General features: G+C 39.6%; 1 long non-coding RNA gene and 1 pseudogene across 1 annotated transcript; both read right to left on the minus strand.

Annotated features, from left to right (window-relative positions):
* Positions 1 to 5,606: 5,606 nt before the first annotated feature.
* LOC127669151 (40S ribosomal protein S15-like) lies at positions 5,607 to 11,439 on the minus strand (annotated as a pseudogene).
* Positions 11,440 to 33,083: 21,644 nt separating this feature from the next.
* LOC127669157 (uncharacterized) lies at positions 33,084 to 37,207 on the minus strand. The gene is made up of 3 exons (XR_007974339.1): positions 37,089 to 37,207; positions 36,220 to 36,339; positions 33,084 to 33,129 (listed from the first exon to the last, which is right to left on the minus strand). It is a non-coding gene; the product is annotated as an uncharacterized LOC127669157 (long non-coding RNA).
* Between the last annotated feature and the right edge of the window lie 34,882 nt (positions 37,208 to 72,089).

Consider the following 72,089-nt stretch of genomic DNA (forward strand, 5'->3'; position numbering starts at 1 on the left):
ATCCATCTCCACAACCTAAGTGTGCCAGACCACTTTTAAGTATCCCCAAGCAAGGGTTGGGACAGGATTTTGCTTTTATTCTCCTGGAAAAAATAAAAACAAACCCCTGCCCAACTCGCACTTGTGTGTGTGTGTGTGTGTGTGTGTGTGTGTGTGTAGCAGAGAAAAACAAAACATCCAGCTGATGTTCCTTTTCAACTAGTGTCCCAAAAGGAAAAACTTTCTCCTCCACACTGTCTTAAATACCCTTCAACGCAAAGACCCTCCTTCCTGCTTACTTATGTTCACTGCCTGTGGGCTGATTACTTGCTCACTGCCTCTTGACCTCGCACTGACTTTGGTTCTTGGAGTAAAGGAGTGTGATAGTGCTGAGATACACCACCACAAAGTCTTTTCAGTAAATATCAAAGTCTTTGGGGATTCACAGTATGATCAAATATCCTGCAACGCTCAAGTGCTGTGGGCCATTTCAACTTTACTGTTTTGTCTCACCCCTAGATGCCACAGCAATAGTTTACCCAACTCTCTCTACTATACTATTTTATAGCAATTACAAAGATTGACTGCCTTCTTTACTAAACAAAAGCATTTTTACTAGTGTCTAATAAACCCAATATTTAAAGACAATTCAAATAAGAAAACTACTTTGAAAAAGAACTAATTCTTAGGACAATTTTCTAATTGTCATTCTAGTAATAAAGGACAGATAGGCAAGTAGACAGATGTTCAATATAATATAAAGATAACTAATTTAGAAAACTCTCAATGGAGTTAAATTTTACCTAAAAGTAGGCTGGAAAAAAGGCTCAGTGGTTAAGAGTACATGCTGCTCTTCGAGAACCTGTGTTTAGTTCCCAGCACCCTTGTAAGGTGGTAATTCCACCAATTTCAGCTAAAGAGGATCAGACACTCTCTTCTGGCCTCTGCAGGTATGTATACCTGGCAAACACATATATATGAGTACACATAAATACATTTTATACACATACACACAAATAAAAACAGCTGGAGGGAGGATGTGGGGGTGGCACACTCCTTTAATCCCAGTGATAGGGAAGCAGAGTCAGATGCATTTCTGTGACTTAAGGCCAGTCTGGTGTACAGAGATAGCTCCTGGACAGTCAGGTTTACACAAACAAACCCTGTCTTGAAAAAAACAAAAACAAAAACAGTAATAGCTAGAAGTGGTGGCATACACCTTTAATCCTGACAATTGGGAAGAAGCGGGATCTCTGACTTTGAGGTCAGCATGGTCTACAAAAGAAAGTTCCAGGACAGCCAGGCTACACAGAAACCCTGTCTTGAAAACCAAAATAGATAAAAATATGAAAAAGCTGGAGATGCTTTAGCTGTTGGCAGCACTTGCTGTTTTTACAAAGGAACCCAGACTGGTTCCCAGGACTAACATGGTGGCTTTTAGGACATCTGCAACTTCAGTTCTAAGGGATCCAATGCCTTCTGACCTCTGCTAGCACCAGGTATGAATGTAGCACATAAAACATATGTGGAGCCGGGCAGTAGTGGCGCACGTCTTTAATCCCAGCACTTGGGAGGCAGAGGCAGACGGATTTTTGGGCCAGCCTGGTCTACAGAGTGAGTTCCAGGACAGCCAGGGCTACACAGAGAAACCCTGCCTCAGAAAAAAAACAAAACAAAACAAAAACAAAAACAAAAAACAAAAACAAAAAACCCATACATGGAGGCAAAACCACACATTAACACTCACACACATTGGGCTGGGGAGATGGCTAAGATTTAAGAGCACTGTCTGCTCTTCCACAGGACCTGACTTCAATTCCCAGCACCCACAAGGCAGTTTGAAACTGTCTATAACTCCAGTTCCAAGGATCCAACACCCTTACACAAACATACATGCAGGCAAAACATCAACACACATAAAATAAAAAATAAACACACATTAAACAAACAAATCAAAAACATTATAATAAAAATAAATCTTCTTTGAAAATTTTATCTATAACATTTTGAAGTAATAAAGGATTCATAGAATATTTCACTTTGGGCATTGTTAATTCTCTAATTTAAACTATTTATAAAAATATGCACCCAGGGACTGAAGAAACCATTTAATTAAATTAGAGGATCAATGTTATCTACTCAAACCACTATAAAATAACCACATTATCTTCAGAGTATTGTCTTACCCTTCCTACAGAAAAAAAATAACTTTTTATCTAGCTCATTTTAAAAATGAAATTATGAAAGAACCATTTTAAAGGAAACCAGTCAGAATACCTCCCTTTTTGCTCCAATGTTATTTATTACTTGACCCATAGGGTCTATACTGTAATTTAAAAAAGACAATAGTCGAGTGGGGGGGGGCTAGAAAAGGGGAAATCATTTGAAATGTAAATAAATTATATCGAATAAAAAAAAAGAATGAAAAAAAAAAGAATCTATAAAAAAAAAAAAAAAGACAATAGTCTCCAAGGGCCCCCTGGAATGATACACACAGTAAGTGAAAAGTATTCTAGTTGGAGGAAGGCTGAGAAGAAAAGGGAGTATACCAATCAAGACGGAGATGGGTAGGGCATATGTTTCAGGTATTTTGGCTTTTGATTGTTGTTGTTTCCCCTGTTTTCATTTTTATACAGAGTTTCCTAGCTGTCCTAACATGCCATATGTGCCTGGCAGAGTTTGATCTCTAGACCCATAGTAGAAGAAATGAACACATGTAAGCTTATATTTAAGCGTATGTGTATGTGCCCTTACACACACATTCATACCCACACCATATACACAATAAACAAAACTTTTAATAAGAAATTAGAAATGAGGACTGGGGTGATTGCAGAGTATGTAAAAGTGCTTTTTTTCTGCCAACTCAAGGAACTAAGTGCAATAAATTAAAAAAAAAAGCAGGGCATGGCCATGTATGCTTGTAACCCACACATAGAGAAAAGACAGAAACAAGCACATATTAATGGAGCTCACTAGCCTAGCTGAGACCTTAATCTTCAGGTTTAGTAAGAGACCCTGTCTCAAGGGCTGATACATAAACCAGACAGCGATAAAGAAAATGCCTGATGAGTCTCCTATGCTGCACGGGCCTGTACCTCCATGCACATATTACATATGCAAGTACAGGCATACAAATGAGTGGTAGGGATGGGGAGGGGGGAGGGAGACAAAAGGAAAGGGGAAGGGAAAAAAGAAAAAGGGAAGAAAGCAAATTTAAAACGATTGCCAAAATGAAAAATTAAATGGTCAGTCTAAATAATAACACAGGCATAGATGAAAACCAAGCTACTAATCTGGAAAATAAAGGGGAGGATGAAGTGGAAATATCTGGTTTCTTTAACAACTCAGTTGTGTCGTGTTTTTTTTTTCTGCAAGCTGTCATGTGAGAGAACATGCATGTGCTGTTTTGCTGAAAACAGACACTTCAGAGGGTACATGATGTTTAGAAAGGTCATAAATAGAACCCCACAATGAGGACACTCTTGCACTGCTACATGCCCGCAATGCTTTCCCGGTCTTAGAAACACACAAAAGAACTTCTCGTGGTATTCCAGCTCATTCTGGCCACTTTCCTGACTTGTGCCATTCGGCAGAGTCTTGCTGTTTCTGCTGGATCATGCTGCCACTACTGATTCATGTTTGGTACCTGCTATTGAAATGGACTGCTGATATCCTAACATCGAAGAATGGAATCGTCACAAGGAATTACTTCTGAACAGTCCACAACACCCTTTCCTATTATCCTATTTTCCCCATCCCCTGGTTGATGGGTTAGAAGAAAGGTTGAAACATTTAAGAACCCTAGATAAAGTAGATTTTGAAAAATCTAAGCCTTCAGAAGGAAGTCTATATGGGTAAAAAGAGCAACATTTAAATTTTGTCAAGCCTTCACAATCATGTGACCCAACTCTTCAATCCCTGGAAAACTGTCAACACACAGTTTATCCCAAAGTATAAAATAAAATATCAGGCTGTGAGGTAGTCACACCTGCCTTTAATCCCAGCACTCAGGAGGCAGAGACAGGCAGATCTCTGTGAGTTTGAGAACAGCCTGGCCTACAGCAAGGCTGTTACAAAAACTCTGTCTTGAGATAGATAGATAGATAGATAGATAGATAGATAGATAGATAGATAGACAGACAGAGAGACAGACAGAAATATACAAACTCAGAATATAAGTATGTATATTCCACTTAGTTCCAACTAGGTGGAAGAAAAGATAGAAGTCTTCCCTTATAAAATTCTAGGAGTTAGCAGATATCCCTCTTCCCAAGTGGAGCTTCATAGTGTTTCCAGTATGTGAGTACAGAGAAAACTGAGTGGGACAAGGTGACACAGAGCTATAGTCTCAGCAGTTGGATGGCTGGGGCAGAAATAGCACAAGTTTTGAAGGCAACATGGAATATAAACAAGTCCCAGATCAGGATTGCCTATATAGACAGACCCATTTCAAAAATCAAAGAAGGGAACATGATGGTGGTGGCACACACACCTTTAATACCAGCACTTAGGAGGCAGAGGTAGGCTGATCTCAAAGTCAGTCTGATCTACAGGGCAATTCCAAAACAGCCAGGGTTACACAGAGAAACCCTGTCACAAAAACAAAACAAAACATCAAAACTTTAAATTCAGTCTCTTTAAAATATCCAAAACTCCCTCTAAAACTTCAAAATGCCTCAACTGTAGGCTCACATAAAAATAAAAAAATAAGTTACATACTTTAAGAGGTCAGAATCAGGGCAGTTACAAATCAAATCAAAGTTCAAACGTATAAAGAGTCACTGCCTAATGTCTGGGACCCACTGAGGATCCACTACGCTTTAAGGGTCCTTGGCAGCAGCATTTATCCAGCTCTGTCTTCCTCAGGACATGCAGCTTTTCTTGTAGGCTCAGACTGGCTCCACTTCATAGCTGCTGCTATCCTGGTCATCTCACAGTACAGGCATCTCCAAAATGTTGGCATGTCCACTACAACTGTGCTGCACTGTCACCAATACCCTCATAGTTTTTTTCTTCAGGGACTCGAACCCTGCCACATAGTGTGAAACCTCAATTTCTCTCCATGATCTATCTCTACAATCCTAGGTATTCTGAGGATGTATCTAGCTCCCACTACGACTGAGTGCCAGATCTGCCAGCAGCAGAAACAAACACTAAGTCCAATGTGACACTATTCCCCTGGGTGACCAGCCAGCAACTAAGTGGCAGGTTGACTACACTGCACCATTTACATTGTGGAAAGGGCAATGTGTTGTCCTTGCTGAAATACAACATATTCTGGTTTTCAATTTGCCTTCCTGCATATAAAACTTCTGCCAAAACTAAACCCACGGAATTATAGAATATTTTATCCAACACTATGATATTCCACATAGCATTACTTCTGACCAAGAAGCTCACTTCACAGCCAGAGAGGTGCAGGCCATCTCATAAAATTCACTGCTTCTTACTATGTTTGTCACTATCCTGAACAGCTAGACTGTTAAAAAAAAATGGGATGGCCTCTTAAAGACATGCCTATAGGACCAGAGTTCTCCTGAAGGTGATATATGCTTTTACTATATGCATAGTTTTTCTTAAAGTTAGGATTCATGGGTCTAAAATTAAAGTGTAAACCTGTGATGATTCATCTTGGTTATCAACTGATTACATCTGAAATAAAAACACAAATAGCTGGACATGCCTGTGAGGAATTTTTCGTGATCATTTTAAGTGGTAAGATCCACCTTAAATCTTATGCCCCACATAAAAGGACACATAAGGAGTGTTTGTTTTCTGCTTTTTGTCTGCTTGACTTCATTGAACTTCATCTAACCAGTTTTAGACCCATTCCTTCATTGGAATTAAAATACATTCTTCAGGATTCCAACAAAGACTAAAGACCAGCCACTCTCTTGGAATCCTATACTCCAGTACCAGGTTGGAACTGCTGTGACATCTAGTCTCATAAACTGAATAACTACTAGGATTTCTGGCCTTTCCATTAGGAATCAGCCACTGTTGAACTATTTGAATGAATCACCACCTGTAAGCCAGTCTTTCTTTTTTTTTCCCCTCCAGGGACTAAACATGAGTATTTGCCTCAGCCACTTGAGGATGAAGCAGGAGTAGGTGGCACTAATACCAGGCCAGCTGTGCTTAAAAGGCATATAGGTATTGGAGAACTCACACAAGTAGTGGCATGTCAGCTCTGTTTAATTTCCATCTGGTTGAAGGTATAAGCCCACCATGCTGCATACCATCTGGTAGGATGATCATGTTCCTCAGGTAGATCTTCACCACCTCAGGCTTCTCCATGGGTAGCACCTCCTACTTGGTCTTTCTCAAATGCTTGAATAATGTAAGTACTGCTTTCACTGCCTCTAGAAAGCACTGTACAACTGCATCTGCTACTCATAGAACATGCCCAGTAATTGGTCCAGATCCATACCACGGCAGGCAAATTTGCAGAAGATCCACTTCTCCATTTCAGCCATCTTAGTGGCTGCTCAGAAACACTGGCTGCATCTGTACTGTTATCTTGAACTTCCTGTAAGCTATTCTTAATAACAAATGTTAACTACATTCTAGTAGATGATATAGATCATGGAAGAACCTATTTATTCCTAAGAAAGGAAGCATATTGCAAATAGTATCTGCTGTTCAGCTTTACTGAAAACTTATACTCTTCAAAAATAAATAAAGCTGCCAGGCAGGGGTGGCACACGCCTGTAATCCCAGCACTTGGGAGGCAGAGGCAGGCGGATTTCTGAGGTCGAGGCCAGCCTGGTCTACAGAGTGAGTTCCAGGACTGCCAGGGCTATAGAGATAAACCCTGTCTTGAAAAAACCAAAAATATAAATAAATGAATGAATAAATAAAGCTAATAAAAATTAAGACAGGACTTGCTGATGTGGTGCACATCTTTAATCCCAGCAATCAAGAAGCAGAGAGACAGGTAGATTTCTTTCCTGATATACATGGTGAGCTGTAGGCCAGCTAAGGCTATATAGTGAGGACCTGTCCCAAAAAGTAATAAAGCAACCATATATGTGGGTACAGACAAAAAAGAAATGAAAGAAGAGTCTTAAAATTTTTGCATATATATTAACAGCTGCACTAATCACAAGAAAAGAAGTGGAAAGAAGCCAGGGCATAATAGCACATGTCTTTAATCCCAGCACTCAGGAGACAGAGGCAGGTGAGTCTGTAAGTTCAAGGCCAGCCGGATTACAAAGCAAGTTCCAAAACAGTCAAGGCTACACAGAGAAAGCCTGTTTGGAAAAGGCCAAAAACAAAAACAGGAAACAAAATGTAGACTAGGAGCCAGCTAGATGGCTAAATGGACATCAGTTTGATACTAAAGACTAGCATAGTAGGAGAAAAGAGACTCCATCCAGCAAATTGCCCCTCTGACCCCCACAAGCATACCATGACATATGTGCCCAAACACACACAAACAAAAATTTAATTTAAAATTAAAGGTTTAAAATGGCTACAATAAGAGGCTGGGGAGATGGCTCAGAGGTTAACAGCACTGACTACTCTTCCAGAGCTCCTGAGTTCAATTCCCAGCAACCACATGGTGGCTCACAACCATTTGTATATGGGATCCCAAGCCCTCTTCTAGTGTCTGAAGCCAGGGACAGTATACTCATAAACATAAATTTAAATGGCTACAAGAATAAACATGTTTTGACAATCAAAGAAACAAAAATATCTTCTGTGTAGTAGCACAAGCCTATAACCCTAGCACATGGGAAGCAGAAACAGGAGGATCAGAGGTTCAAGGTCATCCTTGGCTACCATAGACTGGGAAGGAGAGAAAGAAAAGAACTACAAAAGATTTTCTATGATTGCACCACTCCATATTCCCACCAATAATATATAAAAGATTTTCTTAGTATCTTTGCCAACAACTGGTGACTATGTCTACTCACATCTTATTTTTAGCTATTCTAATAGTTAACATAGTAATACATTATTGTGCTTTCAATTTGTATTTTCCCTAATGTCTACTGACTAATGACTACTGATACCAAACATCTTTTCATTTGCTTATGTGCCATCTGTGTACCCATCCTTCTTTAGTGAAAGGTCTGTCTTTTGTTTGTTTCCTAAGTGACTGGTTTTTACTGTATAGTTCAGTTTCTTACACATTGGCTTTTGCCAAACATATCTTACAAAGACAGTGGTTCTCAACCTTCTTAATGCTGTGACCCTTTAATACAGTTCCTCCTATTGTAACCTCCAACCATAAAATTATTTTCATTGCCACTTCATAACTGTAATTTTGCTACTGTTATACTATGCTTTCTGGTGGTCTTCAGTGACCCTGTGAAAGGGTAGCTTGAGCCACCCAACCCCCAAAAGTTGAGAACTGATACTCTAGGACTACAGAGGATCACTGGATAAAAACATTTGTCATATAAGCCTGATGACCTAAGTGTGATATCTGAATCCAACACAAAGATGGAAAGGAAAACAAAGACTCTAGAAAGTTGTCCTTTAACTCTCATATACATGACTTGGCATGCATCAACCCACAAACACATATCATATATAATAAAAAAAGTCATTCCAATTCATAACTAGTGTTTGTGTATATGTAGTATTATCTGTAGGTGGTGGTTATGTGAATGAAATGCATGAGGGTTTGTGGACTCATACCTTCACATGCTTAGGGTACAAAAGGATGCCAAGAGCCTTTCTCTTGAGACTGGGTCTCTCACTGAACCTCAACTAAAGCTCCCTGTTTTCACCTGGCTAGAAGGGCTAGCCAAGGAACTCCAGGGATCCAGATATAAGCTTGTCTCCATCCACATCTATGCTTGTATTAACAGACATTTGCAGCTATAGGCTCTTGCATGGGTGCTAGGAGCTTGAACTCATACCTAAACATCAAGCATTCTTACTGAGAGCCATCTTTCTCAACCTTGTAGTCTATCTTCTCATCTCCCTAAAAGTTTTCATACACCCAAAGGTTTTAGTTTTGATAATGTCTAATGTATCAATATTTTCTTCTATGGATTATGCTTTCATTCTAGTAATAATTAAGGGATCCTTAATTCACAAACATGTGGAAATATCACAAAATATAATATGTATTATTTTAAGTAAGCTACATATAGAACTATTAGTATTGCTTTATAGTAAATATATTAATGTGCTAATAATTATCTAAAAGCCACAGTTTAGTTCTACACTTAAACATATCAACCAGTATTTAAGATTTAGAACAGGTTATATAGTATGGTGGCATATGCCTTTAATTTAAGTCCAGCACTCTGAAGGTACAGGCAAGTGTTTCTCTGTAAGTTTGAGTACCTCTATACAACAAGCATCAAGCTAGCCAAACCTACATAGTAAGACCCTGTCTCAAAAACCAAAAAGAAAGAAATAGAAGTGAGGTCATCCATTTTAAAGACTAATGCAGAAAGTATACTTTGTTCTATAATATTTTATTTACATTTAAAAAAATTAAATTGTTATTTATAAATACCTAAATTTCCTATTATTGAAACGATTCACTATGTAACTATTGCTTAAAAACTGTTTTAATCCTTAACACTAAGAAAGCTCACTTATAGCCCGTGGTGCATGCCTTTAATCCTAGTTCTTAGGAGGCAGAGGCAGGCGGATTTCTGAGTTCAAGGCCAGCCTGGTCTACAGAGTGAGTTCCGGGACAGCCAGGGCTACACAGAGAAATCTTGTCTCAAGGAAAAAAAAAAAGGAAGAAAGTTAGTTCACTCATGGACAGAAAATGGCTCTTAAACTAGGTCATACTAGCCACTCAAGAAAACACACACAGTATAACACATCTGCCATACAAACTGCACGCCGTAAGAAGTTCATTAAAAGAACACACAACAAGGGACTGATTATCATGAAAACAAATGTAATACATGAGGCTGAAATATAATACAGCAATGGGGTATTACTGCACACCCATGCCAAGATGTGCTCTTGAGAAATTACTACATGCAAGAGGTCAGGTGTGAGGAGGTTTACTGGGAGACGGCAGAGGGGTGAGGACCTGCAGACTGGGTAGAGGCAGACAAGAGCAGAGCCATGAGGGCAGATAAGGGAAGAGGGGGCCAGAGGACAGAAAACACTGGCAGAACTAAACTGTACCATACAACACCAGGATTACCAAACGCTGACACGTCTCTAGCTTCAGTTTTAGGGACTAACTAGTAAGCTCATTATTAGATTAAAAGAGGCACAAAGACAAATTTTTCTAGCCACAACTTAGGCTATCACTGCATTATATTTCATAAATTAATACAATATTTACAGTGCTTTCGGTAATTATGCATGTTTATATCAAAGATTATTATATGAAGCATTAAATACCCTATCAAAGTCAAATTAGCTTTTGTAAGATTTATAAGAATCTTTAACACTTAAAACATATTTTATCCACACACATGACTCTTTAGTTTTTGAAATGACCTTTGATTTGGTTTCTCTTTCTGAAATTTGTATTAATGACATATTATAGACATGAAATATGGCTAAAGACACACAGAAGTTGTCAGCTAAGTCATAGGAGTAAAAAAGAAAATTTAAATGTTTTAGGGGCATATGGAAAAGGCCCTGAGAATAAATTACTAATTCTGCGAACAGAAGAGTTTTGCTTTCAAATTTGCTCCAGGCAGGTGTGAGGGTTTTCAATGGTGTATTCATTACAAGCCCAGAACTGCCATGTTTCTCTTAAATTCTCCTTAAGTAGCTTATTTGCCAGTCCTGAAGACTTTATCACTTAAGAGTCAGAGAAATTCCTATTAGAAAATTACTGTTTCCAAGAAACTCTGAATCTATACACCTACTTTTAAAAGCAAATGACTTGAGAATTCTGCTAATGTGTATGTCACAGTCATTAATGTAACTGAATAAGAATGTCCCCACAGACTCAGATATTTGGACACTTAGCTGGTGGTGCTCCTTGGAAGGGATTAACAGATGCAGCCTTGCTGGAGGAAGTGGATCCCCAGAGGTCAGTTTTGAGAGGTTAAAGACTGTTGCCATATTCAGTCTGCTTTCTCTGCTTCACACTTTGTGCCTGCAGATGTGAGCTCTCTGCATTCTACTCCAGCTGCCATGCCTGCTGCTTACTGCATTGCTGCCCATCATGATGTCTATTAAACTATAAGCAAAGTTACTTTCTCATGGGAAAGGGAGCAGGAAGGTCGCTTCCTCAGGTTTGCAGCTTGCTTGGGAGAACATCAGGTTCTCTGCATGAGGAAGTGTCTCCTCTGTCTTGGTCGGCTGAGAATGACAAAGACCCTAGGTTGCCTGGAAACTAGCAAGCTGGGAACAATCTCCTCATGCCATTTCTCTACAGATAATAAAATATATCTTCAAATTTGAAGCCAGGGATGGGGTATTACACCTATAATTTCAGTGTCTGGGAGGTAGAATGAGGAGAATCAGGAGTTCAAGGACAGCTTCATTTGCATAATGAGCTCAGGACCAGGCTAGACTATAGAAACAGTATCTGTTCTGAATGAATACATACATACATACATACATACATACATATATACATAAAAATTAAAAATAGTAATTCATTTGATTGCTCATTTAAGAACACCTATGCTCACCAAGGTTTCTGCTGTGAAAAGCCAGTGAGAAAATCCTTATTGATGGTGTAATAAGGAGGGTAGACAGGTCTGATACTCAGATAGATGCTTAGACTATAGATATGGATCAGGAGTGCAGTACTTGCCTGTCTTTCAAGAGGCTGTGAGCTTGGTGTCTATATTGAAGGAAAAACAACACCAAGCAAAGCCCACAAGAAACTAAAACTGTTTTCTATACAAAATTGTCCCAACCAAAGACACCTCCCAAGTAATGGAAATTAGTCAAGTATCAGAAGAGAACAAAATTTACAAAGATCTGCTACTTCTCCCCAAATGGGGTTCTTTCCACTCTGAGACCAATCTGTCAACTCCAGAGGAGTGGCTGAAAAGTAGCCATGTTTTTAACAAACACCATACTAAAAGAATGAGGACTGCAGTCTACAAATCTTCCAAATATTCTGATCTCTATATAAGGGGTTAGTATCTCAGAAATAAGAACAAACTAGAAGTAAACAAATCAAGTTTTCCAGAAATTAAACCCCACCTCACTTTAGTTTATCTGTGAAGTGGACTGAAGTAACTGGCAAGAAGCAACTGGCAAGACCAACTATATTCCATGTAGTAGCTATCCCTGGTGGTCAACTTGACTATATCTGGAATGAACTCTGACCTGGATCTTGGCTTAGAGATCTTGAGACACAGTGGCTATGAATCCCAGAAGATTTTGACAGGGAAATCTCTAAGTTCAAAGTCATCAGGGAGCAGGGCAGTGGTGGTACACACTTGTAATCCCAGTACTCTGGGAGGCAGAGGCAGGCGGATTTCTGAGTTTGAGGCCAGCCTGGTCTACAGAGTGAGTTCCAGTACAGCCAGGGCTACACAGAGAAACCCTGTCTCAAACAACCAAAAAAAAAAAAAGGAAAAAGGAAAAAGAGTTGAACCTAACCAACTCTACAGTCTACTATCATTCTATACACTTAAAGAAAACAACACACACATACACACGAACACACTCACAAACACACACACACAAATCCCTTCATGGGCTAGAGAAATGTCCCACTGGGTCCACAATTTAGAGTACTGAATGATTGTTTAAAAAAAAAAGATTTGCATCTAGTACCTTTATAGGGGATCACAATCACCTGTGACTACATATGAACAGATACCATAGGCAAAATGCCTACCATATTCTTTATTTTTACCTTCCCTAGTACAGAGGATCAAATTCCTGTAATCTTTTTTTTTTTTTTGAATTTTCAAGACAGAGTTTCTCTGTATAGCCCTGGCTGTCCTGGAACTCACTCTGTAGACCAGGCTGGCCTCGAACTCAGACATCCGCCTGCCTCTGCCTCCCAGAGTGCTGGGATTACAGGAGTGCGCCACCACCACCCGGCTCTACAAATGTGTTCTTGATATTGAATTAACAAAACTTCCTTTAAGAATAGAGGATTTTCCCAGCACTCTGGGAGGCAGAGGCAGGCAGATTTCTGAGTTCGAGGCCAGCCTGGTCTACAGAGTGAGTTCCAGGATAGCCAGGGCTACACGGAGAAACCCAGTGTCAAAAAACCAAATCCAAAAAAAAAAAAAAAAAAAAAAAAAAAAACACATTTGTAAAATGTTAACATCTGATGTTGGGTATTGGTTCTAATGCTTATTTCAGCTCCAGAAAAGCTGCACTGCCAGATCTGAGGGTCCCTGCCCCCCTCCCCTGATTCGAATGAGTAATAAAAAGTTGCCATACAGCCAAGGGCTGGGCAGAAAGACAGGGGCAGACTTAAATTTCAAGTGCAAGGGAAGGAGAGGAGGGGAGGAAGAGAAGGATCAGATTTAAGAACTGAAAGAGGGAAAGCATCCTACACTGTAGGTGGAAAGTGAATGCAACCCTATGGGGAGGGGGCACAGAAGATGACAGGCAGCAAAGATAAAACATAGATTTAAAATGCATTAAACCAGGGATACTGGAGGGAAATGTGTGCTACCCATCAGCAGGATTACAAATGTCCAGCTATTGAGCTTAGTTAAGACATATCAAATGTGTGTGTGTGTGTGTGTGTGTGCGTGTGCGTGTGCATGTGTGTGTGTGCATGTGTGTGTGTGTGTGTGTGTGTGTGTGTGTGTGTGTGTGTGTCTGGTGTGTCTTTGATTTACCAATCAAGAGAACTCTTGGGCAGGTGCAGTGACTGCACTACATGTCAGAAGCCAAAGCAGTTTAATTAATTCAGTCTAGTGCATTGAGGTCCCAAGAGAGTTTCACATTACCCTGGACACAGGGGGTACAGAGCCCAGTCAGTCAATACACAGTTTAGTCAAAGTTTCAACTTTTTTAAAGACAAAGCAGAATAAGATTTTCCCACATTTTCTAGTTCTCACCAGCTGCTGTTTCCTTAGCAATAGCATATCTCGGTTCAAAGTGACCCAAACGTCCTTGCAGACTGAGAAATCTGTCAGCAGTCCAACTCTGAGATGTGTTAGATGTGTTGTCTAATTAAGCTATAAACAACGTTACTTTCTCATGAAAAAAAAATGAGCATGAAGCCACTTCCTCAGTTCTGTAGCTTGCTTGGCAGAACACCAGGATCCTCTGCTTGAGGAAGTGCACCTCCTCGGTATCTCAGTATGCTGAGAGTGACAGAACCATCCTAGGGTGCCTTGCAGCTAGCAAGGTAGGAGCATTATCATGCCATTTCTCCACAGTAAAGTAAAATACTTTCTACTGTGATCCCTAGAGATTGGCCTGTGGTCCTGAATAGCCAGAGAAATGTTGCCCTCTGTGGATTAGCTGCCTACGTTTGGACTACAACAGGCAAAAGTCTCAACATTGTTTGTACTGCATCCACAATCTTTTTCAGCAACCTAGCCTGTACCCTAATAAACTTAAGAACACTTAATAATTTTAGTATTAGTAATTTATTCTCCATTTCGGCTACATAATTCAGACTGTGCCTAAAAGGGGAAAATGAAACAAAGTATATTCTTAGAATTCTCAGATGTAAGAATGATGGAGTTTAGAGAATTATACAACCCTTGCTGTATAACTAAACCTTCAAGAAGTTTCTGTTAAATCTTGAGTGTGATCAAGCAAGACTAAGTCAGAAAGCAACATTCTGGTTCCCTTTTATACTAGGCTCAAGTACAATCATATACAACACACATATCAATCACAGACATTTTTTGTCCTCCTGCTCTCATGGAAAGCCTTGAGTCAGATACTCAGTCCAAACATAAGAAGCCAATTACAATAATAATAATAACAACAATAATAAAATCTGGTTTGGTGGCGCACACTTGTGCCAGGGAGACAGAGACTCCACGTCCTCCCTAGCCAGCCATCTGAGCCTACCTATCCAATTCAAAGCCAATCAAAAATCCTGTTTTACAAAAAACAGTGGATGGCACCTGAAGAATGACATCCAAGGTTGTCCTCTGGTCTCCACACGCAAGCTTACATGTGCAGGGCCACAGGATCAAACTATCCTGTAAAAGGATTTTCATCCGCTGCTGTAAGAGAGCTCAATGGGTAAAGGTTCTTGCAGGCAAGTCTGATATAATCTGTCCAATACCTGGGACCTCTATTGATGAGGTTTGGTCTGTTGTATGTATTGTCCCAGAGACAAGAAAGTGCACAGGTAGATCCAAGTGAGGCTATGTGACCTTGCCTCCAAATTATTTCTGATTGGTGAATAGAGATGACACCAGTCAATAGCTGGGCAGAAGAAACCCATGCAGGCAGGGTTTAGCATTCCAGGACTTCCAGCATCAGAGAAGAACCACAAGGGGGAAGACACCATGGGTTAGGTGAGTCGTAAAATAAAGACCATGTGGGTTGGCTACCTGTAAATAAGAGCCGTCCAAATGAAACATGGCACATTCTATCGTGGGATTAGTAGTGGGAAATAGACAACAGCGAGAGGTACACAATCTGCCCAGCTCTTGTGCTGATTAAGGCTAATTGTACATAGAAAGGTTGTGTGTGTCTTTTATCTGAGAACTAAGTGGTCAAAGGCAGGGTAAAACCCGGAGTTGGGATTAAATAATTTCTACAACAGCCACATATACAACTCCTGCCCACCCCCACATACACAAATAATAAATGTAATTTCAAAGGGGGTTAAAGCACTTGTTAGTAAACATGAGGATCCACGTTTAATCACCAGAACCCATGTGGTAGGACGATAACCTGCCCAGTCACTATCCTCTGGCCTCCATAAATACACACTAACACGCACATACGAACACAGAATAAATTAATGTAGTTATTAATTAATTAACTAAATAAAGGTTTTTCACATCATCTCTTGTTGGCACAGACTCACTTCTGTCTTTGGTTTACATAGCTCGCTTCCCCACATCTACCTCTCCTTATCTCATGCCTATCATGCTTGCATGTGTTTCTCCTCCCTAATCTCCATGTTTAAATCTATATTAAACTCTTTATAAACTACTGTTCTGGGGACTAGACCGATGGTCCCCAGGTTAAAAGAACTTATTGTGCAATCATGAGGCCTGGAGTCCAAATTCCAGCATCCTGTACACACCCATGAGTATAGCTTCCAGGAAACAGACATTGTCTTAGGAAGAAATAATGAAAAACTGCCAGTGATTTGGAAGAAAAAAACACTTACAAATGTATGGCAAAAATGCAAAACTCTGTTCTTTTAAAATATAGCCTACAAAAGAGTTAGGACCTGGGTTATGAATGAAAGGGAAGTAAGTGAAAATCCCGGTTCCTTTCCTACCATGTAACCCAACCAAGTACCATTATTATCTCTACAAATCTGTTTCTTGCTGAGTGTGCCAAATTTATATGCTGCTTCTCAATATCAAAAGGGAAACCACTTAGCAAAGAGTCCTGGAACATAGTCCATACAGAGTAATTTACTAATTATTAAATTTTGGAACAAATGTTAAAAAGACAAGTAGTGTTTCATGTTTATTTTTAACTGTCAGGCACAAGGCTTAGAATCCTGACTTAAAGTTGAGACTGAGATATAAAAGGAATTACAAAAAGCCATTTTGCCAAGGACAAATGCTAAGTAAAAATATCTAGTACTATGGAAATATAATTGATATAGGCACAATCATAAGTTTATTAGAATAATTTGATGCATCACCTCAAAGTTTTCATTTTTACAAAGATATGGTTTCATTTTCATAAACAATAAAGGGAAAAACAACACATTAAAAAAAGAGAGCAAAGGTAGGAATGAAGAATATTACTAGGTTGCTTTACTTTCCAACTTAAGAACCAAAATACAACATAGGAAAAACTCCTCGTACAAAAATGGTAGAAAACATCACACTAAAGATAATAAAACACCTCTCGTTCCTGAATACTTCAAGAAACAGACTTCCCTGATTTCTTCAAGTTTTCCTGTCTGGAAACAAGAAGCCCCAGTAAGTTATTTCATCACCACAATCCTATTTCCAACATCAAAGCAAAACCTAGGAAAGCCACTCTGGTGGCTTTCTCATTCTCAGAAATTTATTTTTATTTTATTCTAGACATACAGAGAAACTACTTAAAAAGTCAAATAAATTCTGATAGGCAGCAAAATTTCACTCAAAAAAAAAAACCAAAATATAAAAACTAATTCTATTTTGTCTTATGACAACAATAAAAAATGTTGTCAGAAGACAGGCAATGGTAACACACCGTTTATTCCAGCACTGTGGAGACAGAAGTAAGTAGCTAGATCACTTGACTTGGAAACCAGCCTGATATATACGCTACTTGGGAAAAGCCAGGGTTTCCTGAAGTGCCTGCTCTGCAAGCATGAAGACCTAAGTACAAATCCTTATGCACATAAAATCTGGTGCAGGGCTGCACATTTCTTTCTAACTCCAACTCTTTGTCTCACAAGAGACAGGTCCTGGGAGTCTGCCAGGCCAGCTGAAATACAAGCTCCAGGTTCAGTGAGAAATTAAGGTAGAGACAACTGGAAGACACTGACCTCAGACCTCTGACCTCTACACAAAGCATGGGAAACTCAGGCCTCTGATCTTTAACATGGATTAACTCAGTTACTCACTGTAGAGCTACAGAATAGGTAATACTATAGTCATCACACACAGCTGAATAAAATGAAGCCCCAGAAGTCACTAACCGGTCCATGGCCATGCAGTCAGTCAACGGGAGCAGGCAGGATCTGAACTGAAGATGTCAAGTGTTCGAATCATCTACAGCATTCATTTAGTTAGCAATTTTTACAAAGAGCCTCTCAGGTGCCAGACACAGTTCTAAGTACTAGGGATAAAATTATGAATAAATCTAATGAGATCTTTACCCTGTAATTAGGAAGAGAGAGCCAACAATTCTAATGGGAATAATTAACAAGTGTAAAGTGTATCTAATAATAAATAGGAATGAGAAAGGGAAAATAATGTTTAATTTAATGCTAAACAAAAGAGTCAAATGACAAAGAGAGGGAGACTTGCTTCTATGTTAGGAACCAGGAGAAGTTCTCTCAAGTAAAGAACAGCAATAGAAGTCAAGAACAACTGCCACCAGCCAGAGATGGTGTCCTGTACATCTGCCAGGGTAGCATCCTAAAGCCCTAGTGAGAGTGAGAGTCATGGGGTAAGGCTGAGGTTAGGTTGGAAGCTGCCCTAGTGGCAGGGAGAAGCAGCTTAGATTCAGTTCTGTGTGTAACCCAGGGCTTTTGGAGGATTTGAGCACAAGCAGTTCAATCCAAGTTCTTTTTAAAAACATCATTCTTACTGTTATGTGAGGAACAGCAAGCTGGAGAACTGCATCTGGGGTGCGGGTAGACTGGGGGAGGAGAGGAAGGGAGCCCTGCCAAGATCTGCAAAAGCCTGAGGAGCGACCAAGCACAGAACTATCAGGGAATGAATGGCCAGGACTGACCTGCGCTGGAGGAAGGAGGCATCTCCAGCGGCGGAACTCCGAAGCAGATCCGTGGGCGCACAAGTCAGCGAACCACGCAGCGCGGGTGGCAGGGCCGGGGTGGCCTTGCAGTCGCGGCGGAGGGGGAACCGGAGGTCACGGGTTACACAATTCTGCAGCCTGAGCTGCAAGAGCAGCGCAGGGGATCGAGGTCTCCAGGGTCAGCGCCATTCCCCGGCCCCCCAGCCCGGGGGTCGCCGCCGCAAAACACTGGACCTGGGCCTCGGCAGCACCGCAGCCACTCAGTGACCTCGCCCCAGCCAGGAGGAAGGCCGGAGAAGGTAGCAGGTCCGCAGGCCTCCTAGGGGCACCGAGCCGCACCCCTAGCTCCCTTGGTCAGCTCAGCCTCTGGCTTCACAATGGCTCCGCCCCGCTCCTCGCCTCCCCCACATCCCTGTAGTGCGCCCCGCCCCCATCCTGCCTGTGACCCGCCTGCTGGGTGAGAGCTGACACTTTCAGTAGACACAGTGCATGTGAGCTGCTAGCACAGAGAGCAAAGAGACCCAGTCAAGGTCCTTCTCCCGAGCTGGGGGTGACATAGCCTCGGTGGTAAATTGCTGGCTGGCAAAGGAGGCCTCTGTGATATCAGACCTGAGACTCCATTGTTATGACAATAGTCCTTACTGTTGAAATATTCAAACTCCTCTCCCAACCAACTCCTTTCCCAAAGTTCAACACTTTCTTTCCTCCACCTTAGAGACTTGAAAGTGTTTGCAATCACTTAAACAATCAGTACTGTTTTCAAAACTGACTTTGCAAACCTGAGGTGTTTTCCCCCAGAAAAAACAGGAGATACTCAAATAAAATCGCTCTCATTCTCCCTCCTTCATAAATTCAACTTCAATATTCCATCCCTATCCCTAAAAAGCAGCATGGTTCTCTGGACCCACAACTGAAAATATAGAAACAGCTTAATTTCAGGAGTAACAGACAGAGCTCCTAGCTGCCTTACCAGCAGGTCATGTCCTGAAATGTAACAGTGAAGAAAAAAAAGAAAATGAAGATTTGGGGGAATGATATTTTAAAAATTGTCTCTACACAGCTGTTATTTCCACTAAGAAAAATGAAAAAACTGTATTTTTAAGGCTGAGAAAAGCATGTTCCACCACAGTTCACAAAAATTCATTCTAACCAATAGTTAGTCACAGCATACATTCTGTCCACCACTCACTTTACCACATCTTTTGTGCCAATGGACAAACAGGTCGATTCCCAGTGTTTAAAACACATTTAGTGTGGTGAGAGAGGCAACAGCTGCAGGATAAGTTCAGAGCTACATCTGAGGGAAAGCTTTGGGGGGCACAGCTAGAAAATGTCAATAAAGTCATAATATGAACTGAATGATTAGTTCTATTAGGTAGAAAAAATCCAGAGCAGCATGTGCATGGGTAGAGGATGGAGGACAGCGTGTATTCTAGGAACTGTGAAGCATGAAGCAGAGAGTGGCATAGGCTGCAGAGTATCCAGACAGAGGAAGCTAGGGAGGCAAATGGAGGACTGAGAATGAAGGTCCTGCAGGGTTTGGAGACCTGGTGAGCCTATACTCCAGAGGAGGAATCAATGAAAGAGTTAAACAGTAAAAGTAACTTTAGTAATTCACCCTGGCTGCAGCCATGAGAGAGGACAAATAAAATGGAGGACAAAGTCATTTTAAAGGAGATGTTCAAAGATATGAAAGTTCAGGACAGAGATGGTTCATCTCTATATATATTAAAGTCATCAGATATCAGGGCTTGGGGGAAGGCTTAGTGGGTCAAGAATTTGCTACACAACTGTGAGGAACTGAGTTCAGATCTGTAGCACCCACATAAATGCAGGGCAGGGGTGGGTGCTTGCCTATACTCCCAACTCTCATGAAGCAGAGACAGGATTTCCAGAGGAGCTGAACAGTCAAATTGCTAAATAAGTGAATTCCAGGACTGGAGACAATGACTCAAGAAATCATTTTGAATCAAGTCATAATTATGAATATCATCTAACGTGCTAAGTTCTAATACAGTGATTACCCTACAAACTGGGGTTCACAAACTCATTCTGTTCCTAGCAATTATGGCTCAATAATTTTTTAAATATTATCCATAAGCCAAAATAAATATGTAACTCTGTGATTACAAATAAATGAGGCCACATAACTTAAGTATTTGTAACTTAACAGGTTGGTAATTCGTCAGGCAAAAAAGTAATATACTTAAGTCAAAAACAAAACTACAAATTTTATTTACTAGTGGGACATCTGTAGCCACTGGTGAATGTGCCACTTCTCAAACTTGGGACTATGGGACATTATCACTATTGTTTCCCACTCTACATTGGCAGGAAACGGTCAGGCACACTGCTCTACACTTAATATTCTATCATAGTGAAAGGGACAGGTTCCTCACTACAAATAGAATACAAAATAGAACTGCCTGGTTGAGTGGTAACAGCCAAATTTTTTTTCCTTACTAAAATATAAAAATACATTTTCCTCTATATTGGCCATTAACTTGACAATGCTTTTATCAGCCTTAAGTTCTCACCAACAACTTGACATCTAATGTTTCAGCCTCTATTGATAAATTTGGTCTCAGTCAACTATTTTATTGAGTTGCAATGGATGCTTTTCCAAATACATATTCCTTCTGTGGTTGTTGGCTGCCATTCCTGTTTAATGAGCTATCATGGTGGAGCACACCTTTAATGTCAACACTCTGAAGGCAGATTGTTGTAGAAGTTTTTAATCCCGACCCAGGTTTCTAACCCACCTTCTAACCTTTAGCTCCCCGATAAAAGATACATACAGCCTTTATTTTTGCAATAAGCCTTAAATGGCACAAAAGCTAGGATTAGAATCCTCTTTGGTATTAGAATCTACTTTCCTATTGATAACCCCAAATTATTACTTACTATTTTCTCTGTTTCTTCTGGGCTGCTCGTAGCTCTAATTTGCCAGCCCGCGGAGCCATGTGATTATGGCTCACCTAACCTGAGGCAGCTTCTCCTTCTCCCTCATGCACCTCCTTCTTCTTCTCATGGTTCTCCTTGGACCCCAAGCCTGAGAAACCTAACACCCATCTATGTGTCCTCTGCCTAACTATTGGCTGTATCTGTCTTTATTTATCAATCAGAAATAACTTGGGGGTAGGGTCACAGGTCTATATGCAGACTCCAGGGCTTGGGGACCCGCACTTAGCATTACAATAGACAGAAAGACCAAACCTCCTTTTCTCTCAAATATGCATTGAATCCAATTACAACAATTAAGAAAATTATAGTCACACGATCTTTAATAATGAAATAGCTGGGTGGTGGTGGCACCCGCCTGTAATCCCAGCACTCTGGGAGGCAGAGGCAGTCGGATTTCTGAGTTCGAGGCCAGCCTGGTCTGCAGAGTGAGCTCCAGGACAGCCAGGACTATGCAGAGAAACCCTGTCTCGAAAAAAAACGAAATCCAAAAAACCAAAAAAAAAAAAAAAAAAAAAAAAAAAAAGAAATAACTTTCGATGCCATGTTCTGTGGATCACTGATGCTTTTGAAGCTATCTACATATAGCATGACTGAATTGCTAATCATTATTTTTTTTAATTATTTAATATTTGAATAACCTTGAAAACATGTTATTATAATTAACTAAATGAGAATCTAATATGACCATGAGTTTGACTGTCTATCCTAAACAGTTTGTAATAGCAGCAATTAAAAGGACTGGGTTTAAACCTAGTATTCTTAAGTGACTTGCATCAGCACAACACCCCAGCAGCTGTAGGACCACAGAACCACAGTGGACCCTTGGAGACAACCTGGTCCATGGGTATCACCTTGGCCTCAGGGGGTTGTGCAAACCACTCCCATCAATATGGCCCCCCAGAGTCAGCACAGCCACTGCTGTCAGCATGGTTTCAGGCTGCAGCCATGGACATCCACAAGTCCTTGGTGTTATAAGGGGCCACAGGCCCTACTCAGACCTGATCAAGATACCATCATGGACTCAAGGAGCAGCACCCCCCACAGAATCCACTTGGCCTGAGACCACAGCACAGACTATAGACATTGTCACAGCCCCCAGCTATGGAAGAAGCAGACCTGGCTGTCAGCAGCATCAGGACCAAGACATCACCCTTAGAGCAGGGCTTGCCTCCCAGATCAGTGTGGCCTCCAGTGGTAGTTGGGCCCTCCTACATCAACATGGCTTTAGGTGGCAGCACAGGCCATCCACATCAGCCTGAGCCTCACTGCCATCGCATCTCCAGTGTAGCCCCTCTCCACAATATACAAACCTCTCCACCTCTCTGTCTCTGCCATCTCTCTACCACATACTTGTTTATGGTAGTGGCACCCTCTTGCCTGAAACTCAAAGAGACAGGTTGCCCTGTGTGCTTACACATGTTTTCCAATTTCTTTCTTGGGAGTTGGAGAGAAAACCTGGGATCTTCCTGGACTTTGTTGTCCAATCTGTGTAATGGCTATGAACTAGGGCCCTCACCATGCCAAGTACCTTATCACTGAATGACCTAAGCCTGGCAGTATTGTTTGTAACCTCTGAGAAGATTACATGCTGCCTGGTTGGTTTCGTGGGGTTTTGCCTTTTTTTTTTTTGTTGTTTTTTTGTTTTTTGTTTTTTTCAAGACAAGGTTTCTCTGTGGGGTCCTGGCTGTCCTGGAACTCACTCTGTAGATCAGGCTGGCCTCGAGCGCAGAAATCTGCCTGCCTCTGCTTCCCAAGTGCTGCGATTACAGGCATGCACCACCACTGCCTGGCTTGTTTTTTCTTAACAAAGCCACATCCACAGAGTGACAATGGAGACCCCCACTTTTAGACATAGGCTAAGATGGCTGGAAGCTCCGAATTTTGATGTCCCCATTGTTGGAAGTAGCCAGGCCCATTACTATATTTGATCAAACGTATTTTCTAACCAAGGTGATGCCACCCACATATCATCACAGCACTTGGGAGGCTGAGGCAGGAGATTCTCCTGCAACTATGAATGTGAGGCCAGATTGGGCAACACAGTCAGGTGCTGTTTCCATATCCATATGCAGCCACAAGCCAAGCATTCAGACATATCCAGTCCTGGGAGACATCAACATGGCACACCAGAAACAAAGGGAGGCCGTGGGTGCTCTGAAGAGGCAGTTGTAGCTGAAGAGGCAGGGCAAAAAAACGAAGAAACAGGTGCTAATTAGCTGAGAGGGGATGTTCCCAGGGTTGACCAAAGAAGCTGAGGCCTAGGAGGCTTGAGACTGTTCCTAAATAGGAAACCAACTCCTCTGAGTAGCTCAAGATGTCTTCGGGAAAATGTGCAAATATGCCACACCAACTCCAGTGTCGTCTGTGCGACAGGACAGTACATCATTAAGGCAGACGAGAGATAAATGCCCCTTGGGGCTAGGCTCCCTGGAGGTCTCTGGCAGAGTGCCTACCTCTGGCCTTGAAAAGGGCCTCGATGTTCTCCACAGATACTGTGCTTTCTATGTTATGGGTTCTGCACTGTGTCTTTTTTCTTCCTATTCTTAATTCTTTATATCACACGATCCAAGCCTACAAGCTGGTTAATTGATAAAGGAGGATTTGATGTTCTGGTAGAAGGAAAAGAGGATGTGGCAGTTATGCCTACTGCTCCCAGTCTTGACCTCAATGAACTCATGTTGAACCTTACTGAAAGAAGGTCTTGGATTGTTTCTCATCAGGGCCCCTCTTTATTACTAGCCTTAACAAAAGTAGTGACCAAAGAATATGAGATATTAGGGAATGTTATGAATAGTTTGTAGCAGGAAGAACACAGTAGGAGAAAATATAGGACTACTGATGAGCCATTGCCTTATACAAGTGCTTATGGTAAAGAAGGTAACAGATGGGTAATAGCATTGAAGGACAGAGGTCCTGTAGTATTCTTTAAATTTTAGAGATATATTAGCTTGAGCCAGACCACCTTGGGGTTTGCTTTCCAGGGCTGTACAGAGGACTCTTGTAATGAACATTGCTCATTCTTAAAGCATTTTGACTTTTGGTGGCAGAAGAAGGCTTATATCATACAAATTGGCCTGAAAGCCCAGGTTCTCCTATTTATTATTAACACAACTTTAAGTAACCAAAAATTAGACTCAAATGCCACATGTCTAAAGTTCATGACCTAAGTCTGCTTTTGACCATGGTTTACAGAGCAATAGTTCCTGTGGGCACCAAGTCATGTCTACTTACTGTTCTAATTAAGATGGAAGTCTACCTTGTTTAGAAACTGTATGAGTGTTTCTGGAGGTGTTCCAACCTCGACCTGTTCCTCAATATACTAAAAATATGCCTGACTGAAAAATTAAAGTTTCAGCAGATTCAAACCGCTCTCTTGTGTGTCTGTCTGTCATTACCTCGCCACACCTATGCCTTCCTGAGTACCAAAGCCCTGGTTTTCCCATGGTCATGACTTCCCCAGCTGGGTCAGTCCATGGCACAAATACAAGTGGCTGGTCCCATAAGCTCATAATGCTGTGAGTATCATAGAGTCTGGGCCAGGAGCAGAACTCAGATCAGCTCCATGTTATCTCTTTGAGGTCAGGTGGTTTCTTCATTCAGAATTCCTGTCTGTTGCTTTACTTCCTAGTCATCATGTATACAAGGACTGCTTAATCCCTTTCCCCTTGTAACCAAGAAAATTTTATACAACCTCTGACTTACAGGAATACAAAACAAGCAATTCAAACATTCCTTTGTAAGTTGGAAGCAAATTTATCTTAAGGCCATTTATTTCTTTTGACAGGAAGACTTAATTCTTGGCTCAATTTTTTTATATGGAAGGACAAGGGCCACCTTCACCACTTTAACAACTGATTAACATTCAGATTTCATAGGTTCCCCCCCCCCTTCTTGCTCCAGCCCCACTCACTAAGGCCCAAAGATTTATTTATTTATTATATGTAAGTATACTGTTTCTGTCTTTAGACACACCAGAAAAGGGCATCAGATCATATTACAGATGGTTGTGAGCCACCATGTGGTTACTGGGATTTGAACTCAGGACCTCCGGAAGAACAAATCAGTGCTCTTAACCACTAAACCATCCCTCCAGCCCAATTTCATAGTTTTTTTCATAATTTTTAATACAGAAAAATATGGTACAAAATGGAGGAACTACATGTAAGGCCAAATCTGAAGTTGCTGGATTCTGTCTTACTCTGCAGCTGTACTGGATGGTTTTGTGTGTCAACTTGACACAGGCTGGACTTATCACAGAGAAAGGAGTTTCAGTTGGGGAAGTGCCTCCGTGAGTTCTAGCTATGGGGCATTTTCTCAATTAGTGATCAAGGGGTAGGGCTCCTTGTGGGTGGTACCACCTCTGGGCTGGTATTCTTGGGTTCTATAAGAGAGCAGGCTGAGCAAGCCAGGGGAAGCAAGCCAGTAAGTAACATCCCTTCATGGCCTCCCGCATCAGCTCCTGCTTCCTGACTTGCTCAAGTTCCAGTCCTGACTTCCTTGGATGATAAACAGCAATGCGGAAGTATAAGTTCAATAAGCCCTTTCCTCCCCAACTTGCTTATTGGTCATGATGTTTGTGCAGGAATAGAAACCCTGGCTAAGACACCAGCCAAGATTCATTGACTGATTTCTTTTTTGCACGAAATGCAAAACAGTAACTTAAACAAATTTAAAATCTTAAACATAACCAAAAGATTCACTACTTTGATGTGTGCTGAGGAATGATGGTAGGCAAATATGAATTCTCAGTTTTCTGTTACATTGCTCTAGAGTCAGGAAACCATGCGTGTTCTGTGGAAACAACAGCTTGAGTCTGAGCAGAGGAGCTCCTAACAGTGTTTGCTGGTGCTGCACAGAGTGATGGCATGCACAGTACAAAAAGAATTCAGACCCACAGCTTCTGGGAAGCTGAGAGCTGCCACACAGTTATGACTGCTTCTGCAGACACCTGAGATCCAACATAAATGTGACCTGGAATTAACTTCCTTAGGTAGCACCACAGTGTGCCATCTTCAAGCACTGCAGGATGCCAGCTATACACCCAGCAGCCAGCTAGGAAGAGGCAGCCTGCACAGCTTGAGTCTGGCCTTGCAGAGCGAAGGATCCAGTCCGGAGGCCTCTGGCAAGAACCTTCTGGTCTCTGCCTCTGGATTGGGAACAGCCTCGGCCACAGCACGCCATCTCTAAGCAGTGCAGGAAGCCAACTCTAAACGAAGCAGCCAGTGAAGAGGAGACAGCCAGCACAGCCTGCATTCAGAGCTGATCAGGGCCACAGAGGTACATACCCAAATACAACTACAAGAGAGTAGGTCTCGGCTGTCATCTTTGCTTCTGTGACTGTGCAACAGTTTGGTAGGCAGGCTTCACCAGAGTAGAGGATCACTTGGGACATACCACACCAGGACTCCATCTGTACCCAAGAACTCTGCAGCATCACAGCAATTTGTGCCAGGAGAAAGCAGCTCACCCAAGGTTGCTGAGATAGACCTACAGGCACACACACAGGAGGGGCAAGCTCCTGCCAGTGACAGCAGGCCCAGCTAAGACCAGAGATTACCAGATGGCAAAAGGCAAAGGTGGGAACGTTGCTAACAGAAATGAAGGCAATATGGCACCATCCGAACCCAATTCTCCCACAATAGCAAGTCCTAGATACCCCAACACACCAGGAAAGCAAGATTTGGATTTAAAATCACAGGTCATGATGCTGATGGAGGGCATCATGAAGAGCTTCATGAAGGACATAAATAATTGCCTTAAAGAAATACAAGAGAACACAGGTAAACAGCGAGAAGCCCTTGAAGAACTAAGGGAAAACACAAAACAGGTGAGGGAATTAAACAAAGCCATCCAGGATCTAAAGAAGAGGTAGAAACAATAATGAAATCACAAAGGGAGACAACTCGGGACATAGAAAACCTAGAAAAGAAGTCAGGGGTCATGGATCCAAGCATCAACAACAGAATACAAGAGATGGAAGAGAGAATCTCAGATGCAGAAGATACATAGAAATATATATCTATGTATATAACATACAAATATATGTATAATAACATATAGAAGATATATGATACAATAGTCAAAGAAAATGAAAAATGCAAAAAGCTCCTGACCCAAAATATCCAGGAAATCCAGGACAAAATGAGAAGACCAAACCTAAGGATTATAGGCCTAGAAGAGAGTGAAGATCTCCAACTGAAAGGGCCAGCAAATATCTTCAACAAAATTATAGAAGAAAACTTCCCTAACCTAAAGAAAGAGATGCCCATGAACATACAAGAAGCCTACAGAACTCCAAATAGATTCAACCAGAAAGGAAATTCATCCTGTCATATAATAATTAAAACACCAAATGTACTAAACAAAGAAAGAATATTAAAAGCAGTAAGGGAAAAAGGTCAAGTAACATATAAAGGTAGACCTATCAGAATTACACCAGACTTCTCACCAGAGACTATGAAAGCCAGAAGAGCCTGGGCAGATGTCATGCAGACCCTAAGGGAACACCAATATCAACCCAAACTGCGATATCCAGCAAATACCTCAATTACCATAAATGGAGAAACCAAGATTTTTCATGACAAAAACAAATTTACACAGTATCTTTCCACAAATCCAGACCTCCAAGATATACAAAGAACTCAAGAAGGTAGACTCCAGAGAGCCAAATAAACCCCTTAAAAATGGGGTACAGAGCTAAACAAAGAATTTTCATCTAAGGAATATTGAATGGCTGAGAAGCACCTAAAGAAATGTTGAACATCCTTACTCACCAGGGAAATGCAGATCAAAACAGCCCTGAGATTTCACCTCACACCAGTCAGAATGGCTAAGATCAAAAACTCAGGAGACAACAGGTGCTGGTGAGGATCTGGAGAAAGCATAAAACTCATCTACTGCTAGTGGGTTTGCAAGCTGGTACTACCATTCTGGAAGTCAGTCTGGCAGTTCCTCAGAAACCTGGGAATGATACTTCCAGAGGACTGTGCTATACCACTCCTGGGCATATACCCAGAGGATTCCCCACATGTAATAAGGATACATGCTCTACTATGTTCATAGCAGCCCTATTTATAATAGCCAGAAGCTGGGAAGAACCCACATGTCCCTCAACGGAAGAATGGTTGCAGAAAATGTGGTATATACACAATGGCGTACTATTGAGCCATTAGAAACAATGAATTCATGAAATTCTTAGACAAATGTATGGAACTGAAGAACATCATCCTAAGTGAGGTAACCCAGTCTCAAAAGAACACTCATGGTATTCAGTCACTGATAAATGGATATTAGCCCAGAAGCTTGGAGTACCCAAGACGCAATGCCCATATCAAATGATGTCCAAGAAGAAGGAAGGAGTGGCCCCTGGTCCTGGAAAAGCTCAGTGCAGCAGTGTCAGGGAATAGCAGGACAGGGAAGTGTGAAGGGGTCGATTGGGGAACAGGGTGGGGGAGGACTTATGGGACTTTCAGGGAGGGGGAATCCAGGAAAGGGTAAATCACTTGAAATGTAAATAAAGAATATATTGAATTAAAAAAAAAAAACCTTCCTTAGGCAGGAATCTTCTGCTATTGCCTCTTGTACTTTCAGGTATATTTTGGTATCATCAACTTTTCTACCACACTCATGTTTGGTTGCCATATGTGGTTGAACACACAGTTGAAGAATCTGGACTCTAAATGATGTTGGATTCAGGTGTCAAATGGACTCATGCTGTAATGAAATGGAAGGACAGAGAAAAATAAAGGCAATCCATGACAATAAAGGTGAATGAGAAGCCAAATTTCCCTTCCTCCAAGGGAAAGTAAGTCTCACTTTATGGACATAGCCTCAAGGCAACTCCTGGATGTTTAGCAAGCAAACTTACATACTAAAATAACAACTGTGAAAAAAAGTTCAAGGGGACTGGAGAGATGGCACAGTGGTTGAGAGCACTGACTGCTCTTCTGAAGGCCCTGAGTTCAAATCCTAGCAACCACATGGTGGCTCACAACCTTCTGTAATGGGATCTGATGCCCTCTTCTGGCATGTCACAGTGTACTTATGTATATTAAATAAATAAATCTTTAAAACGAAAGTTCATTTCAAGAGTTATCATACAATAGAACTGGGAAGAAAGAATATAAGCTATTTTGGGAACCATTACTAATTCCTACAGGAGCAGAAAAGCGAGTATATGATACTAAATTGTTGGATGGACAGTACAGCAACCACTATCCTTCACTTAGCACAATTTTCTCGAAGTTATATGGTCTATGTTAGCATATTTTTAATGTACAACTCTTTCATTTATGAAGAATTCTTGCTAACATTATCTTTTGGGAAATCAATGTTAACATAAGCAACACACTGATGGTGAAAAGAGAAATTTGTGAGTAGGCTTATAACAAAATTCAGTGTTGTGAACTTGATTCCATCCAGATGTCATCCACCAAATGCCTGTTCTTTGCTAGCGATATGTTGAGTATTACAGGATCCCAACACCTGACCTCAAGCAGGTAACAATGTACTCTGAAGTCACTGGACATCAAAGGAAGGATGTATTTGAAATTGCCCTAGTGCTGGGCGGTGGTGTAATTTCCAGGACAGCCAGGGATATCCAGAGAAACCCTGTCTCAAAAAAAAAAAAAAACAAAAAAAAACAAATACAAACACCGAAAGAAAGAGAGGGAGAGAGAGAGAGAGAGAGAGAGAGAGAGAGAGAGAGAGAGAGAGAGAGAGAGAGAAAGAAATTGCTCTAGGAAAAGATACAGTGTTGTGTTTAGTTCTGCACTTCCTCCCTTTGTTCCAGGAAGTGGACACACCACCCACTCCCACCAGGCTTCCCTTAAATTTGCAGATAAAAGACACATAGACAGTTGTTCCTTTGCAACTTGCCTTTGAACACTATTGCTGGCTCTACTATCTCTTGCCTGGAAAATGTACCCTTATTATTACCCTTAGCTCTGTTCCTCCCATCTGCCCTAAACTTCAGTGGCTAGTTCCATTTAGCCCCTGCCAACATCCCTTACCATCCTCCTGTAGTAGTGGCCAGAGGCCCTGGCTCCTCCCAGTGCTCACATGCCTGCTGGATTCTTTACCCTCCAAAGCATTGTAAATCTCCTTCTCCATCCTTTTGTCTACCTGCCTATCTCCAGAGACCTGGAGGTCTCACTATGGCTTCCTTTACTAACAAATCAAGAACCAACTGGGAAACAGGAACTTAGCATCAAAAACGACCCCTACACTTCACCTTTTCTATCCAAAAAAAATCTCTTCTCCCAGACATAAATTGAACAAAACCATAACAATCATGTAAATTACACAGTATGGTATACAAATAACATTCAATCCATCATATTTGTCAATTAGAAAAAGTAATTCTACCATCATTTCTAACTGAAAGAACTATGCATCTCTTTTTTTTCAAGAGAGGGTTTCTGTGTAATCCTGGCTGTCCTGGAACTCACTCTGTAGACCAGGCTGGCCTCGAACTCAGAAATCCACCTGCCTCTGCCTCCCAAGTGCTAGGATTATAGGCATGTGCCACCACACCCGGCAAGAATTATGATCCTATCCCTTGATTATGTTTAGATTTTAGCCTGTTATGCCATCTGAAAACCATGCCCTCCACTCTATAACCTCTCTCTCAATGTTAAAAACTTGAGATTGATTACAAGACTAAAACTAGTCTTCAACCCAGTCAGAAATCTGAAAATGACTCAAAGGTTTCCTGTTTATATAAGAAGCACCAAACGTTGCTTCTCAAAGTTAAACAACTGTAGAGACAGCTGACTTACCTGGACAGCAACCCCAATTCCTCAAAAACATTGATGCATCAGTCTTCAGCCTTCTGGCCCAGGATCATCTGTCAGACCTTTATAGAGTAGAATTATTGAGGACTGTTTACCCTATATTGGCAGAGCTAACACTTTATACTATTCTGTATAATGTATCCTTTTCCTGGACAGCATCCTGCCTGCAGATGATATAGGCAAATTCTGCCCAGTGGTCACCCTGCCATGATAAGCAACCTTGCCTGGAGGTGAAGATGCTTGATATCTTCTTTGAACCAAGAAAGGTATGCTCTCAGGAGCAGATATCTCTTATTGTTAAATGATTAAATAACATTAAATGTCACATTCTGTAGGTTTCTGGTGTTTTTGAGGAAATATATATATATATATATATATATATATATATATAGATATAGATATAGATATAGATAGATAGATAGATAGATAGATAGATAGATAGATATTGTTAAACATTGACTATTTAGCTATTTCTAATTGAAATATATGAAAAACATGCTTTTATAATTAAATCGGAATCTAACATAAACATGAAGTTGTTATCTGGCCCTTAACTTGTAGCGATTAATCCTCTAAGAACAGTCTATAATTGCAGTTTTTAGAAGGACTGGGTCTAAGCTTTTTATTCTTAGAGGAATTGCATGGCACAATGTCTATCTAAGAGTAACAATATCAATCTCACATTTTATATCAATAAAAGAAATCCATACTAATGAAAACCTTACATCTCTGTAACTGCTCGCAGTTACATGGAACAGGTTACCTGGAAGGGAAGCTGGGAATGTATGGGAAAGCGGCAAAAAGAGAACGAGAACAAGACAGCAGTTGCTGTTCAAGGTCTCAAGGTTTAATGGAGGACTCTTAATACATAGGCAGGGGAGAACCTTCCCCCAAAGGCTGGGAACTTTCCACAGAACCTGTTCGGTTGCTCAGCAGGAAGCTAGTGTATCTCAGGAAACTGCAGGTCCTGGAAGAACAATGGGATTCACCTTGGTCTGAGTGGTCCACCCTAAGTGGAGGGGATAATGGCTAACACAAGAGTTCCAGCTCAAAGGCTAGGAGAGGAACTTCACCTTGGTTGATGTCAAGTTCCTGCCAAGTGGCATGGCACCCCAATAAGTCTCTCTACAAATCTCTATCAAAATAAATTCTATATAAATGTAATAACTTATAACTTCAACCTTGCATCAATATGAAGATTTCTACCAAATAAGATTATCGCTACACAAACCATCCCATCTATTTCCAAAATTATGACCATTGCTAAATTATCCCTTAAAATGAAAACTCTATAATTTGTAAAATAACTATTATCAGACACTCAAATCCAGGGAATTGGTCTGAAAACTCTCTGTAGCTTCTTCCAGCTGAACAGGGCCAATGGAAAATTGAAGGGCTGGGGAGAAGTAGAAAATTTTGTTAGACTTCAGAAAGCAATGCTTTAGCAACCGTTATCCAGTCTCTGTACACTTAGAAAGCTCAGGGCTTGACTGAAGTTCTGACTAGATCCATCTGAAAGGTTGAATGAGGCAAGACAACCCGGAATCCATAACACATGGGGTCTAAGCAGGTCAGTTCAGCGTGTCTGAGGATGAATCTCACCAAAGCTGTACATTCTGTCATATATAAATCTCACAACCAAAAATTTAGTACCATTAAGACATCCATATAGACTGTGCAGAATGGACAGATTAGTGAAGGATGACATTCTGTTCCTTGTTTGAGCATGTGAAAGACAGCTGTCTTTTGTAATATGAGTTAATTTTATAAATAACCAATTATAATCAGGTTTTATCCCTGCCACGTGAAGGATGGCACTGTGACTCTTTACCTGTCCTTTTTGATTCTCTTGAATATCTCTACTTCTTCAGGGGTCTGCCCCTGCCATATTGGATGCATATCACTCTGGAAGGGGTCCAGAGCCTGTTCTCCTTTCCTGTCAACACAAATGTAGAGCCTTTCTCCAAAAATAGCAAGTCTTTGGTCCAGCAATGGGAAATCATTAAATGTTTAGCTTGACTTCTCTCCCAGAGGAAATCTAATATAACCACCAAACTTAAAATCACACTCATTTTGATAATTAAAATAATTCAAAGCAAATAAAGCAATCTAAACAAATATTACATTTTGAGACAGTGCTTGTACTGTCCCCTGCCCCAACCTTCCTGAGATCAAGGTCTAAATTATTTATTTAATAACTCTATCTGCTTACTGTATGAGCCTATTTCCAGCCTCTCTTTTGATATAATTCTCAAGGCCTACGTTTCTACTGTCTGAGATAGGCTAGGCACTCTATTCCCTGCCTTCATTCTAATTTTTTAAGATTGAGTGCCTCAATATTCTAATATCTATAAATTCCCTTCTGTTTACTGAATAAGTCATTTCTTAGGCTTCTAAATCTGTCATGCCAGAAATCAATTCCAGAATTCCCATGAAGTCCACTTTTAAAGAATTTGAGTTTTTGATCTTAGCTATTCTGACTGGTGTGAAGTGAAATCTCAGGGTTGTTTTGATTTGCATTTCCCTTATGACTAAAAATGTTGAACATTTTTTTAGGTGTTTATCTGCCATTTGACATTCCTCAGGTGAAAAATCTTTGTTTAGCTCTGTAGCCCATTTTTAATAGGGTTGTTTGGCTCTTTGGAGTCTAACTTCTTGAGTTCTTTGTATATCTTGGATATTAGCTCTCTGTCAGATATAGGGGTGGTAAAGATCTTTTCCCAATTTGTGGGTTCCTGTTTTGTCCTTTTGACAATGGCCTTTGTCTTACAGAAACTTTGTAAATTTATGAGGTCCCATTTGTCAATTCTTGATGTTAGAGCATAAGCTATTGGTGTTCTGTTGAGGAAATTTTCTCCTGTGCCCATGTGCTCAAGGCTCTCCCCAGTTTCTTTTCTAGTAGTTTCAGTAGGATGTGGAGAAAGAGGAACACTCCTCCACTACTGGTGGGATTGAAAGCTGGCACAACCACTCGAAATCAGTCTGGCAGTTCCTCAGAAAACTGGGCATGATACTGCCAGAGGGCCCCACTATACCACTCCTGGGCATATACTGTACTGGCTAGTTTTGTGTGTCAACTTGACACAGGCTGGAGTTATCACAGAGAAAGGAGCTTCAGTTGGGAAAGTGCCTCCATGAGATCCAGCTGTGGGGCATTCTCTCAATTAGTGATCAAGTGGGGAGGGCCCCTTATGGGTGGTTCCACCTTTGGGCTGGTGCTCTTGGGTTCTATAAGAGAGCAGGCTGAGCAAGCCAGGGGAAGCAAGCCAGTAAGAAACATCCCTCCATGGCCTCTGCATTAGCTCCTGCTTCTTGACCTGCTTGAGTTCCAGTCCTGACTTCCTTTAGTGATGAACTGCAATGTGGAAGTGTAAGCTCAATAAACCCTTTCCCCCCAAACTTGCTTCTTGGTCATGATGTTTGTGCAGGAATAGAAACCCTGACTAAGACATATACTCAGAGGATTCCACAGCATATAATAAGGATACATACTCCACTATGCTCATAGCAGCCCTATTTATAATAGCCAGAAGCTGGAAAGAACCCAGTGGAGGAATGGATACAGAAAATGTAGTATATTTGCACTATGAAATACTGCTCAGCTATTAAAAACAATGAATTCATGAAATTCTTAGGCAAGTGGGTGGAACTGGAGAATGTCATCCTGAGTGAAGTGACCCAATCACAAAAGAACACACATGGTATGCATTCACTGATAAGTGGATATTAGCCCAGAAGCTCGGAATACCCAAGACACAATTCACATATCAAATGATGCCCAAGAAGAAGGAAGGCGAGGCCATTGGTTCTGGAAGGGCTCAGGGCAGCAGTTTAGGGGAATACCAGGATAGGGAAGTGGGAAGGGGTTGATTGGGGAAAAGGGGCAGGGAAGAGGACTTATGGGACTTTCGGGGAGGGGAGATCCAAGAAAGGAGAAATCACTTGATATTTAAGTAAAGAATATATCGAAATTTTAAAAAAAGAATTTAAAAAGAAAATAAAAAAGAAATATCCAGGCAAGACCTTTTTATATCACTTCTAAAGCATTTTTTCACTCAGTCTTTCTTCTGTGGGAGCTTAATATCTCTGTATACTTAAACAATTACCATTATAATCCCTTCTGTCCCTAAAAACAATTAAATCCAATTTCCTCATCTCTATCCTTTGTCTGCTTTTTGGAGGCCAGCAGCCTTTTACTGTCTGCCTCTGCCTTCCTCCAAACAGCCTATCTTTGTACAGCAAGGAATACCAGCACCCGTGAGCAGCTCTTTCTAATCCTTCCAAACTGTAGGAAGAATTGAAGAATTCCTCTCGTGGCTCCAGCAAAATCTATATTCCCGTCTAGCTTTAAGAACAATTAAACCAAACTTTAGAACCCTATCCTTTGATTGCCTGTTTGTAAGAAGCAGGCAGCTTTAGCTTTACTATCTGTTTCTCTGCCTCAGAGCAGCCATCCTGTCTCATGTCACAGCAGGGGACCCAGGTGAGCTGAGCCTGTCCCTGTGTTCCTTTGTCTCAGTTTCCTGTAAGCTGGAGCCACCACTTCACTCCTTGCTGAGAGAACAATTTTTCCATGTCTGAGATTTATATCACTCTGTGTACGTGATCAATCCAAGAATTTCTAAATTAATAGTGGATTCTTGTCTTTTTATTTATTTTTTTTAATTTTCATTCAACATATTTTGATCAGGTTTTTCCCTTCCCCAATTCCTCCCAAAATGGTGTCTTGATGAGACTGACCTATACTTGAGAAGGTGAGGAGTCCTTTAGTGGGCAACTCTAGGCTTGAGAGCTAACCTAAATAACAGCAACTCAGTTCAATGCACAGGAAACATCAGAAAAAGACAGGCTGGAACTACAGTACCAACTAATATTGAAGCCTGAAACCTGAGGATGGGATCAGAAGTCTGAGACCATGTGACATACTCAAGTCAGGTATCCATGGCTGATGGAGCCGCAGACCCAGACCCCAGTGCAGGTGAACAGAACACAGACTCCTGTGCGAGCCTCTCCACTCTTTCTGTACCTGCTCCATCCAAGGATGCTGCCTGTGGGGTGGACATTCCACTCCTTCCTGAGCCATGTTCCAGTTGCTTCTGGAAATCCCCTCACAGATTCATGGGGAATAGTTCAAGTGTGTTTCAAACTAATTAAAGTGACAAACAGGTTTAACCATCACAAGTTGTATCATCCCAGAACAAGCTTCTAAGATAACACATTTGGTTAGCTGGGGTTTAAGCAGATGACAGGGTTTCTTTCTATTTAGAAAACAAGAGAATGGAGTTAAAAATTAGAAAAAATAGGGGAGATGTTTTGTGCACACTGTATGTAGTTATTTCTCTGAACAACTCAGTTTCCATCCAGCTCTAAACCACTGCACTCAGCCAGCTTTATTATCAGATACAAACAGCCTCTTTATAAAACTGTAACATATATAAACAGTTTGGTCATACTATCAACAAACCCTTCAATCACAGCAGTAACAGATTTAGAAGAAGCTTATCATGCCAAACAGCAGTTCCCACAGAGACAACACAGATATAGGGACTTGTTTCATGTCACATGCTCTCGTGGGTTCACACTGCCGGGCTCCCCTGGAAAAAATCCAAAAACTCTACAGCTTTACACTGTGGACCTTGGCAGAGGTGTAATTTGGCATCCACATGTACATAGGTGTGACAAGTAGTTATTTGAGAAGTTCTGAAGAGTCACACCTAATAAATTAGTATGTCTTATCTGATTATTACAGAATAATAAAAAATATAAAATTACACACGTGCTATCTATTGGATCGCATCAGGGAAGAATTTACACAGAACAGACATTATAAAACTTGGTCTTTGTTGATTGAAAAAATGGAAAGTCTGAAAACTGAATATTTAACCTCTTACTTACCTCAAATGGAAGCAAATGCAAACCAGACCACAGGATAAAAGATGTCTGTGATGTCATCACCTGCACATCAATCAGCTTTTTGAAATCTGGAGCACAACCTGCAGTCCAGAATACACATCCCAAGAGAATGCCACAGCCTCCCTAACGATATCTCTGAAGATATTTTCCAAAATACACAAACATGGGCTTCAACTTACTGGCAGGTGGAAAAGAGAAAAGTGAATTCATGAGGTGAGGGGCCCAGTGTGTAGTGCCTCCTAACTTGCTGTGTGACACATATCTGATCTTTCTAATCTTTCATTTACAAACTAAACAAAAGAAAACTGTGTACTTGAAGTTCGCAAAGGCAGGCTCCCTGGAGAGTGGCCACTACTCACTCCATATGTAGCAGTACTGGAATTAGGCAGGCATCCCTTCTGTTCTGTGGTTAACATTCTATACCCCAAAACAGTGCATTCTTATTCTCCGATCTGTATAATGATGCTCTATTTCAGTCTTGCACATGTTTGCTTAGGATGGAGTCTCCAATAACTAAGCCTGGGCTTGGATTTATTATACAGCTGAGTATGTCCTTGAACTTCTGATCCTCCTGATTCTAATTCCCAATGATATGAACCAGCACTCCAAATTTTTGCAAACCTAGAGTTGAAACTTGTCAGACCAACACTCTATTATAGAACTATATATCCAGAGTCTCACAGGTGATAGGAAAATGGGGATACCTAAAATGATGGATCTGATTCTTTAGTCTTGGAGTTGGTGGCAGTCATCATCATCATGTGATAAACTGAAGTACAACATCAGGAGGAAGGAGTTCTAAGCAGCAACAACAGACTAATAGTGTCCCTCAACACATATGGCAAAAACATCCAAGTAGCTGCCTAGGCTTGGAACTAGACAAGGCTGTCTATTGTAGAATCTTTGTAACAAAACTTGTCCTACACATTCGGGGTTCAGTGTATACAATGAGAGACATTAACTAGAACTTTTAGCAGTCTTACATCTCCCAAGGAGTTCTACATGACTAACAAAGCAAGCGTCTGTCATAAGCCAGCAGCACCTGCTAGCTTTCTCCTCCCCAGAGCAGCTATGTGGCCCTGACATTACTGGCAGATGGTGACATGAACGGCAAGGAATACACCAGGCCTTGCACTGGGAAAAGTGTGTGCTCAATGCAATGATAACTGTCCTTTATTCATTTAAGAAAGATAAGCCAAATAGTCCTGAGAGGAATGAAATATACCTGTAAAACACAGAGTTGGAGAGTTGTTCATAAAATGGTGGCCACCTGAACTGTCATTTATTTTTAAATCACATTTTCTGTTGGAAAATAAGAGATGGGAAAATATTACTTCTACTCTTATTCACTTCATCCCCAAGTGAAGAAAGCACGAAATTGTCCAGTGGTTATACATGGTCTGTAATCTCAACTACTGGGGAGGGCTCGGAGGAAGGAAAATCAAGAGTTCAAGGTCATCTTTGGTTACTTAGCCTGTTGTCCAGGATACAAAAGAACCTGACTGTGCTGTTCCATGTCTCATCACCAGCTCCAAGAAGTCATGGTCTTGGTCGACTCAACTTGCTGTGAATGGGAATCTCAGGCAGATTTTCTACTACATTGGGCAAATAGAAAATGAGGAGTTCAGCTAGTCACAAACACATTTGAAGAATAAAAACATATTCAGAACATAACAAGATTGAGGTAATCCTTTCTGATGCTCTTGATGCCTAGAGCTGCCAACTGTGGCATCCTGCAACCTTACAGAGCCAATTTACATTGTAGGCTTGAGATTTACATTTGTTTACACAAATAAAACATAAACAAACAAAAAACAACTATTAAAATCAATAGCTCACCTCAATTGTGAACAGCCTTAAGAATTAATATTATGAAAATACTTTAAACCTAAAATTTTTCAAGGTCCCATTAGCAGACGAGGTAGAGGATTAAAAACGCAAACAAAAGAAAAACAAAAATGACGTGTGCTTTAGGGAAATTCAACTTAATTGTAAGCAATAGTTAGAAAAAAATTGAAATAGTACATATACGCCATAATGAAAACTCACATTTTTATAATGATTTAATACAGAGGTGAAAATCAGATTAAAGAATGACAGGCTTTTCAGTGTCAAAAAATAATAGATTGTTATTCAAGATTTGTTGAAATACATCTTAAATACATACAATGAACTCTCTAGAATCCTCCTTGTCAAACATGCTTCTAAGTTCAGGAAAGTGTTCTTGAAGGTTGAGAGATGCAATTAGTACAGCACTTACCTGGCCTGTGTAAGACTCTGGCTTCTACCTGCACTGCCAGAGAGCTAAACAACCATCTATATTCTTGACCTACCTTGTCCTTTTTGTATTCCTAAGAACCTCATTAATTCAAAGATACCTTCCAAATTGTATTAACACCTTATATTTGAGAGACTCCAGGGTAGAACTGAAGTTTTTGCTTGACACCCTCGAGGATTTTCTACAGTAGACCAGACTTTGCCCTAGAGAAGGGAGTGTGCAATGGCTAGGGCCCAGCCTTAGAAGACAGGGTACGGAAACTCCATGATGATGAGTGGTCAGCTTGAGCTGGACCTGTGCAGCTTCTTAGGCATAGTGTATCCACATCAATACCTCAGAGGCTGATCCTTCTGCAGAAACACTCTTGAGCCAGTAGCTAAATGTTCCTTGGAAAGAAGAGCCCAAAGATGTCAGAAGCCTCTAATTCTTATGTTACAGGGGTTTGGGGGTGTGAGTAGTTTGGCTAGGACACTGCAGAGTTAGTTGTGTGGGAATGACGATTAATTATATGTCTTGTAAAAAAAAAAAAAAACAATGTGGAGAAAAGGAAAGCAACAGACTAGGGAATGCAAATGGAACTCCACAGTTCCACACTGGGCAGAAGAAACAAAGCCACAGCTGCAGAGAAAGCAGCAGCTTCACACTGGGAGAGTGCAGAGATACTCAGCCTGCTCTGCAGAACACAGTCTAGCTCAGTCTTCCTGGGAGTGGCCTGTCTCCCTACCTTTCCTGAATCTCTCCCCTACCCCCTCTAAGGTCTCAATTACTACCAAACACCCACAGAATGGTTTCTTCCAGCAGGTTTTTAGCACTCTGTAACAGTTGCATAATTCAGAGCAGAGGGCTGGGGGTGATGGTGGTGGAATGAGGGAAAGGGTACTTGACCACAGGAAACAATCCTTGAGATGTAGCCTCTTAGAGGCCACTGCTTTCTTGATCTCTACCTAAATTCCAGGACCTTTCCTGGAATTTCACTTCACTTAGACACTAATAATGCAACAATTCAGTACTGAATTGTTAGGTAGGGCAGTCCTCCTCCTGCATTCCTCACCTCAGGAATGACAGATCCTCCACTCCAGATTGCTCCACAACTTCACTGACTTGGCAATCCTCTTCACAAGGCTTGCTTCCTTGCAGAGCACAGCAAAAACTGCATCCTGTCATCCACTCTGATGGAGTTCCTCAAAGCAGGCTACATATCCCTGCCAGCTGCTTCTTCCATGGGAAAAAAAGAAGCTTATGGTGATAAGGAGAGAGAGACAGACAGAGACAGAGACAGAGACAGAGATGGAGGAGAGACAGAGACAGATAGAGGAGCGACAGAGACAGAGACAGAGGCAGCGAGAGAAAGAGAGAAAATGTGAATTCACATACTGAGACTGAAAGTCCTGGTCAAGAAATGTTTGGTAAGATTCTACCATATACTTTTCCCTCTTAAACAAACATCTTTCAATAACACTCCGGATGCTAAATTTGTCCTTTGTCTCAAGTGTTGCCTCTCATGCTCTCTATAGCTTAAAAGTTTCCTAACAACTTGCCTAGCAAAGGCTTAAAGTGTTGTTGAAGTATGACTGCTCCTAAACCTGAAAATGCTACAATGTTGAATTTCAAGTGTTGTTGTTCTTCAGTCAGACAGTGTTGTTCAATTCCCTATCTAAGAGTTTTTACCATGACCAAAAAGCAAGTTGAGGAGGAAAGGGTTTATTTTGTTTATACTTCCTTATTGCTGGTCATCATTTAAGGAAGTCAGGATAAGAATTCAAACAGGGCAGGAACCTATAGGCAGGAGATGATGGAAGTCATGGAGGGATGCTGCTTACTGGCTTTCTCCCCATGGTTGGCATGGTCTGCTTTCTTACAGAACCCAGGACCACCAGCCCAGAGATGGCATCACCCACAATGGGTTGGGCCTACCCTCATCAACAACTCAGTAAGAAAAGGGCTTAGAGCTAGATATTATGGATACATTTTCTCAATGAGTTTCCCTTCTTTCAGGTAACTCTAGCCTGTGTCAAGTTGACACAAGTCTAGGAAGATACCTCCTTTAAAGTTGAAAATCTGAAAAGGAATTTTTTACTTGGGGGAGATTTCCCAGCTTGTGGCTTCTATTAGGGGTCTACTGTTCTAGAACTACAAGCTGGCCATCTTCATGTAGAGTAACCTCTCAGCTGCTGGTGAAGATGTGCTTCCTACTCCATGTATCCACACCCAGCATGACAGTAGATGAATCTACAAGATACCTGAAATCTTAATTAATTTCCTAGAAGATTCTGCTACTAATTAACTTTCGAAATAGCTGCATAATGAATGGTGAACTTCTTTCTAATCTATGCAAAATTGTAAACTGAATTTTCACAGTATAGTTGGCACCTGCACTTTGGATTTCAGGAAAGACACACAGCTATGTAACCACAGGAGGTAGCAGAATTCAATTAATCACTCAAATTGATCCGGGCGTCAACAGTACGTTCTTCAATTTTTGTGTAATTTTGCGGACCCAGATTAACATAGTCCAAGCAGCATTAGACCAATCCCCATTTCCTGCTTTTTTTTCCAGTTAAAAAGTCTCTTTTTTTCACATATAAATCAAGTATAATTATAATAATTATGTAAATTATAAGGTATGATATCTACTCATAGACTAGATGTTATCTAGTCTATCAATATTGTACATTTAGATATAGTATTCTATCATCTATCTTAATTAAGAATTTATATTTTAGCTGGGTGGTGGTGGCGCTCGCCTGTAATCCCAGCACTCTGGGAGGCAGGGGCAGGCTGATTTCTGAGTTCGAGGCCAGCCTGGTCTACAGAGTGAGTTCCAGGACAGCCAGGGCTACACAGAGAAACCCTGTCTTGAAAAAAATACCAAATCCAAAAAAAAACAAACAAAAAAACAAACAAAAAAATGTATATTTTATATTTGAATTATATTTTGACTTTAACTTGTAAATCACCTAAAAACCATCTATTTAAATCTAGATGGTCTTAATGTTACATAACTTAAGTTTGATTATGAGATTATAACTAGTCTTCAACCCCATCAGAGATCTAAGAACAGATTAAATATTACCGGAATATATAGGAAGTGCAAAAACATATATGATTAACCTGGACTGATTTGCTGGTGTCTCATCAAGAAGTAGCATTTAAGACTTTTGCAGCCTTGGTTCCAAATGGATAGACCATCATTTGTGCTCAATTATGCCCGTTCACTGAAATAAACTTTATGCATAGCACCAACAGACCTGGAGAAACTGATTGCTTTTTTGATGTGGAGATCTGCGGCAGAGTTACAATTGCCAACTTATGGTTATAAGAAGAAGGAAAGGTTGGTTGATGGTTTGCCACTTTTTCCTCACCAACCTTCACTCTTCTTTCCTGAAGAGTCTCAAGGATTTCCTTTCGGTTTTGAGTCACTGTTTCTAAGACTACCATTAACCAGGATCATTTGGGCTTGATAATCTTTCTAACACCTCAGCTTCACGGCTTCTTAATTTTTACCAAAGCCCTTCTCTTCTGGACCATATTGGCACTTGCTATTTCACCATTCCCTGGATTCTGTACACTATCTTTAGCATTGGCCTAGCAAAGAGGAACAGATCTTCCATAGTCCTCCCCAAGTGTAATTTTCTTGCTCTCATAATTAGGGGACTCTTGCTTTTCAGGGCCATTCACACTTCTCAGATGTTAGTCCTTTCATAGCCAAAACTTCTCAATTAATAGCTAAAGTTTTAGACATAGATGGGAAACTTCGTTGTGCATATAAACATCCGAGTTTGGGCAGGTAGAAAAACAAAAAACAAAACAAACACCGGACACTGAAGGAAACTCTACCAAAAACTTTTGCTAGAGTCCAGAAAAGGATGCACAGATGTCCTTCCTTTGCTTTGATTTGGGTCCATTATACCTCACATAGGGAGGTATTGTCTTCCCTATGACATTATGGTTGAAAGACCTTTCTCATTGTTTCCCAAGTTCTGATACCAACAGTTGGCAGAACTCTCTAATCATTCCTTTCTCAAGAAGTAAAAGTCATCCAGTCCTCCAAAGAAACTATTTATTGGACTATTCAAGTGACCTGGCCAACTTCTGAGTCCACTATTACTTTTCCCTTGTTCAAGTAGAGTGATCCTATCTGGGTCAAATGCATAACTGAAGGAGAAATTAAGCAAACTTGTAAATAAAATCCCTGCACAATCATTCTCTCCATTCCTATGGCTGTGAATGTAGCTTGGCATTACACCATGGGTCTACCACACCCAAGTCAAGGAAGTAAAAGCCACAGATGCTGCCAAATAGACTGTCTCCGGATTATGAGCCATTAAAATTAAGGTTTTTATAGAGACCCCAGATCCTTCTGCTACCTGCCTCTCTACCTTCTTTTGAGACTTGTGTTTGGTATGAATAAAGGTTTCAATCCCCACTGTCCTCAGTCTTGGATATGGCAACTGAGGAAAACAGATAGGGAAGGTATTAGCTAATGTGAATACAGACCAGCAACCCATATTCATTTTGACCTTTGCTCCCTGATGTGTACTCTAAATGTCTGGTTGTACTGAAGAAAGGAAAGATATGGGATTTCATCTTTGTGATAGGAATACAAAATTTACAATTCTATGAATGCCCTATATCTGAGCTACCCTAGCTGCCAGAAATAAGAAGTTTCTATTGTTAAGGTGGGGTTGTAGAACAATGGTTTCCTAAAAAACACACAGGTATATAGCAAGAGAGTCTCCTCCAAAAAAATACAAATAAGAAAATATAATCCAATGGCTGTTTTCCCCTGCTGATGACTTCTTGTGGCACTTCATACTGCACTTCACTGCCTCTCACGTCAATGTTAGCTAATGGTGTAAGGTGATGTCTGGTCAGTATTAGTGTTTTGCAGAGCTGCTTCATTCAGGCCTACTCAATTTTTTTAAAGGGAACTTTGGTTAATCAAATGATAATTTAAGGGACATAAATATGAATTAGGAAAATGTAGAAAAAGTAACTTACCATTTCTGGACATTTTAATGTTTTAAGGTCAGTCTCATAATTATGTGCTTATAGAAAAATACATCTATATACATGTATTATCAAGCAATTTAGCAAAATACATTTGCTATTGTACTTTTAAAAGGAAACTTAAATTATGTGAATCCTGGTTTTAATGAAACCAAAGCCTAGAATAGTATTTCAGAATACATAAGAATAAAGGGAATTGACACATCACAGATCAAATGAATGAAAGTTTATTGAAAATTTAAGCAACCAAATTTATACCAAAGACCCATATTGTATACAACATACATTTTTTTTAAAAAGGGAATATAGATGCTTTAGGAGGACTAACTTAGAATGATGCTGTTTTATACTAAACTTCATTAAGTATTCTGAATGAATAGAACAGGGAACAATGAGCTTCCTAATATTGAACACATAGCTTTTAAGGCCAAGTAACATTTGGCTCTCTGAGGTGAAGTTTTAATGGTCATAATCATGTTGTTTTCAATGCCACAAAATAAATTGAGCGGTTAATTACCAGGTCTTCTTCCTAACAGTATGTTGTTCTCTTCACAAAGTATTACATAAAGACATTATCTAAAGCATGAATATTCCTTCTGGGGTACTTGTTAAAGCCGAATTTATTTTGCTTCCCTATTGCCTCCTTCCAGTTGTAAGTGCTACAGACTTGACAGCAGCTCCATATACTTTCATGTCACTGCCTCGTCATCAGAAATCTTAATGGCAGCTTAAAAGATACCTTTTGTATAGTGAAGTGAGTGTTGACTGAAGCAAAGTGACACTGGCTGGCCCTCTATCTTTTGAAGCTGTATAAATGTGTGGCATCACTTTTATACATCCTGATACATACCTGAACACATCTCTCTGATTTCTATATTCCCTTGTATATGCTAGGCTGGAGTAGGATTCGCTGTGATTGTGAACAACTTTCAAGCCTCCTGAACACTGTCATCACATCACCAATTAATGGCAATAAATGTCCTGAAAAACAAAGTGTTGCAGAACATCCCTCAAGGGTCATACTTCAGCTTCCAAGTCTGGTCTGCTGCCCTGATCTTCCAGTAGCAGTTTGATGACAATCATATTTTGTTAGCTGCCTAGACCTGATATTTGAGTTATGTTGGATTTAAGCAGGTCCCACAAGACTGCAAGGCCTCATCTCACCAGCCGCTTGCCTATGTGCCTCTTGTTTTACATCCTATTTCTTTATCATAGGATTTCTCTGTAGGACTGGCACCATTCATCCTGCTGGTCTCACCCTTGTTTTCTTGAGTCCCATTCTCTAGGATATGGGATTGAATCAGGATTCCCATTTACACACTGCGTACTATGCTACCTCCCCCTGAGCCTTTTCTGTGTGTTTGTTGCTGGGGATTGGAAATAGAGAATGCATACTAAGGAAATGCTCTGTCATGAGCCCAGTCCCCATGTAACATGAGTGTTAAGACTGAGCACAGCTGCCTAGATGTCCAGGTTCTTCCTAGAAGCAACCAAAGAATGAATATCCAGTGGCACAAGCAATATAGGACATGGCAAATGAGTTTTCTAGAGTTGGTCCACTTCTTTGAATGGCCTATTATGGGGGAGCTCTGAGAGGCATGGGTGTCAGATACTTTATCCAAGAATTCCTTCTCGAATGATATGCCTTTCCTGATGGTCTTACATATCCTAACGATTCCTGAGCATCAGTCTACCCTATTGGACAAATTTCGTGCAGATCAACATGAAGAAGAACTTTCATTGAAATAACACTATTTAGATGAATTACTGATTTTATAGAATTCCTGATTTTGTTCAAATATTATTAGAAAGAATGTTTAAGGAGATGGTTTTAGTTTTTTTTCTCAGAATCATATAATAAAGTTAGAATCAAGAATAGAATGTGTCCCCTCCACACAGAATAGTAAGTAAAGGTTGAGTAATAAGAAATAGAATCAGCTTTCATAAACTGCACTAAGAAGAGAAATAGGATTGGAACAAATTAATGATCGTGGAAAATCAATAATTCCAGGTCAGGTGTGCATTAGAATAAAATAAGGTCATATGGGGGCTGGAGAGGTGGCTCAGTGATTAAGAGCACTGACTGCTATTCTAGAGGTTCTGAGTTCAATTCCCAGCAGTCACATCGGGGCGACTCACAACCATCTATAATGAAGACACTGACAGTGTACTCACATATATAAAATAAAATCTTAAAAAAATAAGGCTATATGAAACTGTTCTTTGAACTTATGAGCATAGAGAATGAAATCTTGCTTTGAACTACCAACAGCCTTCTGTAACTCCCTTTTGTGTAACATTATATCTGTGAGGTAATTTTATAAAAATAACTTTTGTCTAACAAGTTTTAAAAAGGCTGATTCTAAAAATAAAGGATGGCTGTTAGGACTCTGTTCCATCCATCAAATGTGTATATATGCATATATGTCTGTCTGTACAGAATGTATGGATACCTATCTATATATCTACATATTTACATATGTGTCTATGTGGTCTACTTCCCTGTCCCTTTCTTTCATTTAGTCTGTGCTTTGACTGTAGAATTGAGGACCCTGATATTTACAGTTGATATGCATGTGTAAGCAGGGCCAATCCTGTTGCTGATTTTTGATGTTTTCTTCTTAGTGTACTTTATTCTTTAATAATGAAGACTTTCCACATTATGACTTCAGGGAGAAGAGAATGCTGAATCCTCTTTTCAGGGAGAAATAATGATTCCTATATTTCCCTTAGGTTTTAGTTTCTTGAATATAATTTGTTTAAGCTGTTTATGTCATGGAAAATTATGCACTCTCCTTAAATCATCACAGTTTTGCTGAATATATTATTTTAGGTTTGCTGTTATAGTCTTTAAGAACTGTATGTATTGCGACAGCCTCTGGGGGATTTCAGTTTTCACTGAAAAATCAGCTGTTAGTTTTCTCTTACAGCTTTCAATATGCATTCTTTCCTTTTTTTTCTTAATTTTATTCGATATATTTTTTATTTACATTTCAAATGATTTCCCCTTTTCTGGTTCCCCATTCCCTGAAAGTCACATAAGTCCCCTTCCCTCCCTCTGTTCTCCCACCCATCCTTTCCCACTTCCCTGTTCTGGTTTTGTCTTATCCTGCTACACTGGATCTTTCCAGAACTAGGGGCCACTCCTCCGTTCTTCTTGTACCTCATTTGAAGTGTGGATTATGTTTTGCATATTCCAGTTTTCCAAGCTAATATCCACTTATTAGTGAGTGCATACCATGATTGATCTTTTGAGACTGGGTTACCTTACTTAGTATGATGTTCTCCAGCTCCATCCATTTGCCTAAGAATTTCATGAATTCATTGTTTCTAATGGCTGAATAGTACTCCATTGTGTAGATATACCACATTTTTTGCATCCATTCTTCTGTTGAGGGACACCTGGATTCTTTCCAGCTTCTGGCTATTATAAATAGGACTGCTATGAACATAGTGGAACATGTATCCTTATTACATGCTGGGGAATCCTCTGGGAATCCATGCAGTTTTTAACACTATTGCACGGTAATATTGCTTGAGGTCAGGGATACTGATTCCCCCAGAATTTCTTTTGTTGTTGAGAATAGTTTTAGCTATCCTGGGTTTTTTGTTATTCCAGATGAATTTGAGAATTGCTCTTTCTAACTCTATGAAGAATTGAGTTGGGATTTTGATGGGTATTGTGTTGCATCTGTATATTGCTTTTGGCAAAATGGCCATTTTAACTATATTAATACTGCCAATCTATGAGCATGGGAGGTTTTTCCATTTTTTGAGGTCTTCCTCTATTTCCTTCTTCAGAGTCTTGAAGTTCTTGTCATATAGAACTTTCACATGTTTGGTAAGAGTCACCCCAAGGTACTTTATACTGTTTGTGGCTATTGTGAAGGGTGTCATTTCCCTAATTTCTTTCTCAGCCTGCTTATCCTTTGAGTATAGGAAGGCTACTGATTTGCTTGAGTTGATTTTATAACCTGCCACTTTGCTGAAGTTGTTTATCAGCTGTAGGAGTTCTCTAGTGGAGTTTTTTAGGTCACTTAGGTAGACTATCATATCATCTGCAAATAATGATAGTTTGACTTCTTCCTTTCCAATTTGTATCCCTTTGACCTCCTTATGTTGTCTAATTGCCTGAGCTAGTACCTCAAGTACAATATTGAAAAGATAAGGAGAGCGTGGGCAGCCCTGTCTAGTCCCTGATTTTAGTGGAATTGCTTCAAGTGTCTCTCCATTTAGTTTGATGTTGGCTACCGGTTTGCTGTATATTGCTTTTACTATGTTTAGGTATGGGCCTTGAATTCCTGTTCTTTCCAAGACTTTAAGCATGAAAGGATGCTGAATTTTGTCAAATGCTTTTTCAGCATCCAATGAAATGACCATGTGTTTTTTTTCTTTGAGTTTGTTTATGTAGTGGATTACATTGATGGATTTCCATATATTGAACCAACCCTGCATCCCTGGGATAAAGCCTGCTTGATCATGGTGGATGATCATTTTTATGTGTTCTTGGATTCGGGTGGCAAGAATTTTATTGAGTATTTTTGCATCGGTGTTCATAAGGGAAATTGGTCTGAAGTTCTCTTTCTTTGTTGGATCCTTGTGTGGTTTTGGTATCAGCGTAATTGTGGCTTCATAGAAGGAATTGGGTAGTTTCCTTCTGTTTATATTTTGTGGAATAGTTTGAAGAGTATTGGTGTTAGGTCTTCTTTGAAGGTCTGATAGAATTCTGCACTTAAGCCATCTGGTCCTGGGCTTTTTTTGGTTAGAAGGCTTTCTATGACCCCTTCTATTTCTTTAGGGGTTATGGGACTGTTTAGATGATCTATTTGGTCCTGATTTAATTTTTGTATTTGGTATCTGTCTAGGAAATGGATTCGTTGTTATATATATTTAAGTGTTTTAATAATGCTCAAAGGATTTTCCTTCCTTGTCTTGTTTATTTGTTGTTCTTTGGGGGGTTGTTATGCATAGAGGAGCCTTGTTCAGACATTTTATATATGAGCATGCTGAAGATATCCATGCCAGTGACTTGGTGTCTCTTTTATATATCTTAATAATTAAATGTTTGTGTATTTGATGGTGTTCCACATGTCTTATGACTTCCTTTCATGTGTGTGTGTGTGTGTGTGTGTGTGTGTGTGTGTGAGAGAGAGAGAGAGAGAGAGAGAGAGAGAGAGAGAGAGAGAAAGAGAGAGAGAGAGAGATGTTTGCATGTACTTTTGTGTTTCTGCCTTAATTTCTCTTAATGCTGGACTGCAAATTTAAGCTGAAATAAACCTTTTAATTCTTAAGATGGTTTTGACCATAGTCTTTCATTCAAACAGAAGAAAACTAGTAAGAAAAACATGAAGCTACAGAGACTATTCTATGATTTGAATTTGTACAAGTTTAAAACACAAATGCACAAGTATTATACAAAATGTTAACATCTCTAAGTGTCATCAGGCCAGCTATTAAAACTGAAAACTTATTCTAACTTTTACAGATTATTCATCAAATACAATTGACAGGAACTTTAATGAACAATTAGAATCACATAACTTTAGATGACTGTGAGATGCATAGATAAAATTTTCATAAAATATGCTTAAGAAAGTCTGAATCCTTTCCTCTGGGATATGATGTTCATCCCTGTCCTATGGAGAACTGATCAATTATGTCAGGAGAAAACTGCAGTCAATTTAGTGAATATGGAAACAAAATGAGGTTCCTTAAATAGCCATTTAAGTGTTATATTATTTTTCTTGAATAATGTAAAGTGCATTTTAAATTATCAGCCTTCAAAACCTGGAATTTGCTGTAGATTATGTTGATTTTTAAGAATAACTCACTCTGTTCATTTTTAAAATATTGTATTGAAGAGATTTACTATTGTAATGTTTTGTATATAAGGGGACATACCATGCTTAGATGCGCTAGTGAGAATTCTTTATCCTTTTACATTAACCATACGTATTTATAGCAAATATTTCTTGATTTGAGCTTCTGTAAGTTTAATTATGCCTATGTCTACAAGATCCTATTTGTATTTGTTCTTGTAAATCACCCAAGGTCCAGAATTCTTCAGAGTTTTGAGAATTTCATTTTGTTTTTGCTCCAATAACTGATTTTTTCTTCACTTTACATCAAAATAACACACCACACCCCCTACTCTCTTCCCAGTCCTACCCTTGCAAGTCTCTCCCCCAACTTCCCCCTCTCTTTCTCAGAAAAAGGAGAGTACTCCTTGGATAGACCCTACTTAGAGACATCTAGTCCCAGCAAGATTAGGCACATTCTCCTGCACTGAGGCCCAACCAGGCCATTCAGGTAGGGGGAAGGGCATTCAATGACAGAGAACAAAGACAGAGACAGCCCCTGTTCCACTTGTTAGTACCCATACCAAGAAGCACATATTCTACAAATATGTATAGTCCCTAGGTCAAGCCCCTATATGCTCCCTGGTTGGTGACCAAGGCTCAGTAAGCCTGCAGGGTCCCAAGTTACTTGACTCTTTTTAGGGTTGGCCTGTTGCTATGTATTGTAATGCTAAGTGCAAACTCCAAGACTTAGTTGCCCCAGAACAAGAGTCCTCAAGTGGACCCAAGTGATACAATGTGACCTTGACCCCAAGCTACTTCTTTTCTTTCTTTCTTTCTTTTTCTTTCTTTCTTTTCTTTTCTTTCTTTCTTTCTTTTTCTTTCTTTCTTTCTTCTTTCTTTCTTTCTTCTTTCTTTCTTTCTTTCTTTCTTTCTTTCTTTCTTTCTTTCTTCTTTCTTTCTTTCTTTCTTTTTTGTTTTTTTTGGTTTTTTTTTTGGATTTTGGTTTGTTGTTGTTTTGGTTTTTTTTTTTTGGATTTTGGTTTGTTGTTGTTGTTGTTGTTTTTTGAGACAGAGTTTCTCTGTATATAGCCCTGGCTGTTCTGGAACTCACTCTGTAGACCAGGCTGGCCTTGAACTCAGAAATCCGCCTGCCTCTGCCTCCCAGAGTGCTGGAGTTACAGTGCATGCACCACTGACACCCAACTCCCAAGTTATTTCTAACTGTTGAATACAGCCTATAGCTTGGCAGAATTGACATATGCTTGGTGTTCTGGGGTTGGGGTCAAAGGAGGCCTAAAGGGGAGGGAGAAGAAGGTGGAGAGAGGAGAAAAGCACCATTGGTTAGGAGTCAAGAAAGCATGGCTCTGAGGTATGGCCAATTGTAGTTAAGAGCAGCCCAGATAAAACATTGTAAGTAATAACTTGGGGTTATTGACAGGAAAGTAGATTCTAACAGTATAGATGTTAGATATCTGCCCAACTCTAGCGCTGATTTGGGCTTATTGTAAATAATAAAAGTTGTGTGTTTTTGATCCAGGTACTAAATGATCAAAGTAGGGAACAAGCCCCAAATGGGATTAAATATTTTCTACAACATACTCTGTAGGTCTTCTTGTGGTGTCCTTGACCCCTCCAGTTTGCTTGAGAATTTTATTTCAATAACGAAGGAGTGTACAACACACCAACATTGAATAAGCTTTTGCATCACTGCAATTGTTGTCCAATTTGGAATAACTAAATTATTCCCGAAACCTGTTCAATTCTTCTAAATTGTTCAATTCTTTTCAGCTATCTTTCCAGTGCATTCAGCAAGTATCTAAAGCTGAAGACAATTATGTTATTGTTAGTGATGTTATGTTGTTTTTGTTAACACATATACCTAGAGCCAAATAATAAGTCTTTGCTTGTTTGATTGTTTGTTGTAGTTTGGCTTTCAAGACAGGAAATCTCTTTATAGCCTTGGCTATCCTGCTAATCTATCTGTGGATCATGCTGCTCTTGAACTCACAGAGAGTCTGCCTGCCTCTGCCTCCCAAGTACTGTGATTAAAGGCATGCTCCACTACCACCTGGCCCATAAATGACTTTTTTTATTATCTTGTCTGGTTGATCATATATTGCATCTTACAGGGAGCTCCTAAATTTATTTTAGATTGGAACTGGGCACAGTAATCTTTGACCAATGGGACATTAGTAAACACTGACCTCTCCAGTTTCTGAAAACTCTTCTTCTACCATGTAAAGCAGGCTAGACTAGCTAGCCATAAATGTAGAAGAAATCACTACCCAGTTCAAATGACAGACATGATAGCAAACCCCAGTTGATCAGATAAAATGCTGATCTGATCATCGTACAAAGAATTAACGTGAGTCATGAATAAAACAGGACTCTTCAGGCATGAAATTATGGGATATTTATTATTACAATAAAGAATATGTGCAATATAAATAAGCAAATACAATTAATTTATATACTATACTTTATAGAATTTTAATCAATTAAGACAGAAAAATTGTCAAATCAATTAAGACAAGTTCTAACAAATCCTGCCAGCATTTTGAAAAGGAGTTGTGGAAAGAATACTCAAACAAAAGAAGAATGAAGAAATGTGTGGCTATAGGGATTTTAGTCTCTAATAAATGAAAAAATAATTATGTACAGCTAGCTAACTGGGCAGATCCAGAAGAGACCTCAGACAGCCTACTGCAATTGTCCCTCCTGCTGAACAGTATGGCATTTAATGGCCTTGTGCCAACAGGTTGCTCCATATTTACTGCTGATGTTACAAATATCCTCTCAGACACTAGACTCACCTCAGTTCTTGTTGAAATTGATTCTAAAGATTTCCTCAAACAATTAGACAAATATCAAGTGAAAACATATCCGGAATCTGAAGATGAAAGGCATAAAGATATGTAACTTCACATTCTGAAACACATCTCCATTCTAGACAGTGAATTATGAACTGCTCATTCACTATAAATCCTGGGCTTTTATGATGCTAACTGCTGACTGCTAAGAAAACTTTACGATAATAATTCTATTATTTCAGAAATTCATTTTGTAATATTTATTTAAGCCTTACTATTTATTATTTATTTATTTATTTATTTATTTATTATTTATTTATTTAAGCCTTACTATTTATTATTTATTAAGCCTTACTAATGTAAGGCTAATTTTTGACATACATTTAACCCGGTTTGTAAAGATAATTTTTTAGTATTTTATCTGCATCGAGATGAAGTGTGACAGAACCTTTTGAAAGTAACAGCACAGATAATAGATGAATAGTGACACAGAGCTTTGTTCATTGGAGCTTGATATTTTAATCAAGTAATTGTTTTCTCTAAGATCCTGGTACTTTCATACATTTCAAAGAACTGTGCCATCTTGTGTAGTCCCATGGGCTAGTAGGAAGTGAATAGACAGGTAAGACATGAGCTTGAGTACAGTGAATACCTCACACAGGATTCAAATGCGAATATTGATCATGCACAAACTCCTGGAAAGTCCATACTCCTGGAAAATTACTTAGTTTTGGTTAAACAGGTGCTAAATGGAAAAAAATGGTATTTTGTGATCCTTCTAAAAGGAGATTAGCATCTATCTAGATTTATGTATGGCCTCTTACACTGCTTTTAAATCTAATTATGTAGGAAACCTTCTCTCCCCTGTGAGTCAAGCCTTGTAACTAGGCACAGAAGTTCACAGAAGTGGTCCATTATTCCCCTTGGTATGTGTCCTTTCACTAGCACAGCCAAAGTGAGCATATGGGGTAGCATTCACATCAAAATCGATGAAGTTATTGAAAGTATCCAAAATCCCCTTAGTGTTACTACACATCACCAAACTTTTGCCCAAAAATGTATTGATGTTTTCTCCAAGTATTTTCAAGTAGTTCTCAATGAGATATTGTATGAGAGAAATACGAAACAAAGGGCAAATAGGTCATGATGTCATTTGACAGAGTTGTAAATCACATTTGACACAGAGTTTTAGAGCTTAGAAAAATGTAAAATTCAGAATCTAGAGGAAAAACTTCATTGTTAGAAAATATATGAGCGTGCTGGAGAGATGGCTCAATGGTTAAGAGTGCTGATTGCTCTTCCAGAGGTCCTGAGTTCAATGTTCAATTCCCACCAATCACATGGTAGCTCACAACCATCTGGAATGGGATCCAGTGCTCTCTTCTGGTGTGCCTGAAGACAGCTACAGTGTAGTCATATAAATAAAATAAATCTTTATATACATATAAACACACACACATATATATACATACACACACACACACACACACACACACACACATATATATATATATATATATATATATATATATATACATTCCACATCGATCCCAATAAAATCTGTGTGAGAAGTTCCACAGACGACTGAGGCATTAGACTTCAAAAGAAGGAGGTCTCCTGGAACTGGTTGTGGAACCCTCACCAGAAGCAAACATATTGAGCTGTAGTTCTCATGGCAACAAATTTTCATTCCTTTTATTAGTTACAGGTTTGGGTACAAAACCATCCCTAGAAATGGGGTCACTAACATGACCTTATCTCTGGGAAAACCAATGCTTTTCTTTTCAAATCGTTTACAAAATTATTATGATAGATAAAAGCTTTCCCAACAATAAGATTTCATATGGCTACATGTGTGTCATTAGATGTAGGTTTCAGTATATGCTAAAGAAAGCCTTAATCAAAATAGTTTAAATTTTGTGTATTATAAAGATTTATAAAAAATCAGGCATTAGATGTTAAATAATAATTAACCATATGGGGCTGGAAAATTAGCCCAATGGTTAAGAGCACTGACTATAAAGATTTATTAGCCTGTTCTTGAGAATATGCTACTAGCCTTGGATGACCGCTCTATTGAATACATTCTTATAGAATTGTTATATTTTGATAACTTATATTATTAATAATAATGTTACCTGTTCTGCTTGTGATTTACTGAACATGTAGTTTCAGAGTTGTAGATGATTTTTGTATTTTACTGTGCCAAATGATTTTTGTTGGTGTTCATGATAGTTTTGTTGAATAAGGTTTCTAAGAGTTGATATGTTTGATTTTTAATGTATAAAATCCCCTGCTTGGGAGTTGCAAAATACACTCAGATTCAGACTGCTGTGTTTGTTTCTGTTTGTCACTGACAAATCCTTACCCACCTGGACTTCAAAGACCCTCATCCCAGGGATGCCCATACCTGACTGGGGTGGTCTGTACCATATACTAGTGTATGTATACATATATATATATATGTATATACATATGTATATGTGTATATATACACATATACATACTCATATATATACATACATATACATATATATGCATGTATATATATAAGTGTGTGTGTGTATGTGTGTGTGTGTGTGAGCAACTTTCCTCTTTAAAAAATTATATTTACAAAATTACACTGGACAGAAATTGTAAGATACCACCAAACAGTCAATCAAACACAATAAGCTAATGGTCAAATTAAGTAATATGGTGACTTATCGTCATTGCATCTTTGAATAGATTTGGAAGGGCCTAGAAGATTGGTTTGGTTATCGATATGATGGCCTAGAGAGTTTTAACTCAGAGCAGAAGACTTATGCTGCATGTGGAAGTACAATCTTTTGACTGTAATGTTTAGCTGAATAAAAATGTGATAACTCAGGAAGCAATGTGAGCACCCACTTTCATTGTTCTTTGTTTCTTGACTGAATACGCTACTAGAGCACTTCATGCTCCTGATATTATTACATACTATGAGCTGGATAACCCCAAACCATGAGCTAACATAAAGTCGTCTTTCTTCAGATTTTGTCAGGTATTTTGTCAATACAATAAGCAAAAGAACTAACATACATACATACATACATACATTCATACATACATACATACATACATACATACATACAGCATTTGTGGTTTTGGTGTTTATAATTATAAGCTACTCTAAGTAGTCAGAATTGCTATAATTGAGGTTTTACATAAAGTATATAATATTTGGGAAGCAGTATCTGCCATTGTAGTCATGACTATCCATTAATGGTAAAGTGACCCAGTCTGGCTTTTAACTCTTGGTAAAGAAATACTCTCAGCCTGTAAAGTGTTGAGATTGCAGGTATGTGCCATCATGCAGGACTTAGGATGTAGTTCTTTATTCAAAACACTATTCAGGTCGGGTAGTGGTGACTCATGCCTGTAATCCCAGCACTCTGGGAGGCAGAGGCAGGTGGATTTCTGAGTTCGAGGCCAGCCTGGTCTACAGAGTGAACTCCAGGACAGCCAGGGCTATACAGAGAAACCCTGTCTCAATAAAACCAAATCCCCCCCAAAAAAAACCCCAAAACACTATTCACATGTAGAAGCAAATAAAATGTGTCATTTTTTTGCCACAATTTTAGCTCTAAGAATATAAAACCTTAAAGTTTGTTGTGCAACGAACAAATAGTGCCTCATTACCTCTGTGGATATGACAAAGGAAATCCTTATATGTATTTTAAGAAATTGCTGTTTGTATAGAAAACAATTACAGAGAAATATTCAACTGAAGAATTCACCTTAGCCCCCAAACCTTCACGGATCCCTACATGAGTCCCACACAGAACATTGCCTGAACTCTACTGTCTGGCACAGTAAGAATAGAAGTTTGGATTTACTGCACTGGGACTAGAAACCTAAGAACAGAGTTTTGGAGTTTTGGAAATGAAGATGAATCTCTTTTAAGAATAAAAATTCTCTAAAATATATTTGAGAAAAATAGTCCTTGTATATAGATTTCAAATGAGACAAATGTTTGCTTATAATGTCAAATTTTTGTAATTTTTCTCTTAATTCAAAATGTATAGCTTTTGAATGATACATTCATGAGAAAGACAGTACTGAACTCAAATACAGGATTCTGAGTTTTGACAAGTGTTCTGCAGGACAAGTTTGTACTTTAAAGAGTATCTCATTAATAATTTTGATATTATTGTGCCTATACTTTTTTTAAAATGTATTTTTCAATTTTTGATTTTTCGATACAGGCTTTCTCTGTATAACCCTAACTGTCCTGGAACTTACTCTGTAGACCAGGCTGACCTCAAAATCAGAAATATGCCTGCCTCTGCCTATCTAATGTGCTGGGATTAAAGGCACATTAATTAAAGGCACTGCCTGGCTAATGCTTGTACTTTTCAATGATGATGTTAAGAAGGTGGCTTGAGATTACAAACAAGTAAGACCTGATATGTACAGCATTTAGTCTCAAACATAACTTCTCTAAATTGAAGCCTTGTGATCAATTCTTCAGACCTTCAAATGTTTTATCTCCATACCCTTAATCATCAGCTAATAGCAATGTTTTGTGATGTTGCTCAGCCTTGCTGAAGGAGGGTTCCCACTGAATGCACGCTTGCAGACTTCATTGGCATGCTTGACTTCCAGTGCCTCTCTATTTTGTGCTTGCCATTGAAGACATGATTCCCTCAGTACATCAAGCCTATTCTTAGCCATGTGTCAGTGCCACAGGCTGCCACAGTATCCCATTGGAACTGTAAGCCATTATAGATTGTCTTCTAAAATGGCCTTGGTCATGGTACTTTATCAGAGCACCCAGAAGATACATAATGATTCATAATGAAGTTTCCTTCATTATGATCCTTATGATACTAAAATTTCCCTAACCTTTACAGCAGATGCCACAACATGCAGAATCCCTGAGTATGTATGCTTCTTCTCCTACGTCCAGCTTCTCTTTGAGGGCCTGGCATGATCTTGTATTGGTCAACTCTCTGAATATCAATTTTGTGTCTTTATCACTGATAAGAGAGAGCATACCTGGGCTGGAGAGACAGCTCGGCAGTTAAGAGCTCTGATTGGTCTTCTAGAGGTCCTGAGTTCAATTCCCAGCAACCACATGGTGGCTTACAACCATCTGTAATGGGATCCGATTCCCTCTCCTGGTGTGTCTGAAGACAGCTACAATATACTCATACTTAAGATAAATACAATCTTTAAGAGAGAGAGAGGGGGGGGAGGGAAGCATACCCTATATGGGAGAAAGCCAAGTACCTGCCATTGCAGATCCACCCTTTCAGACCTACAGTGTGAGCCTTACTATAGTACTCACTGTATCATTATACAGGACTGCAGAGTTAGAGCTGGAAAGTGGGAACTTTGAATTGTACCTGATCCTCCACACACATTTTCTTCCATGTGATGATACATTAATATTGAAATACCTCCTACATTCTAAGAGACTGGAACTTTTGCTCACTTTTGGACTTCAGTGGCAAGTTAAAAATATACCTTGAGGTTATTTAAGATTTAAGACCTATAATCTGCAGTATGCTCAACCTGTTTGTTTATTCTACCTTGAGGAGAATAGTCTATCACCCAGCCTTATTTGCCTTGGACTTCCCATGAAATCAACTTTACAACTTCAACTAAAATACAGGATTAATTTTTAATCTTAGCCATTCTGACTGGTGTAAGGTGAAATCTCAGGGTTGTTTTGATTTGCATTTCCCTAATGACTAATGAAGTTGAGCATTTTTTAAGATGCTTCTCCGCCATCCGAAGTTCTTCAGGTGAGAATTCTTTGTTTAACTCTGTACCCCATTTTTTAATAGGGTTGTTTGGTTTTCTGGAGTCTAACTTCTTGAGTTCTTTATATATATTGGATATTAGCCCTCTATCTGATGTAGGATTGGTGAAGATCTTTTCCCAATTTGTTGGTTGCCAATTTGTCCTCTTGATGGTATCCTTTGCCTTACAGAAACTTTGTAACTTTATGAGGTCCCATTTGTCAATTCTTGCTCTTAGAGCATACACTATTGGTGTTCTGTTCAGAAACTTTCTCCCTGTACCGATGTCCTCAAGGGTCTTCCCCAGTTTCTTTTCTATTAGCTTCAGAGTGTATGGCTTTATGTGGAGGTCCTTGATCCATTTGGATTTGAGCTTAGTACAAGGAGACAAGGATGGGTCAATTCGCATTCTTCTGCATGCTGACCTCCACTTGAACCAGCACCATTTGTTGAAAAGGCTATCTTTTTTCCATTGGATGTTTTCAGCCTCTTTGTCGAGGATCAAGTGGCCGTAGGTGTGTGGGTTCATTTCTGGATCTTCAATCCTGTTCCATTGATCCTCCTGCCTGTCACTGTACCAATACCATGCAGTTTTTAACACTATTGCTCTGTAGTGTTGCTTGAGGTCAGGGATATTGATTCCCCCAGACTTTCTTTTGTTGCTGAGAATAGTTTTAGCTATCCTGTGTTTTTTGTTATTCCAGATGAATTTGATAATTGCTCTTTCTAACTCTGTGAAGAATTGAGTTGGAATTTTGATGGGTATTGCATTGAATCTGTAGATTGCTTTTGGCAAAATGGCCATTTTAACTATATTGATTCTACCGATCCATGAGCATGGGAGGTTTTCCCATTTTTTTGAGGTCTTCTCCCATTTCCTTCTTCAGAGTCTTGAAGTTCTTGTCATACAGATCTTTTACATGTTTGGTAAGAGTCACCCCAAGATACTTTATACTGTTTGTGGCTATTGTGAAGGGGGTCATTTCCCTAATTTCTTTCTCAGTCTGCTTATCCTTTGAGTATAGGAAGGCCACTGATTTGCTTGAGTTGATTTTATAACCTGCCACTTTGCTGAAGTTGTTTATCAGCTGTAGGAGTTCTCTAGTGGAGTTTTTTGGGTCACTTAGGTAGACTATCATGTCATCTGCAAATAATGATTCAGGAGACAGCAGGTGTTGGAGAGGGTGTGGAGAAAGAGGATCAGTCCTCCACTGCTGGTGGGGTTGCAAATTGGTACAACCACTCTGGAAACAGTCTGGCGGTTCCTCCGAAAACTGGGCACCTCACTTCCAGAAGATCCTGCTTTACCACTCCTGGGCATATACCCAGAGGATTCCCCACCATGTAATAAGGATACATGCTCTACTATGTTCATAGCAGCCCTATTTATAATTGCCAGATGCTGGAAAGAACCCAGGTATCCCTCAACAGAAGAGTGGATGCAAAAAATGTGGTATATCTACACAATGGAGTACTATTCAGCCATTAGAAACAATGAATTCATGAAATTCTTAGGCAAATGGATGGAGCTAGAGAACATCATACTAAGTGAGGTAACCCAGACTCAAAAGGTGAATCATGGTATGCACTCACTAATAAGTGGATATTAACTAAGAAAACTAGAATATCCAAAACATAATCTACACATCAAATGAGGTACAAGAAGAAAGGAGGAGTGGCCCCTTGTTCTGGAAAGACTCAGTGAAACCAGAACGGGGAAGTGGGAAGGGGTGGGTGGTAGGTCAGGGGGAGAGAAGGGGGCTTACGGGACTTTCAGGGAGTCGGGGGGCTAGAAAAGGGGAAATCATTTGAAAAATAAATAAAAATATATCGAATAAAAAAAATTAAAAAAATAATAAAAAATACAGCATTAATATTAAATTACAAAAGCTGGCATGACTCTGAACCAAGAGGGGTATGTGTGAGTATGTGTGTGTGTCTGTGTGTGTATGTGTGTGTGTGTGTGAAAGAAAGAGAGAGAGAGAGAGAGAGAGAGAGAGAGAGAGAGAGAGAGAAAGTGAGAGTGAGAGATGGTAATCTTTAATCCAGAAAACAGGTTGATAGCAGTCCTAATAAGAAATATCTACCATGAATACTGTATGCAGCTTATAAATACTGCTTGATAGTACATTGCTTAATATACTCTTTCATTTATTATCTGGATCAATGAGTGCCCGAGCCAGCCCCAGCAGAGGTGTTTCTTTCTTCTTGGTTCTTCTTGAGGCAGCAGAAGGGGGAAGAGCATCTGCAGGGGTAAGACTTTGTCTTACAAAATTCTGGGGTAAGACTTTGTTTTATGTAAAATTTAGGGTTGCTGTATAATAAAAGGGTTACTTATCTAAGTCTAAGTTACTATGCTAATGTAGCTGACCTGCCTTCTGTGTTCCTTTGAAGCCAGAGACTGCAGTTTCAGGCACTTAGCACTTCACCCTAAAACAGCAGGAGATTAAGGAAAGGATTAGTTGCTAGAGCCTTTTTCCCATTGTCCAGATGCCTCTTGCTTGTCAGTCTAGGGTGAAGTTAGGAGCAATAAACTTCTATTGAACCAGGAGAAGAGAATAACACTTGCAGAAAGAAAAACTTCTACATAAGTGAATATGCATAATCTTACATAAATTAATACACAGCTTCAAACATACAAATTTCCATGCAAAGTCAGCAAGACAAAGCTTGCATGCATTCTCACAATTTCATACTTACACACACACATGCATACATTCTCACAATCACATACTTATACACACATCCATACTTACATATGCATATGGGGCAAAAGACTAACACCAGTGCAGAAAGAACTCACTCATTCTGGATGAAAAATGGACTCCAATATTTATTGCATTGAGAAAGAAAAAGTTCCCACCCCTTTAATGCTAAATGAATTAAATCCATGTTTGTAAGGAAAAAAAAAAGCTTTGTTTCTTTTAATAAGACTTAACCTGTCTTGTCCTTACCATGGGACCTGTCCCGCCCCATGGTAAGGAGAAGCCTGCCTGCTCCTTCTCTTCTCTGCAACATCTTTTTTCCCCTCTTTGCCTCTGCATCCTGCACATTGCTCTCTTAGTAATTTTATGTTACCTATAGTTTCTAAGTTATTCCACTCTGCATTCTCTTTCTAATCTTGTTCTCTTATGACTAAAAACTTCTCCTCAGTTCAGTTCTTCTCTCAGCTCGGTTCCACTCACCTAAATTCTCCTGGTCTCTCTTTTCTTTGTCCTCAGTCCTTAAATATCTTTCAGAATACATGATCACAGGTTACAAAGTTCATCACAAGTTCACACAAAATACAAAGTCATAAATTGAAATCAAAGTTTACAACAGAATGTTGACATGCATATCCATTAGGAGTAATTATCTAGCTAGACATTTATCATTTGTCTTCTCTACAGGTTCACAGAAAATTTAAAACCATAACTAAGTTATAAGTGAAGTTTTGTATAGATAAACCCATTCAATATTTTATCTTCTGTCCTAACACCTATAGTAAATCCTAGTTCCCCTTTTTATGACCTTTGGTTAACTGCCTTCCAACCTTGTAGAATGTGCTGAGTAGGAGAATGTCTGATTGCCATCTAAGAGCAATTAACTGGTGACATTTGGGAGACTGGCAGAGTTCCCTTTATAGTTGTGACTATCAGAAAAGGACCTAATAGAAGTTCCACTATTAAAGAGCTTAATAATCACAGATATAATTTTAGGAATTCTTATAGGATCATTAACAAAACTTGTCATCTATTGTCTACATAGCATCACTATAAGACAGTACATCTTTATGGATCTGCAGAGATCTGCTCCAAAGGGATGTGCTATTCCTTATTGATTATTTTATATGTTTAATAATAACAGGAAAAGCATATTAATAGCAGGAAACTTTTGTAAAATTAGTACCACACAGCCTTGCTGAATTATATAATAATCCATAGCAGGACATTTTAGGATGGTCAGCTGCTAGTATATAAGCTTGTCCCATTATGGATCCCAACAAATGAGGCTACTTAGAGTCAGTAAGATTCATCCTTTCTAAAACTTAAAGATTTCTGTGAAGTATCTCCTGTTCTTTCCAAATGTGATGATTTCTGATCTGTTCAATAAAAATCATCGCTTTTTATTAGGATTTCAACCACAGGGAGAAACAAACAAGAAAGAACTCAACAGGTACATATTCAGACATATACCATGGACAGACAGACAGACAGACAGACAGTACTTAGACAGAAGACACAGAAAGCAGGGTAGAACATGCAATTCTGGGTATGCTCTTCCTTAAACTACCCTAAAGAGAAATAATTTGATTGCCTTTCCTAATGCGACACCAACACAGTTTTGGGATTCTGAGGTTATTACTAATGGGTTGAAACTCAAGTATTTTCTCCTCAAAGAACTCTAAATTTTAACCCTGGAAACAGAAAATGTGTTTAGATCACAGGTTTATCTTCAGGGAGCTGACTACATTAAATCAGACTTCTCTGCCTCCAAGCCCCTGGAAATTTTGCTCTCAATTTTGCTGTTCTTTCATAGGTAAACCCTTCCACAGTCTGTCATTCTGTTCTCTTTAGTTTGTCCTTATTTAGCTGACTGCATAAGACCCCATTCAGCCTTCCTGTATGTCTGCACTCTTTTAAAATGCAGCTTATATATGGATTCTCAAGGTTTTATTGATGAAACATCTGTTGAATCACTCATTTCTCTATACTCTAAGTGTTTATAGCTCTCAGTGTAGAAAGATGCTATCAGAGTAACAAACCTACAGAAACTACAATCTATCCAATTGTCATTGATTTATTCTGTGTCCTTGTGGACTCCATAAAAACTTACTGAAGATATTCTTAGTTTTCAGAGGTACGATTATAGCAGCTGTGGCTACTGCTATATTTATAAAACATGTAAGTTTTATAAACTTATTGTAGTACAATCTTTTATCTAAAACGTTAAGCTTATTTCCATGTAACATAAACTTCCCTACATTGAGAATAGTGCTTGTAGGGATGTTGGAAATTCAAAAAATGTTTCCAGCAATTATTTAGTAACTCATTTCAAATGAAGCAGGACAAAATATGGAACTTTTAAATATATTTGTTCCTAATAAAGGATTGATGCTTACCACATGTACAATTTTCATGTTGAACCACTTGAAATGTAAATGAACGCATGGCAAATATTTCACATCATAAGAATGACACTTCTCAAATGCAATCATTGTCCATGAAATAAGATCTCAGACTAATGAGGATTTCAAGGAAGAAGGTGACAGAGGGATGTGAGGCCGAGGTAGGCTCACTGGTGCCTCCACTCTCATCCATAAGGGAAAGTCTTTGCTTGTGAGAAACTATACAGAAAGTCAAGTAAATTTTGGTGACCACAAAATTTCATTCAAAAATCTAAATATAAAAACTAATTCTGGGCTGGATAGAAGGCTCAGTGGTTAAGAGCACTGACTTCTCTCCCAGAGGTTCTTAGTTCAATTCCCAGAAACCACATGGTAGCCCACAACCATCTGTAATAGAATTCAACACCCTCTTCCCATGTGTTAGACATGTATAGACAGCTATAGTATACTCATATACATAAAATAAATAAATAAATCCTAAAACAATAAAAAATAAAAACTAATTCTATTTTAAGTTAGGACCACAATAAAAAATATGTTGTCAGAAGACAGGCAATGGTAATCCCAGCACTCTGGAGACAGAGGTGGATAGATCTCTTGTGTTCGAGGCCAGCCTAATCTACAGATTATTCCAGGAAAACCAGGGCTACACAGAGAAACCTTGCATCTAAAAGAAGAAAGAGAAGAGGGAGAAGAAAGAGAAGAAGGAGGAGAAAGAGGAGATAGAGAAGAGGAGGAGGAGGAGAGGAGGGGAAGGAGAGGATGAGGAGGAGATGAGGAGGAAGAGGAGAAGAAGATGAAGAGGAAAAGAGGAGGAGGAGGAGTTTGGTTGATTTGCTATTAAGGGTTAGGAGATGCTAAATAAATAAAGTGCCTGCTCTGCAAGCATGGGAACCTAAGCTTAGACCCTTAGAAAATGAATAAAATGAAGCCCCAGAAGTCATTAACCGGTCCACAGTCATGCAATCAGTAAGTGGGAGCAGGCACAATCTGGAATGAAGATGTCAAATGTTCAAATCAACTACAGGATTCATTTAGTTAACAATTTTTACCAAGAGCCTATTAGGTACCAGGCATAGTTCTAAGTACTAGGGATAAAATTATGAATAAATCTAATGCAATCTCTACCCCGTAGTTAGGAAGAGAAAGCCAACAAGTCTAATGGGAATAATTAACAAGTGAAAAGTGTATCTGATAATAAATAAGAACAAGAAAAAGAAAAAATATTTAACTTAATGCCAAACAAAAGAGTCAAACAACAGGAAGAGACTTGCTTCTATGTTAGGAACCAGGAGAAGTTCTCTCAAGTAAAGAACAGCAATAGAAGTCAAGAACAACTGCCACCAGCCAGAAATGGTGCCCGGTACATCTGCCAGGGTAGCATCCTAAAGCCCTAGTGAGATTGAGAGCCATGGGGTAAGGCTGAGGTTAGGTTGGAAGCTGCCCTAGTGGCAGGGAGAAGCAGCTTAGATTCAATTCTGTATGTAACCCAGAGCTTTTGGAGGATTTGAGCACAAATAGTTCAATCCAAGTTCTTTTTAAAAACACCATTCTTACTGTTATGTGAGGAACAGCAAGCAAAATAAGGACAGCAGTGAGGGTGCTAACCCAGCAATCTAAGGAAGATAATGCTGGAACTTAAGACTTGAATCTGTCATGGTTTAAAAGGAGATGAGATACTAAAAGAACCCGCAACGTCTATTTGAATTATGCATATTATACTCTCAAGTTCTGTTCAAAGAAAATTACATTTTTAGATATCTATTAATATCCACATTAATAATGCTTCAGTTGGCATTATTGTTACTAGAAAATAAGTAAAAAAATATTTTTGATTGTTTGTGTTTCAATATTCTGTTTAATTTACCCTTTGATTGATGTTGGTCTTTATTTATGATGGGGTCTAACTATGCAAGCCCTAATTGGTCTATATCTCACTATGTAGATCAGGTTGTTTTCAAACTACCAGAGATCCCCCTGCCTCTACCTACTTAGTGCTGAGATTAACCAAGGCCAGTTTATACTATGATTTACAATCCCTTACATTCTAATAAATCACTAAGGACCATACCAGATTTCAGGATCTGTTCACTTGTAGACAGCAGGTACCTAAGGTCTCCTCTGACTAGTTTCTTCTCATGGTCTTTTCTCCAGCATATCTGGCTATATTTAGTACATAGCTATTAGTGTGTTCCATAGAAAACACTTACCTAGAACCTGCAAATTCAGTCTTAAGAAATACCTTCCTTTTAAAAACTAAAGGAAATTTTTGTATTCAAAAAAGAATGAAAAACTTAGCCAAGGTCATACAGCCAGAATCAAACCCATATCTAAAGTTTTGACCTTTCAACTTCAAAAGCCATTGCAGATTGTATGTTTGACTTTATAGGTATAAGTAATCATTGAAACTTGATTGGTTGTGGAGAAGAGATTTTTTTCCTACGTAGTTTATTAGTTTTCGATTGGTGTTAAAGGAATGGAGTTACATATTTAAACACATTAACTCTGAAAATTTTTGTTTTTCTTCCTGAGACAACATAGAAATTAATCTTCAAAAGTAAACCCCACCATTTAAAAAAATGAACAAATACGCATTAGTTAACATATAAAGGAGTAAAGTTTCACAACAATATAAACAAAGTAATATTAAGTGACCTAAAGACACAAATAAGAAAACATAGTAATTCAGGAAAATGGCAAATAACTAGACTAAGCAGTAAGCTGAGTGCTCTCTAGCAGACTGAATTCCTGGATGGAGAGCTTCAGGTAAGCTCTAACAAGCACAGGCAGCACTGGAAGGGCAGAAAGGGCAGATTCTAGCAGCATTTCCCTGGGCTAAGCCCTGTCAATGTGAGAAAGCAGACTCATAAAATCATAATTCTACATTATACCTGGCCCAAGAAAACCAGCGAAATCCTAGATTTGTATCACCTCTACTGTTGTAAACAGTTAAGGAACTTCCTACTTGATGGTCTGGACTTTCTGAACCAGCCACAAGACAAAGTGCTTCCAAACTGGGACAAGTGCCCCCTTCTCAGTCTACCTGGGCTGCTATTTTAACAGCAGACACAAGTGTGAACAGAGCACCTGTAGAGTCACATAGGGAAAGGGGCACTGTATATGAAGGGAAAAATAAGTAACAAGTAAAGAGGAGTATGGGAGACATTGTGTCCCGATACTGAGGGCAAGACAGAGGGAAACGCAGGGATGAGCCTCAGCGGGAGGAAACTAATGAACTGTGGTGTGAGCCCCAGGCGTCGCTGCCATGAATGCAAAAGCCTGAGCAGACCTCCAACTCAGAGGGAAGGAATGGCCAGGATGTACCGGCGGCGCTGGAGGAAGGAGGGACTTTATGATGCAGATCCGTGGGCGGCGCATTGCTGGTAGGCTACGGAGGCCTCTGTAAAATCTAATCTGAGACTGCATTGTTGTTAGGATAGTCTTCATTGTTGGAATGCTCATAGAACCAAACAAATCCTAGCCCAAATTCCACTTGTTTTTTGACACCATTCTGCCTGCAGATAAAATTATGGCATTTCCAGTGGCTAGCTTAACAGAATCAAAGCAACTCCCCATGTAGGTAGTGATGTTTATCCCCTTCTTTGAAGTGGAATGTGGGTACTGTTCACAGTCCTTCTAAGCGCCACAACTCAAGTTACCTGGCAAGAGCCTGGTATGCCTGGCTCAATATGAAAGGGGCTGTTTGCCCACCTCCTCACTCTCTTACTCCCTTCCCTTACCCCACTTCCCTCTCTGTCCTCTCCACATTCAGCTCCCCCCTCTCTCCATGTATTCATGGCCAACCTCTACCACTCTTCTCTTCTCTCTTTCTGTCTTTGCTGTTTCTCATCCTCCCTCACCCTCCATCCCTCTCTCTCTGCCTTTCTCTGTCTCTACTCCCTCAACTCCCCTCCCCATACACTAAATAAACTCTACTCCATACTATATCCTTCATATGACTGGTACCTCTGTGAAAGGGTTGTCGCAGCATGGGCCCACAGAGGCACCCCTTCTTCCTCTACCAAACACACTTCTGGTTCTCTCTTTCTTTTTTTATGAAACACCCAACAGGCACTGTCAGGAGCACACGGGTCTTGTAGACACAAGATCTTTTAATAATGAAGTAACTTTAAATGCCATATTTGGTGGATCTCTGACACTTTTCAAGTGTGCTATCTATATATATAGCATGCTGAATTTGTTAAAACTGAACAGTCTTAACTTACTAGGGACCCTTGAGTGAACCACGTGGAGATGGAATCACTGCAAAACGCACGAGGAACGTTATTAAAAAAATACTAGCATGCTAGGGTCACTCTGTATATAAAGATGGAATGACCCCCCCACCATCCACACCAAGGACTTTTTATACAGACCCCAGGGCAGATTCCATTAGGCACAATGTGATTGGCAGAACAGTAATATCCTTAAACAGATTGGTCCACTAGGGGATGAGGTAAATGGCAAATGGTCAGTATGGTCAGTCTTTGGAATGCATCCTTACCCCTAGGTTGGTCTCTCCCTCCCCCTTGTGGTCTGAGGAATGCAACCCAGCCCCTGACTCTTTTTAAGTTTCTGAGTTAACTCTTTCAAATTGTTAAGCATTGATTATTTTTAACTATTTACTATTTGAAAAACCTTGAAAGCATATTATTGTAATTAACTAAATGAGAGTCTAATATAATTATCAGTTTGACAGTCTATTAACTTGCATTACTTAATTATCCTAAACAGTATGTAATAGCAGTTATTAAAAAGACTGGGATGAAACTTTGTATTCTAAATGAGTTGCATAGGCACAATGCCTATCTAAGAATAACAAGAAATTTAAGTTTTGTATTAATATACAAAGATTTATACCAATGAAAACCTTAAGTTTGTATCAATATATAAATTCTGTACCAATGTAAGAAAATATAAAACAATTCTGCATCAAAATATAAAGATTTCTACTAGTGTCAGATTACAGCTATAAAATGCTTTATAAAAATGTAAATCTAGTAATTCATCCAATATATTTAATTTCTTATAATATTATGCTATCTCCCTTTTATCTTTTTGACCCCCTTCCCTTTACCTAAGAAAGAAGGAAGAGAAAAGGAAAGGAACGCTATTTAGTTTCATCCTTGTCCAAAACTATAATTATTTGTAAATCATTCCTTAAAATGACAACATATCTATAATTCATTAAATGACTAAAACTTAAAGAATTAGGACAACTGTCTTCTTATGATTGCTTCCTGATCATTTGGGTAAAGAATTTCTTTTGGGGGGGGGCAAGAAAGACATTGGAAAAATGGTTAATTCAAAATAAAAGCAACAGGTAATATTTGTTTTAGCAGTCCTTCCTGAAGATGTTCTCAAAGCAAATCTCTGGAAACAGCATCAGTTTGAGTCAAGATCAGGCAAGGAGCTGTAACAGCAGGTCAATTCAGGATCCATGACTGTGAACTTATCCGAGATGCCCTCTTGGTATATCATTCTGTAATATAAAATGTGACAAACAATATTTAGTTCCATAAAGATATTTGCATGGAATGTGCAAGGTGCACAGATCAGTTAAGTATGAATTTTTGTTTCCTGTTTGAGCAGGTAAAAGACAACTCTTTTTTTTATGAGTTCCCTTGATCAATAACCAAATGGTAATATATCTTCAGTCATGCCATATCAAAGGATGGCAGAGATGAATTTTGAGGAATTTGTAGCCAACAAGATTTATAAGCTATGTATAGCTGCGTTCTGGCTAAAGACAGCACATTATTTTTAAAGTCATTGTGATAGCTGGTTTTGTGTGTCAACATGACATAGGCTGGAGTTGCCACAGATCTTCAGTTGAGGAAATAAATCCATGAGATCCAGCTATAAGGCATTTTCTCAATTAGTGATGAAGGGTGGGAGAGGGCCCATTGTGGGCGGTGCCATCCCTGGGCTGGTAGTCTTTGGCTCTATAAGAAAGCAAGGTGAGCAAGCCAGGGGAAGCAAGCCAGTAAGTAACATCCCTACATGGCTTCTGCATCAGGTCCTGCTTTCTGACCTGCTTGAGTTCCAGTCTTGACATCCTTTGGTGGTGAACAGCAGTGTGGAAGTGTAAGTTGAATAAACCCTTTCCTCCCCAACTTGCTTCTTGGTCATCAAGGTTTGTACAGGAATAAAAACCTTGACTAAGACAGTCACATAGATGTTAGTAGAAGTTAATAGTCAAAAAGATAATGGGTGAATAACAGAGAAAAAAGACCTGATGACTGAAATTTGAAGCACTCTGTTTAGATGCTGTCAAGATGATGAAGGACCAGCTAAGTAGACTTAGAAGGATGAATTGTTAGAGAAGTAGAAAACGGGAAAAGAAACACAATTCTACAAAAGGAGGTAATGTTTCAAGGATGAAAGGCCAAGAGAGTCACGTGCTACAATTAACTCAATGTAAGGACTAGAAGTGATCAAAGCACTTGACAATAGAGAGGGAACTATCTGGATAGATCACATAAAGAAGTAGGTCAAATTCTGGATTGAAACAACAGAAAGCAAAAACATAGAAGTAAACCCAGGTGATTATATTAAGCCTTCTTCAGGGCAGGCCCCATTCCCAAGAGCAGCTGGACAACACAAAACTAACTCAAGGATTTTTTTGTAGACTTTTTGGTCTCATTTTGATTTGTTGGGCATCATTGCCATTGTATCTCCAGTCCAGCCTCCCTCTAAAGCTTTGAACCTCTCCACTTCTCTTTCTCTTCCATCTCTCTACCACATACTTGTAAATGGTAATGGCACCCTCTTCCCTGCAACTCAAGGAGACAGGTGGGCTTGAGTGTTTACACTGTTTTCTGGTTGCTTCCTTGGGAGTTGGAGAGAAAACCCGAGATCTTCCTGGATTTTGTTTTCCTTCCCATGTCCAGTTCTTAAGAGAATCTGCCATGCTCCTCCTGCTTCCTTGCCCAAGTCCTTAATGTGCAGCTTCTCCTACCAGGCATCATGTTATAGACGGCCTCCTGAGTTCCAGCTTCTAAACGTTTGTTAACTGTTCTCATCTGCATCTTTTTTCCCTTGTGCATTTAAGTTTTCTTTAATTAAGAAGACTCAGGACTTGAGGGATGGCTCAATGGTTAAGGATTAGCGCTTTTATGGAGGATTAACATTCAGTTTCTAGCACGCACACTGAGTGGTTCACAACCCCTACAACCCTGTTTTCCACAGGCACATGAAAGCACAGGCACAAACCCACACTAAGACACACATGCATACAATTAGAAGCAAGAAAATATTTTTTAAAAAGAATCCACTTTGCTAGGCAGTAGTGGTACATGCCTTTATTCCCAGTAGCAGGAGGCAGAGGCCAGTAGATATTTGTGAATTTGAGTCCAATGTTGTTTACAGATCGATTTCCAGGACAACCACAGTTAGACAGAGAAATTCTGTCTTGAAAAAATAAACAACCAGCAGTGCTACCAGCTAGGGACCAAGTGTTCAAACACATAAGCCTAAAAGGCACATTTCACACTCCAACAATAGGAACAGCTAGACATCTTTATAAATAAATAAACAAATAGCATGTTGGATCTATCTGTAGCAGTGGTTCTCAACCTGTGCATTGTGATCCCTTTGGCAAACCTCTGTCTCCAAAACCATTTACATTATGAGTGTCAGGAGAGAGGATGGGGAGAGGGAGCTCTGCTGGTGATGGTCAGTCACTAATGAGTTCCTACACCGTCACAAACTACCACATCTAGGAGCATAGTAGGTGCATAGTCGTGTTTTGGAAAGTACAGTGTGTAGCAATTAGAAGTAAGCAGTAACTACCAGAGAAAGGGTGGAACGCAGCTTGGAGTTCAGAGTAAGGCTTGGCCGCTGATTCAGCATTGAAGACACCACATTACTGACAAGCATTATTTCTACAAGGGACTGGCATTAATTTGTTGTTGACCTTTACCAATCAGAAATAACTTGGGAACAAGATCACATAGCGCCCCTTGGGTCTATGTACCGACTCCAAAACTTGGGGACCTACACTTAGCATTACAATACACAGCAAGACCAAACCTCAACACCTATTAAAGGCTCTCCTTACTGAGTAAGTTGAGCAGTTCTCAAGCTGTGGGTCAAGACCCCTTTGTGGTTGAATGAGCTTTTCAACAGGGTTGTCTAAGACTATCGGAAAACACAGATATTTACATTAGAATTCATAACTGTACCATATTCACATTTATGAAGTAGC

The sequence above is a fragment of the Apodemus sylvaticus genome, chromosome 19, assembly GCF_947179515.1.
Source record: "Apodemus sylvaticus chromosome 19, mApoSyl1.1, whole genome shotgun sequence".
Lineage (NCBI taxonomy): Eukaryota > Metazoa > Chordata > Mammalia > Rodentia > Muridae > Apodemus > Apodemus sylvaticus.